The sequence below is a fragment of the Lotus japonicus genome, chromosome 2 (genome assembly GCF_012489685.1).
Source record: "Lotus japonicus ecotype B-129 chromosome 2, LjGifu_v1.2".
NCBI classification, from domain to species: Eukaryota; Viridiplantae; Streptophyta; class Magnoliopsida; order Fabales; family Fabaceae; genus Lotus; species Lotus japonicus.
In genome coordinates, this window is record NC_080042.1 from 47,994,144 (window position 1) to 48,066,232 (window position 72,089).

General features: G+C 37.0%; 3 protein-coding genes, 1 long non-coding RNA gene and 1 other non-coding gene across 7 annotated transcripts in view; 4 read left to right on the forward strand and 1 right to left on the reverse strand.

Moving 5' to 3' along the window:
• The window catches only part of LOC130738175 (general transcription and DNA repair factor IIH helicase subunit XPD), a 6,833-nt gene extending 3,159 nt beyond the window's left edge, over positions 1-3,674 (reverse strand). Inside the window, exons 1-7 of the mRNA XM_057590105.1 lie at positions 3,015-3,674; positions 1,953-2,233; positions 1,539-1,621; positions 1,052-1,455; positions 735-928; positions 437-617; positions 220-344 (exon numbers count right to left, since the gene is read on the reverse strand). Of these exons, the coding sequence (XP_057446088.1) occupies positions 220-344; positions 437-617; positions 735-928; positions 1,052-1,455; positions 1,539-1,621; positions 1,953-2,233; positions 3,015-3,548 (1,802 nt within the window). The 5' untranslated portion in view covers positions 3,549-3,674. The remainder of the gene's footprint in view (positions 1-219; positions 345-436; positions 618-734; positions 929-1,051; positions 1,456-1,538; positions 1,622-1,952; positions 2,234-3,014) is intronic.
• An 11,046-nt stretch (positions 3,675-14,720) lies between these two features.
• LOC130736537 (secreted RxLR effector protein 78-like) lies at positions 14,721-15,164 on the forward strand. The gene has a single exon (XM_057588358.1). The coding sequence runs from the start codon at positions 14,721-14,723 to the stop codon at positions 15,162-15,164; it is 444 nt and encodes a 147-aa protein (XP_057444341.1).
• Positions 15,165-19,916: 4,752 nt separating this feature from the next.
• On the forward strand, positions 19,917-20,023 carry LOC130741612 (small nucleolar RNA R71). The gene has a single exon (XR_009020500.1). It is a non-coding gene; the product is annotated as a small nucleolar RNA R71 (small nucleolar RNA).
• A 15,742-nt stretch (positions 20,024-35,765) lies between these two features.
• Positions 35,766-37,968, forward strand: LOC130738176 (uncharacterized). The gene is made up of 5 exons (XR_009019248.1): positions 35,766-36,780; positions 37,018-37,062; positions 37,138-37,228; positions 37,330-37,442; positions 37,612-37,968. It is a non-coding gene; the product is annotated as an uncharacterized LOC130738176 (long non-coding RNA).
• A 2,707-nt stretch (positions 37,969-40,675) lies between these two features.
• LOC130738177 (trihelix transcription factor GT-3a-like) lies at positions 40,676-42,943 on the forward strand. 3 transcript variants are annotated; one of them, XM_057590106.1, is made up of 2 exons: positions 40,676-41,019; positions 41,410-42,943. In XM_057590106.1, the coding sequence occupies exon 2, from the start codon at positions 41,412-41,414 to the stop codon at positions 42,732-42,734; it is 1,323 nt and encodes a 440-aa protein (XP_057446089.1). In that variant the 5' UTR covers positions 40,676-41,019; positions 41,410-41,411; the 3' UTR covers positions 42,735-42,943. The 3 variants fall into 3 exon arrangements, with proteins under 3 accessions (XP_057446089.1, XP_057446090.1, XP_057446091.1); XM_057590107.1 differs by having other exon boundaries at positions 40,688-41,019; positions 41,357-42,943; XM_057590108.1 differs by having other exon boundaries at positions 40,688-41,019; positions 41,407-42,943.
• Positions 42,944-72,089: the final 29,146 nt, after the last annotated feature.

Sequence of the window (72,089 nt, forward strand, 5' to 3'; positions counted from 1 at the left end):
AGGACGCAAAAATTGAGTTTGCAATATCATACAAATTCATGTCAACAGAACATTCTATGCCCACAATATCCTATTGGTCTGCTGGAGCTACATATGCCAATTGATATATTGCCATACAAAGTATATATTTTCCTTTTAGTTGAATAGAGAGTGTAGTTTGATTAACAAGTATTACAAAAAAGTTTTAAAACCCAGGAGGATATGTTTACATTTTCTTACCTAGCAACAGAAAAAAATATAGCACCTCTTCCACAATCACAAGCCTTGCGGTAGTTGTCAAGAGCCAACGTAGTTTCTACCACATCCTGAGTCTCAATAAAGACAAGCTTATGCTGCATTATTTCCTGCAAAAGAGATGCATTTATCAGCCCCAAACAAGACAATGCACACTACTATAAGTACTATGGAAATCAATGAAGTTGACTAGTTCGCTTACCTTTAAAATTCCATTTTCATTCCAGCTATTGACTATCCCATCCATATATGAGTAACTGACAAAGAAACACACAATACCATCTGGAACAACTGAAGCCATCTCCAATAAGAGCCGTCCATAATTCCTCACTACACCTAGATCACTTCTCATATCAAATTTGGTGCTGACTGGAAGCTGATCACTGAAACAAAAAATCTATTAGGCATTTAAAAAACAACAAAGCAGAAAGTGAAAGAGGCGTTTTTCAAGGAAATAAAAGATCTGCTCAAAAATATGGAAGAGCAAATAATGGGAATACCTGCCACGGGTAAGCACCATAGGGCATATGCAATCTCTGGTCAAGGACATTGTAAAACTTCGACTGACAACAGGGTTGAAATTCAACAGGCGAGGGTACAAATCTATAGGGCTTAGTGTGCCAGATGTAATAACAACTGACTGAAATCGCTCAAAAACTGGTTTTATGGCAAGAGAAGCATCATGGCAACAAAGCTGAAATGTAATTGGTGAAGAAAAATAAGAAAAGAAACATAAATACACGTATGTAATAAATAAATCTAACAACAAAGAACTAATATTACATTAAAAAACTGATAGAGTTGATACAAATCAAACCTGCAATACAGGATCAGGAATATGTGGCATTCTCTCATCAAAAGGTTCAATTATAATAGAAAAACCACGAGCATATGTACCAACAAGTGTGGCAAAATCACATATACTTTGGATATGAAGGAACTCATCAGTATCTGTAATTTCCAATGTCATCATTAATGAATGAAGCCGATCATAACAAAACTTCAGTGTCTTTTGGTCAATTCCAGCATGGTTAAGAATAGAGGTAACAAAGCCAACAGGGCTTTCCTTCTCCACATTCTCTGTTTCCATGCGCCCCTCAAAGTATTGAACTAATCTACGTAAAACATGAATAAAATGCTCAGCCCGACGAATATTTCCAGGTACAGCCTCCTTTAGTATATCATCAGGCAAGGCTGGATTTGCAAGCCATCCATCCGTGGCTATGTAAAGAAAAATAAGTTCCAGTTAGTGATGACTAGAGGTAACAGTAAGACATCATTAACAAAAGAGACATCCTAAATACCAGGCAGGTCTCCTCTTAGTGCCAAACCCTCGACAAGCCGGTTGTATTCAGCACGGAGTCTACCTGCATCAGTGGCCTTGAACCTTCCTACCAGTTCAAAATAGTTACGAGAATCTGAATCAAATTTCAGATATGGGAACTAAATGGAAAATAAAGCAAAATTGAGACTATTGTGAAGGGAGAGGCAAAGTAATTTCAAGTGTCACAACTAGACAAAATTTGATCAATTTTATGAATCCACCAAACAATTGCAGGATTACAAAAGTAACTTGCATATTCTATAAAATGTTGCCACAATCAAAAGAACCCCTATTTTTTAAAATATATTATACCCTCTTCTTCTCTATTGAAGAAATTGATGGTGAAAACTTGGAACCATAAAACATCGGAGGAGAAAGCTAGAAACACACATACTTGTCAATTTCTTGGCGCATCCTTGTTAAATTTCTTCTAGCACCTTCAATAGTCTGCCTCCTCACACTCACACTAAGCGCTTCAATACAGACATTATCGATATTATGAGCTTCATCAAATACAACAACACATTCTTTCTGCATTTCCTTAGATATTATGCCAGCCACCTTCGGATCAAGCAAATACTGATAGCTATACACCACCACATTGGCAAACTGCACCATATGCCGTGCCAGATAGTAAGGACACCAGCCCTTCTCCTTCCCAAACGCTCTCAGATCCTACAATCATATATACACATTCAAGTTCAAGCATTTTAGAAATTATGGTACGAACCAAAAAGCACAATCATACAGATCAATCTGAAAATGAACAAAATCAAAATTAAGTCAACCACAATCAAAGTTTAAACATTTTAAAGTATTAGGGACCATAGTAAACTGCTCAAAATTGAATCCTTCAGTCAACCCCACTCAAAAAAGTCCAAATTTTTCAGAATCAGGAAACAACCAAAAAAGATTGAAATTGAAATCTCTTCAATAAAAATTTCAAACATCTCAGAATTCCAGAGGGAACATCCAAAACCCATCAAAATCAAGCATCCCCAATAGAACATTGGAAAATATACAATATCAAAATTTAATTCAATCGCACTCAAAGTTAAGCATTTTAGAATCAGGGATCATTCAAAATTGATCAAAAATCAAATCTTTCAGCCCACCACACTTACAATTCAAACGTTTTAGTATCAGAAAACATCCTGAACCAACCTAGTTCAAAATTTTCATTCAACCAGTTCAAAAATTCAAATATTTCAAACTCAGGCAGCTTCCACGCCGATCAAAATCAAATCACTGATGTTTTTTTTTCATCAGAGTTCAAACATTTCAGAACTTAGGGACATAACATCCAAAATGGATCAATTCAAAACCGAACAAAACTGATTTTTTTTGTTCTAACAATCTTCATTTCAGAATAGGGGAGGGAGAACCCAAAACGAATCGAAATCCAGCACTCCAACCAATCAAACTCAAATTCCTAACACAATCACAAAACCCAAACCTGCAAAGTGTAAACCCCAGGCGGCAAAACCGCACCAGACCCAGCTCTCTCATACTGCTCAAAGAACTCACAACTCGGCACCGCGGGATTCTCCGCAGCAACCGCCCTAACCCAGCTAGCCGTCAATTTCCGGCACCCAGCATCAACCGAATCCCGATTCTCCGCAGCAAGAACCCGGGAATTAACACAGAGATTCTTCCGAGACGAGAGACCCAACGCAAGAATAGTCGCCGCAGGCCCGAGGAATCGCGTCTGGTAATCATGAAGGAGCCGAAGCTCGGCGAGGGTTTTCTCCATCTCGTGAACCGTGCGGGTGCAGTAGAGAAGCTTCAACGGCGATTGGGGTTTGGAGAGGACGTAGCTGGTGATGAGGGAGAGAAGTGCGATGGTTTTGCCGGTGCCGGTTGGCATCTCGAGGAGGCAGTGGCCTTTGGCGTCGAGGGCTCGCTTGAGTTCGACCATGTAGGAGTATTGTTCTGGGTAGATGTTGTCGTAGGGGAAGTATATTGTTACGTCCTCGATTTGGAACTTCATTGTTAGGGTTTGAGGTGAGTGTGTGTGTGTTTAGGGTTTGGAGATCAGAGATGGTGAAGATGGTGGAACATGAAGCACCACCGTGAAAGTGTTTAGGGTTTAGCAGCAATAATGCTAATTTCCCTGTTAAAACAAACCAGTCCTCAGTACTTCAAGGACTCAATTCTCCCTAGGGGTGTACAAGGGACGGGTTGGGACGGGTTTTGGTTAACCCTAACCCGGCCCTAAATGTTGATCGGGCCAATTCATAGACCCTAAACCGTCTCTAGACCCGAAGCAACCCGACATTATGCGGGTCCAATTTAGGACGGGTCTATGTAGGACGGGACCGGGTGACCCGAGGGACAATAAGTTTAAGGCTATTTGATACTAATTGTAAAATTTAAAGATAATAACATACTAAAAGAGTTATAAGTTGGAACTATTTTTTAGAAGAAATAACTTGAAAGGATCCAATTCTTTCATAATCTATTGCACTTGAGATGTTTACATTTTGTTTGATCATTTCTTCACTTGTCTCACATATGCATAATATGCACACATGATTTTCTCTTGTTAGAGCATGAAAGTGTCCATAGTTTGACCAACATTTATTTAATTCATAAGGTAGATGTTAAACATTTTAATCTCATCTACATGGTAAGATAAATTTGAGCACAATGTATCACATTTTAATCACTATAACAAATTAAAATTTTATAAAATATATGTGGGACGGGCCGGGTGACCCGAGTGTCAACCCGAACCCGACCCTACCCGAAGTCGGGTAACTCAAAGATCAACCCGAACCCGGTCTCTTTTAATTATCGGGCCGGGTCAACCCGGCCCTAAAGGCTTGGGCCGGGACGGGTTGGCGGGTAGGGTCGGGTCTTGTACACCCCTAATTCTCACGTGAAAATTCCTTATAATATTCAATATTCAATAAATAGTGTGCTTTCTTTCATATTAATTTTTTTAATATACATTATGGGTAGGGTAAAAACCCGCTAGATGGGTATGGGGTTGGGTATGGGTAATTACCCGCAAAAAGTAGCGGGTATGGGTGCGGGTATGGGTATTATAGTACCCAACCCGCCTCATACCCGCACACACATATTATTATTATTATTATTATTATTATTATTATTATTATTATTATTATTATTATTATTATTATTATTATTTGGTAATATATAACAAATTAAGTTAAGCAATACCTTTCAAACTTACTCTTTTTTTAAAAAGTAGGTGAGTATTTAAGGTATTCATAATCATCACTAATTTACTCCCACTTATTTTTAAAATTTGTAAGTTATTAACCTCCAACTAAGGGCTATATTATAAATCTAAATTGTAGTTGTATTTTTGTTTTCTATTAACAAAAATAGTGAAAAATATATTTTGGTCAGCTAAATTGCGGGTAATGGGCACGGGTATGGGCAAATAGGTACCCAGAGGGTACAGGGACGGCATTCAAGTTGCTACCCACGCGGGTATGGGGACGGGTACGGGTAATTTTTGAAAACGCGGGTATGGGGATGGGTACTATAGTACCCTACCCAGACCCTGCCCATTGTCATCCCTACTCATTCCTCTTGTAACCAAAAGAAAAAAATTAAAGAGACATATTGAGTTATTTATCGATTCTAAGTTAGCTTTTGGGGATTGTAATAAATGATCATTCTGTGTATCATTGGTATGCTTCGGTTATTAGTCGGATTAAGGGGTTTCTTAAGCGAGACTAGGTTGTGTTTTTTCACATTGGCTTTGTGAAAGTAATGAAGAAGCAGATTTCGTGGTTAAGCTCGATGCTTCTTCTTTGTTTCCATTGACGGTTTGGGATGCTCCTTCCAAGGGCATCTCTTCATTGTTGATGGTCGATTGCTTGGGAACAACTTTTCTAAGAGCATCTCCAATGTAGGTTGCTTTTTTTTTTAATCCAGTTGGAGAACCTAAGCAATGTTGCGTCGTTGCTTATTTTAGACAACTATTGGAGCAACATGACATGACAGTTCTAGTTGCTTAAATTTTAGCAACGTTGATTTTTTAAGCAATAGTTGCTTATTCTCTTTCTGCTTTCATTTTTACTAAAAAATTATATTTTCTCTTTCACTCATGACCTTGATAGTGTAATGACCTTGAAATAATATAAACATATGAGGTATAGTGGAGCTCAACTAAAAGTAAAATAAGCAATTATGGCTGAAGCGAATTCTGCATGGGTTGCTTAAATCTTATGTGACAATTTGGGTCACCGAAATAGTGTTTAAGCAACCCTGCATTGAAGATGCTCTAAGGTTATATTTTTGTTCCTGTCTTGTTTTGTTTTTTGCTCTCTATACAAAAAAAAATTAAATTAAACAAGAGACTACGAACAATGAGTTGGTCTAGTGGTAAGCAAGTTATATCATATAAGGATGAGGGCACAACTTTGAATTACGGGAAAGACACGTCAAAGACAAAATGGAAATATTAAACAACAAATTACTAAGTTAGCTCACCACGTCCTTTAACCTGAGGTTCGGGGTTCAATCATCGCTTATTGGAATGGAGCGCATTTCGTGACCGGTCGTTTCCTCCTTTGAACGATATGAGATATTTAGAAATAGCACAAGAAAGGGGGTTTTGAATTGTGTCATTCAAAACTTTGATTTTTTCAAACGATTGAGAGTTTTGTGACTTTGTTGACATTGTTTGGTGTAGGGGATGAGTGAGCATAGGGAAGGAAACAGGAGGCACAAGCATTTTATTCTGGTTCACCCCTAAAACGATAGGACTACATCCAATCTTTGGCTATACAATGATTTCACTAAACAATTATAAAGGACTTCTCCTATAAGTATTCTCCAAGACTTCTCCCTACAAGTATTCTCCAAAACTTCTCCCTACAAGTATTCTCCAGAACTTCTCCTAACAAGTATTCTCTAGGACTTCTCTCAACAAGTATTCTCCAAGTCTTCTCCTAACATGTATTCTAAGGACTTCTCCTACAAGTATTCTAAGGACTTTTCCAGACAAGTATTATTAGGACTTCTCCTCAAACAATCTTTCTCAATATCGTTTACCTCTACAAGAATCTCTTCTGACAAGAGTGATAGTAGAGAAGTTTAAGCTCATGAACAATAAAGTATTGATAATAAGATTTGACTCTAAGAGATGCTTTATGTTCTAATACATGAGAGAGTAATTGAGGGATTTGACTCTTAGGAAAATCTTCTCTCCATGTTGAAGTAGACGATGTTGATAGCCCTTGTTAAATAATGAGCTCCAAAAGCTTCTTTTTCTGCGTCTTCAAATCTAGCTCTTTATACTTCTGAATCTTCTGTGAGAAGAAAGATAGTCGTTGGAGTGTGTACTTCACAGAGCTTTTATCTGTTGGATCAAATGGTTCTTTGTGTACTTGTGTTAGGAGCATTAAATGTGTAGTCTATCAGCTAGTATGTAGCATTGGTCTTTGCTTCTATCCATTGGTGTGAAAATATGGTAATTTGTTAGTGACACCATTGTACTTTCACTTTGTGCATTGTACCTTGTCAGATCATGTGATCTTGCTTTATGACTTCTTCACAAAGTTATTCTCAATTCTTTCCCAAATTGAGCGTGATGTGCATTCTTCAGACACCGCAGCCTTCTTCTTATGATAGGCTTCTTTTCTTCTGACGATCTTTCTGCTTCAGTTGTACTTTTTCCCATCTTTCTATTGGTAACGTTTAGTTAGACGATAAACTTTGACCAATCACTTGTAAATTTTTCTTAGGAATGGGATATTCTTGAAGGTGTGTTGCTTGACTAAGATAGAACTTAGTAGGTTTAGACGATAAACATTATTCCATTCCTTTTGAGAGAAGGAGGAAAGTTGATCTTGACAATGTTGTACTTGCTTCCTTGATCAATGTGCTTTGTAGAGTATCACGTGATTCTTGGCACTTGACTTTCTCTTCAAGAATGTCAGAAAGGTTTATTCAATTTGAAGATGATGCTCTTTTTCTAGACATTGCTTTCATTGGTCAACTTTGAGATAGACGATGAGAATCTTCATTGAGTGTAGTCTTCTCTTGGTCAGATGATCTAGGAGATTTGAATTTATTTGCTTGTGCAGACTGTCTTGTAGCTTTGACCATTCTTCTATTGTGTGGACTGTCTTTTAGCATTGTCTTGCACTTTAAACATCAGACAGTGAGGGATGTGAGTCATAAGTGTTATTTCCTGAAATATAATACACATGAAATTTTTAGCCATTACAGTTATACTCTTGAAAATTGTTATTATTCAAAATATGATAAGCGACGTATCTAGCGTTTAAACTTAACACGATCACCCGCCACGCCCTTGTTTTGAAATAATATTTTTTAAGAGCTTAAACAAATACCTATAAAGTTTTAAAATATAATATGTGCTTATAATAATGAGTAGAACTCACGGGTGATGACACAAGTTTGAAATTCTGGAAAAAGTCATATGTTAGTATGAACCACCACAAATCTTATAGTGATAATTATTGTTTTCAATGAAAAATAAAGGCAACATATGCGAATTAGTTGTTGCAGAGATACGTTTGATGTGTACAAGATTTAGATTCTCATTGAAATAACATGTATATTTTTGTTAGCTAGAGGGGCAGAAGAACTATGACTACTTGAGGACAAAGCCTCAGACAAGTCCTCGTCTAGAAGGCTCTCACACTACCTTGGGGGCTAAGCCAACACATGAACACCAAAACTAAAATAATGGGCACTATGAGCCAAAAAGTCTGCCACTCGGTTAAATCCACAAGGGATAAACTAGAACTTGATCTCCCCAACAGACAAACTAAGGTGCTTGATACTATCCATCATCTCTTGAAAAGGATCCACTAAATTTCCGTCTGAACATATCATATCAATCACAGTTGCGGAGTAACTCTCAATACCAGCCTTTGGATGATGAGAACCCAAGTCTAAAGCAGTACGAATAGCCCACATCTCTGAGAACAAAAGGTTAGTAGTGCCTATTCACTGACAGAAACCCAAAATCCACTACACATCACTCATATGAAGCACGCCGCCACAACTAGCCTCTCCAAAAGGCTAAATCAAGCAATCAACATTGAATTTGAACTAGTCATCCAAAGGGCAAGCCCACCAACGCGGTTAACCTCAGTAGACACAGCCTCCACATGCTCAAACAACGACAGATCTTCTTGGAGACATAAGAGAGTCATGGCCCTTCCAAAAATTTTCTAACTTTTGTATATATGTATACATAATTTTTTGTAACTTGTCATAAAAATGGCTTTGATTTGCGTCTGAGCTTTTCTGGAGGCATGTACACAAGAATGAGATGGGTATGCGATCAAATAAAGAGAGTGAGAGACATGAGGGAGTGAATAAATATTTGAACTTTTTCATTGTTGGATCTGGACTACAAGTTGGAACGAACATGGGATAATGGAAATGGTAAAAGGTAAGGGGCATCTAACATGCACAAAGATTTTTGTGTGCAAAGTTACACAAATCCATTTTGATCTACTATTAGAGGTCTAGTCCGGTAACAAAAAAAGATATATGTTTCTTCAGTTTTGGCCCCATTTGTTCTAAATCATAAAGAAGAAGCCTAATTCCCCCTCCCCCCTTTATTTATGATCCTGAAATCAGATTTATGCAAGATTATGAGAGGCGAAGTCCTGGCCCTGGTCAACGACGAAGGTGGTAGCCGAACCTCCAAGACACGCGACAGTTTACAGTTGAGGTGGGTTCGGGGTTGACAGAGGCTTGGTATGGCGGTGTCTATTGGGGGTTCATCTGGCCTGAAGGCAGTTGTGGTGGTTCCATCGTGGTGGCTGCAATGATCGTTCAGAGTTGGCTAGAACAAAAACTTGGAAATTGATGGCGGAGTGGAAATAAGTGAAACTATGAATGAACTAGCTCCATGAACATGATTTAGAACATTATGTGTGCTCCAATAAATGGTGTTAGATTCAATCTTAGATCTTGTATCAGATCAGGTCATGGAGTTTTCGAATTTTTTACATCAGAGGCAACTGAAATGATTATTATGGACAAATTTTATAGAAGACAAAATTTGATCCATCGTTTGTTTGTTAGAGTTCTGATTCACAGAACACAATTTTGGAACTTGTGTTAGGTGACGAACGCGCTGTCGTGGGTGCGTGTCAAAGTAATCCTGCAACAAAATAAATTAATGCAGTACAAGGTAAAATCACCAGGATCGTTCTCACAAGTACTCAAATGAGTATTAACAGAATTTAGAGGTAAAAGCAATTAAAAAGGGTTGATTAATTGATTATCAAGCAGGAAAATTAAAAGATTGAATTATCAAATAAAAGAAAACGTTATCCCTCGGATTATAACATTCAAGTGCAACAAACATTCATTGGTCATAAAAGACAATTCAGCTTTTCATCAAGCCTTTGAGTTGAATCCCAACTTACAATTGTGAGATGAAATCCTGATTCTCCACTGAATAATCGTTCAGAACATGATTCGTTAAAGTCAAGGAGATTGGCGATCGCCGCTTCAAAGTACAAAAACGATCTATGCCCACGGAATCCTCAAAGCTAACAACCGATCGACGTTAGAGATCTACGTTTTTAGAGAACGAATTCACGATCGCTTCATCGTCTCATCATTAGTTAAAAAAGTCCTCTAACTGACTCAACTCGCTTGGATAATAACAATTAAAACAAAATAATACTTGAATCCAAAATAATATTGAAAGCAAGAATTAAAGAACATAAATCAACTTGAATAAAAAGATGAAATTTATTAAGAACTGAACCTTAGGTTTGCAAACACAAGAATATTAAAAATCCTAAGACTAACTAAGAAGTTTAGCAATTCATACTAGAAAAGAGGGAGAGATGAGGTTAGGTCCTAACAAGAGCCTCAACTAGCCTATTTATACTAATAGATAAACCTGTCCATCAAGTAACAATCTTTGTTATCTAAATCTTTCCTAAATCTTTTCTAAATCTTCAAAAAAATCGGACCCAAGAGAGGAGTAAGCTCCTGAAGACTCAGGTGTTCGCGGGACCCAAGAGAAGGTCGATTCTTCAATTCAGGTAAACATGAGAGTTTTATCTCTTTAATTCATTTTCGCGGGCCTTCAAACAGATCATAATTTTGAGTTATGTAGCTCAAGATATGATCATTTAAGTGAAGACTGTTCCAGACTCGCAAGATTAGCGACAACATCTTTGCAAACAAATTCTGACCAAGTTAGAAACTGATTCTAGACTTTTGCTTAACATTTACAATGTAGGGCTTCAAGTTAGCTTTCCAAAGGCATATTATGCGCCCCATTTGGATCACTCTAGCTCCAGATTCAACCTGTTCTAGTACAAAGAGTCATAAAAGCTAAAAGTGTAGAATTAAACATTTTTCCATGAATAATCCAAATAAGCATTAATGGTCAGAACATGGCTAATTGATGACCTGGGATTTAAGGTTATTTTCCTAGTTTATTTGCATGCATTTTAATATATTATTTAGAGCATTTTCGTTATTTTAGGCAACTTTAGGATTATTTCATGCATTTTATTATTTTTATGTGTTTTTATTATTTTTCTATAATTTTTATGATTTTTATTTATATTTTATTAGGATTTTCGAAATAATAAAAGGAAGTTGATTCAGTGCTGATGGTCCACGAGAGTTACTATGCACATGCAAGAAATCAATGGCTGGAGCTTCATTCCCTGACGCGTGGCTCAACCTCATCTGGGGTCTACTGTAAAATAGTGGTTCGCAAAGCACTAAATTATATTCTTTAACCTTAGCCCAATCGCAAGCTGACACATGGCAGGGGCACTAAATCAACTTTTCCATAAGCCAGAAACGGATTGGACGGAAGGGATTGAAAAGTAATACTACCTCCACTCCTATTTATAAGCAACAACAAAAAAATTCACGTAGTTTAAGAAATGTAGTTAAACTAGATAAAATGCATTAAATATGTCTTGAATCAAAATAAACTTCCAAAATTACCCTTTGTTATTAGTGTTGGAAAGTGGGAAAGAGAGAGAATAATTAATGAGACACATTTAACAAGTTAGAATTAATAAGGGCATCATGGGAAAAAATAATTAATATAGCTTAAACTTTCATATGGTTCTTATAAAAATGTCCAAAAATTTTCTTCTCTTTCATGCTTATATATAAGACCGGAGGTAGTATTATTCTATTAGGTTTCTTTGTTTATTGGGGGATATATAACGTGATTGGGAGAGGAGGCCGTGATATAAAACACAAGGAAACAGTGGCAGTAGATTGAGGAAAAGGTCGGGGTGGGGTTAAGCAACCCTCATAGGTCATTTTAGGGGTGCACATGGGTTGGGTTGGATGGATTTTGGTCAAAATAAAATCCGAACCGATCAAAATTGGCTGGGTTGGGTTGGGTTGGATTTCACGAATTTCATCTTCGGACCCGATCCGAACCAACCCGACGAAGTTTGGATTGGGTTGGATGGATTTATTGGGTCACTATATTAAAATAATAATATATCTGAAATATTAAAAAATCTTGCAAAAATTATTATAAATTCAGAAAAAGTTATAAAAAGTATTAAATATGTTATAATACTAAATAGCATGAAAAAGACACAAAAAGTTATAGAAATAATACCACATAAATGACATATAGCCAAATATCATAAAAACATAAAACTTCATTACCAAATGACATGAAACAATCTAATATAAATAGTATCTAAAAAGTGAAAAACAACACTAAATGTCATGCCATGACACTTAGAACTTAGATGTCTCCAACATGCTAAATAACTCTATATAAACATGTAACAAATAACTACGAACAAATACTCTAAGTTCAAATATGACAAATAACTACAAATACTTAAGTCTCAAAGTTTCAAAAAGTCATCACTCCGACACTAGCACTTCAAGTATCAGTAAAATTATAAAAATTATTATTATATGTATGAATTCTGGGTTGGGTTGGATGGATTTGAACTGAATCCGAAATCCGATCCGAACTTGGTTGGGTTGTAGTAAAATTCATCCGGCTAACCCGATTGCCCGATCCAACCCGCATTTTTTCTATTGGATCGGATTGGGTTGGACGGGTTCATTGGATTTACCCGACCCATGTTCACGACTCATTTAGCCAGCCCCAAAACTAAATAAACAACTAAAATGAAAATGAGTTAAACAATGGAACCAATGGTTAACATGCATAAAACCTAGGGGTGTTCGCGATTCGGTTTGGACCGGTTTTAGGTGAAACCAAAAACCAATCCAATCAAAATTCATTGGTTCGTTTTCTATCCATTGTTAGAAAAAAAAATTCTCAAACCGAACCGAACCGAACCGAACCAATGATGAACGGTTTGGATCGGTTCGATTCATCGATTTCACAACTTCCCTTTTTGTGGTCAATATCAATACTACAACTTTTAATATATAGTAATCACATATGATTCACAACTTAACAATGTATAAAAACGGAAAATAACTAACTCAATCATAGTTTAATTACAAATCTATAATCCATAATCAACAACTTAAGTACTTAACAATGTAGAAATGCTTAAAATAGTGTTTAGTATGAGTACAATTACAAATTAATCAAAGTTTTCAATCAATAAGAGGGTGCTTTTGTTGTAAACAAAAACATTACCAAATTAATAATAGAAAGCAAAACATAATAAGTCTAACATAAACAATATTTCTTCAAAACATTTTTTAATATATACATATTTTATAAATAATATATATCATCGGTTCGGTTCATCGGTTCATTGGTTTTTAATTTTTCAAACCGTGAACCGAACCAATCTTCATTGGTTTTTATCGGTTTGAATCGGTTTTGAATCGAATAACCAAAAAAACCGATCTGATTGCTTTGGTTCAGTTCGGTTCATCGGATCGATCCAATCCGATGAACACCCCTAATAAAACCCATGGTAAACATGCATAAAAATACTCACCTGAATTGGATAAACCGACTACAAGCCTTGACAAAGCATAATTTAATGAAGTACATTAAAGAATTTTAAGATTTTTCCAATTTCTAAAATAGAACCTTCCAATTTCTCCCCGTCATAATAGATTGATCCATGGCACCGTCACAACAAAATGACACTTGTATTTCTGCGAGTATGAGAAACTGCATATGGAATTAATATATAGGTGAAAGCCACCCCAACCCCAATTCACCTCACTTGTAGGTTAGTGCAAGTAGGCTCTCAATACAAAATATCATTCATGCTTCCCTCAACCATCATCTTCTCCAAGTCTTCCTGGGACAACAAGGTTTTCCTGCCAGTGCCACCAGTCTTATCATATGGTTCATGAGCCATTTTCCTGAGGAACTGCATCCAACAGAAGAAGACTGTCATTATGCAATCATATTATTAGATAAACATGCAACTCTAACAAGGCCATAACCACTGTTGTAACTTTGTTCCAGCATCAAATAGTGCCACATTATATCTACTATTGAATCTGAAACTTTGGTTTTTAGATTTACAAGATCATTCGATCAAGTGTACTGGAATGCTGGAAGGTCTAACGCTGATACTTTGGAACTCCAATTCTTACTAGGCAATTAAAGACAATAACTTCACACAAAATAGCACAGCATAATCAATCTGATGGGAAATAATCGACAGAGAAATGGATACTAGGAATTGAACATAAACCAAAAAAATGTTGACCAATGTAGCGTCGAGAATAATGACATGTATAAAAGTAACTAAACAAACATCAAAACAGTTGTGGACCAACCTCACGCGCTATATGCAAAGCCATGTCAGTGCTCAAGTTTAGGTGCGCATCACGTAAATGAGAGAGTATCCAACCCGGCAATTTGGACCGTTTGTCATGACGACTATACCTGCGTGCAGTAATAACCAACCATGCAGTTTGAGTCACAACTCTGTTGAAGAGAAAAATTAAGTAGAAACCAAAACCATAATTGATGCAGTCATCCCAGATAGATAAGCTCAGTACATCTTCTAGTATTACATCACACATTCTGGAAGTAACTAGGTGTGTTCACAATAAAGAAAAGAAAAAGAGATCTATTTGGTGCTTTACCCAAGTAACAGCAAAATAGGTAAGGATTACTATAGGGGGACAGCAAGAGGAGATGTCAGATTACAGACCAATTAGCTTGATTGGCAGTGTCTACAAATTATTATCAAAAGTGTTGTCTACTCGGCTTAGTATGGTGATGCCGAGGCTGTTGAATCAGAATCAGTTTGCTTTTACAGCAGGTCGACAGATAGCAGATTGTTCTTTGATTGCAAATGAGGTTGTCCGCACAATGAGCTCAAGACCACAAGGTGGTTTGCTGTTCAAAATAGATTTTGCAAAAGCTTATGATAATGTGGAGTGGGATTTTTTGTTGGAACTACTTCAAGAGATGGGCTTTGGGGGAAGATGGATTGGTTGGATGCAGAGTTGTATCTCCACGGCTTCTTTGGCGGTTTTGGTTAATGGCTCGCCATCAGAATTCTTTGCTATTCAGAAAGGTCTTCGTCAAGGAGATCCTCTATCGCCGTTATTGTTTAATATTGTGGCTAATGGGATGTCGTGTATGCTCAATCAGTTGCTTGGAGGGGAGGCACCATGTGGGGTGGAGGTGGCACCGGGACTCCGTTTGAATCACTTATAGTTTGCAGATGACGCATTGCTTTTTACAGATTGTGATCAGAACCAATTCCAGCTCATGGCGTTGGGGGTGGAAGCGTACCTATTTTGTTCCGGGCTGAAAGTTAATTTCAATAAGTCAGCAGTATATGGCGTAAATGCATCATCAACTATAGTACAACAAGCGGCAATTTGGTGGAATTTTAAAGTGGGCTCTCTACCTTTTATGTACCTCGGATCGCCTCTTGGGGGAAACCCACGACGAGTGTCTTTTTGGAATCCTGTTTTAGAAAAAATGGCAGAAAAACTGGGCGTATGGAGTTCACGATTTCTAACTCTAAGTGGGCATTTGGTCCTTGTAAAGTCAGTTCTAAATGCGATCCCTTTGTATTACATGGCGCTGTACAGAGCACCTAAAGGAGTAATCTTGGCAATGGAGAGGATTATGCGACGCTTTCTGTGGGGAGGGAGTGGAGGTGAGAGTAAAATAATGTGGGTGGCTTGGGAAGATTTGTGCAAAGGGTCGCGGTATGGTGGCTTAGGGGTCGGTTTCTTGGAATGGAAAAACAAAGCGATGTTATTGAAGTGGGTTTGGCGGTTTGGGCGTGAAAAGGAGGCTTTATGGCGGGAGGTGGTGTGCAAAAAATATGAGCTACCCATGGAGTTTATTACGTTTAACTTAGATATCCTAGCCTCAAGAAAATTATCAATGCTAATGGCGGATGTGTGTGCTATCCTGCGTGAGCCGGGGCTGGTTGGGAATGTGTTTAGGGAAGGGTTAGCATGTGAGGTTGGTCGGGGGGCTGGGGTACTGTTTTGGCTAGATCATTGGACAGGTCCAGCTCCACTCAGAATTGTATTTCCACGGTTATTTGCTTTGGCAGCACATAAACGAGCAACTATTATGAATTGTGGAACGGTAGAAGGGCATTTCTGGGTGTGGAATGTTGCTTTTGTTCGTGAGTTTCTAGGATGGGAAAGACAGCAGTATGATGAGTTCCAAATGCATCTACATACTTTAGTTCCAAAACAGGGCAACAGTGTGACTAATGATTTTCTAATTTGGACGCACGATAACATGGGAATGTATAGCGTAAAGTCACTTTGTGGAGTCGTGGAGGCTCGCTGGTTTACTGAGGAAGGATGGGTTGTACCTAAAGTCTTGAGGCCAATTTTACCAGCAAAGATTGCTCTGTTTGTTTGGCAGGTTCAGAAAAATAGGATTGCAACGAAAGATAACTTGATATATCGTGGTGTGGAATTGGAAGAAGGACCGGTTTGTGCATTGTGTTTGACTCAGGAGGAGACAGTGACGAATCTTTTTCTGCATTGCTCAAAGGTTTGGCCTTTATGGGCGGCGGTAATAGCAAGGGAGGGAAGGTTATGGGCAGTTCCACAATCTATTCAGACGTGTTTGGCAGAATGGAGCTCCATGCGTCGGGATACTTCTCGCATTTTATGGGATCTGGTTCTGTATGCTATGTGTTGGGCAGTTTGGACAGCTCGAAATGATTTGATTTTCAACAACAAACCGTTTAATGCCGAGGTAGTGTGGGAATCCCATTTGTTTCTAATATTCACATGGGTAAAAGCTTGGTGGAAAAGTTGTCCGTATAGTGCGGATCAGTTTGCGAGGGGTTTTCCAAAAATCACTATTGATGATAAGGAGGCTCCGAGGTTAGTGGTGCCTTGGGTTCCTCCACAAGGCATAACTTTGAAATTCAATGTTGACGGATCTTTTCAGGCAGGACATGCTGGTATTGGTGGCATATTGAGGAATAGTGCAGGGTATGTGTTGGGCTATTTCTCAAGAAAGGTGGTGGCTCAGCGTGCGGATGAGGCGGAGGTCTTGGCAATTCTTTATGCCTTGTTATATTGTCAACAATTTGTGGTGTTTAATGTTGAGGTGGAAAGTGATTCCATGCTTGCTGTTGGGTGGGTAAAGGGGCTAAAAATAAGACCCTGGAAGATGACAAATGAGCTTAGGATGTGTGATATTTGCTTTATATGCTAAGTGCTACGTGGTTATTCTAGGATGTGTTGATATATGTGACATGTTTGTTGACCGTGCTGAATTATCTATGTCATTTCACATATATCTGTGGTACTGAGGAGTGAGAATAACGGGCAGGTCATGCCGATTTTATTTTGAGATTTTGGAGAAAGTTTGATAGGACGAACGAAGATTCGGGCCTTGTTATGGTCTTAGTGGATCGAGACACTCTCGGGGAGTTAATTGGGATTATGGGATCTTGGAAACTCATAAGATTTGCGATAAGACTAAATGGAAACTATTTTATAAGGAAAATTCATAAGACATTAAACAACCTCTAAATCTTCAAATAATGACAACAAACTCGAAAGAAAGCTTAGGATTCAAATCTTAGTTTTGGAAAAGGGGAAGTGTCGTCGGATCCAAGTGTTGAGAAAATCAATAAGTTCTGAGTACGTTGATACTCTTGTGCTCGAGTAGCAGTTGTGTTGTTGGGCTATCTGAGAGATAAGCCGGGGAAACAGGTAGTTTCCGAGTATGTTGATACTCTTTGCTCGTTGAGCAGTTTTTGACCATCGGATAGAGATGAGTCGGATAATTTGGAGATCATCATGAGAGAATGTGTTGTTGTAAAGGATTGTCTTTTGTCACAGAATCGACTTTACCTTAGGGTATGTTTTTAGAGACAATAAGTTAGCCAGAACACGTGGCGACGTGTCGAGTGAGGTCGGAGACGTTGTTTGGCTAATCATTTTGCATTCATGCACCATTAATGAGGTATTAACACGAGACGGACTTCGGACCTCGGTGGATTCCAAAATGGTCATAAGACCCGGATTTCCGCGTAAGAGCGCTATTAGGCGACTCTTAGTAGCAGACTGAAATGGCAGGCCTTCGGGTTTTATGTTGATCTAACTACCGTTGTTGTTGGAGTAAGAGGCACGCGGGCCGAAATGGTCCCACCGTGGCTGGTGCTAGGGCTGATCCGTTGATGTCCATCCCTTCCGGAATGCATTTGGTTAACTGGGTTAACCGGCATTTGCATTTCATGCAACATGCATACTGACTTAGTTGCTGAGTGTGTTTGATACTTGTTAATCCTATCTGATGCATGCTATTTGTTATTACTGTCGTTTATATTCATTGTGGAATATGCAACCCTAGGATGCTATCTTTAACTTATAAGCCTAAGCGGCTGTCTCTTATCTGTACCTATTGGGATTATTATTTACATAATTCTTTGGAGTTGACCCTCGCGTCTTCTGTGTGTGCTTTGGCGGACTACGCCCTTTGTCAGATGTCTTTAGCGGATTGGTTCACGATGGTCCACCCTTCGGGGGGGACTAGATATGAGATGATAGATCAGGATGACCCCGGCGCGTGGGTGGTCGACCCCGCTAGCCATCGAGCGACGTACTCGGGGAGGATCGTGGAGGATCGTGTCGACTGCTTAGGACACTTGACGGAAGGAGTGCTGAGGAGATGCACTGTTAGCTTCAACTTGCCACCTGGCGTGCACTGCGGACCAGGAGTAGGACCACCACCACCACCGTTATCTTCGGATGATGAGGACCCCTCCGAGGAGGAGCCGGTGGGAGTGACTTCTTCAGAGTCTAGCTCACCTGCCGTTGCTATCATTGATGATCTTGGCTCGGGCCCTAAGCCCGTGAGGCCAGCACCGGAGCGCATCGCGGTTGCGAGAGGAGGACGGATAGTGTTTATAGACTTGGTCGTTCTGGATTCATATTCGGACGACGATCATGCTAGCACATAGTTTTGAGTGCTGGTGTGAGCTCCTCGAGATAGGATTAGTGTAGGAGTAGAGTCTTAGCTCTGACCGTCATTGTTTTCTTTGGGGACAGGGTAGTTTCCCGCCTATAGCTTTTTGTGTGGTTTCTCTACGGGGATCACAGAGAGTTGGTTGGGCTAGGAGGTCTTGTTTTAGGCCGATTGGGCTAACTTATTCTCATTTTTGAAGGCTTGTGTTGCGGACACTTAACCTTTCCTTTTGGTTTGTACATATTGCCTACGGGCGTTACTTTTCTTACTTCCCATCACTGGAGGTTTACTCGTGACGTGGTTTGCTACTTACAGCGGGGGCTGTGATTATTATTGTATATTAGTTCTGTTATCTTTCATTGTCGAGTTTATTCCTTTCAGTCTTTGTTTGTATTATTGAAAAAAAAATATATTCACGTTTTTCCGCTTAAAGTTTCTTTTTGGTTACTAAAGTGACGCTACCGAAATCGGGGTGTTACAATGTCTTCCAAGCTCTTCTTTCCAGCTCCTTCATCTTGTTGAGGTGGTTGCCTTTGCTCCTGATATTGACCCCGCTGGTTGGAATATTGTCTTGAATCTCCTGATTGAGTCGACTTATTTTGCCCTCCCCAAGAGAAGTTGGGGTGATTCCTCCAACCTGCATTATAAGTATTGGAATATGGATATTTTTGGGGGTTAGTCAGTATTTTTACCTCCTCATCGAATTTTGCATCATCATTGCCCACATGGCAGTCATCCAAACGCTTCACTATGACATCCATTTTCTGAGACAACTTCTTATTTGAGGCTAGAACGGCATCATATGTCTCTACTTCTTGAACACTTTTTCAGTTCTGCCTGTCGTTGTTGGAATGCATAGCTCTGGTTGCTAGATTATTAATTATCTCTAAGGCTTCACTGGTGGGCAAAACATCAAAAGCTCCACCTGGAGCTGCAGTATCTAATTTGTCTCTGGTATAATCATTCAATGAGGTATAAAAAATTACTACCTGATCAGTGAGAGAAATATTATGGCTTGGACATTTCCTTAGAAGCTCATTGAACCGTTCCCATGCCTCATATAAGTTCTCTTGATCCATCTGGAGAAAGGAGTTGATCTCTTGCTTTAACTTCCTCGTGCGGGTTGTTGGAAAAAACTTTGACGTAAATTTCTTGGCTAGGTCGTCCCATGATACAATACTGTGTGGAGGTTGAGACCTCAACCAAGATGCAGCAGAATCCCTTAAGGAAAAGGGAAACAACATCAACCTTACTGTGTCTAGAGTGATTCCCTGTTTCTTCAATGGGGTGCACTGCTCTGTGAATGTAGCCATATGAGCATAGGGATCTTCGAGTATACTCCCTCCAAATTGGTGCTGGCTCACTAGGTGCATGATGTGAGTTGGCACCTGGAAATTTTCTGGAACATCAGTAGGTGGAACAATACTTCCCTGAAATTCAAAGCTTATGTCAGGGGTAGTTATCTCCCGGATGGATCTCCTGGCATTTTGTTCTTCTAACTCTCTGTCTCGCTGAATTCTCCGGGCTTCATAATCTGCATCATATCGCCCTTCAAATTCAGCTCGAATCCTAGCCTCAATCTGTTCCGGTGTCTCAGCCATTGTTTTTGCTTGTTTTTGCTTTCTCTGTTGAGCTCGATTCTTCCGAGCAGTCTTCTCAATCTCAGGATCAAAAGGAAGGGAATTACGATCAACAGTACCTCGCATACACTAGCAAACCAATGTTAGTAGCACCAGCATAATAAAAGTAACAAAAAAATAAAAAATTAAAATTAAAATAAATAAAGTAAAGTCTTACAAGTAAGAAATGGGTTCTATTATTCTAGACTAAAGCGCAATCCCCGGCAACGGCGTCAAAAACTTGATAACTCCTTTGCAAGTGTACCTATTCGTTAAGTAGTAATAAATTATCGAACTCAAGGATTGCGGTCGTCTAAAGCAATTTAACCTATTAAATAACTAAAAAGACTAAGGAAAAAGGTTTGGGAATGGATAATTGTTGTTGAAACGAACTTAATTAATTGCAAAGTAAAGTGAAAAGCAAGTATGTAGTATTGAAAACAATCAAAAGGGGAAGTACCTAGGGTAGGATTTCATCAATTTTACTTATGTTCTTAATAGACTAATTAACTCATGAATTTTCTAACTTTTTTATGGTGCTTGCCTAAGTTTCTACGTGATAATCTCTTAACTACGTAGATCTTCCAATTAAACTGCTAACACTAATCTCTTAGTTCCTAGACGAATTTAATTGGAGAATTAAAGTACTTAGTTACTAGCCAACACAATTAGAAGTTACCCTTATCTCTAAGGCGTAGGCGTTCCTAATCAATTTCTCACCGGTGTAAGATCAAGATTTGGTCATGTGGTACAACTCTATGTTTTGATGATAACAAGTATTTATTTGTGGATGAACAACTATGATAATCTAATGTTTGTCTTGAGTGTTTTGACAAACAGGTTCTGATTCTAACACCAGAAGATATATTCGTCAGAAGTTCTGAAGATCAGAAGATCTGAAGATCAGAGGATCTGAGGATCAGAGGATCTGAAGATCAGAAGATCTGAAGATAAGAGGATCTGAGGATCAGAAGATCTGTGGATCAGAGGATCTGAAGATCAGAGGATCAGAGGATCAGAGGATCAGAAGATCTGAGGATCAGAAGATCTGAAGACCAGAAGCTCTGAGGGACCAGAGGCTCTGAAGGTCCAGAAGCTCTGAAGGTCCAGAAGCAGAAGTTACGAAGGTCAGAGGATCCAAGCATCCCTCTGACTCTGATCACCAAGCTTCACAAGTTCCAACACGAAGCATTCCTTTGATCAGAAGTCAATGGTTAAAGGCAAATGTCTCTATCAAGAAGTACAAGAGCAGTGTACTATTCTGAAAAACCTACCTACCAAGGTTCAGCCACAGCAGGTTCTGGAAGTTCCAGAAATGCCCTCCAACGGTCATATTCTCTCAACAGAAATATCCTTTGCACCTTGGACTATAAAAGGCTGAAGAAAAAGAAGAAAGCAGAGAGAGAGATCAAGAGCAGCAATACAAGAAAAGATTCAAGCTTCTACTTTCTTCATCTGTTCTTATTTAGTTTACACTCAGCTTATTTAGAAGCAAACCTTTGTAAACACCAACCTCAAACAGTTGTTTGATTTTCCTTAAGGGACCGGGTAGGTCAGTATCCTTAAGAAGACTAAGAGAGTGAATCTTAGTGGTGATTCCTTTAGGAGATCAAGGTTGATCGGATCCTAGAGAAGACTAAGAGAGTGAATCTTAGTGATAGCTAAGTCAGTGTATTGTTAGTCACTTGTAGGTTTCAAGTGCAGTTGTAACAATTATCTGATTAGTGGATTGCCTTCATTCTAAGAAGGAAGAAATCACCTTAACGGGTGGACTGGATTAGCTTGAGGGATTTATCAAGTGAACCAGGATAAAATACTTGTGTGCTTCTCTCTTCTCTCTATCTTTATCCGCTGCACCATCTATCGTAGAGAAACCGAAAAGATTTACTTTAAATCTTAAGGGGAAAGTTTTTATATTGAAAACGCTATTCAACCCCCCCTTCTAGTCGTTTTTCACACCTTCAACCGGATCCCTATTTTCTACCGATTTCTCAATCGCATACAAAATAGCAAAGTTAATCTTCATGCATAAAGATTCATAGATAAAAGATGAGAAATTCATAAATAAAACTAGGATTCATGAGTCAAAAAGTAAATCAAAACATAAGGTCAAGAGAATCAAACCGAACACCCCAAGTACCTACGGAGGTTTAGCCAAGCATGGCTTCCATGATCAAATAGTTTATTGAAATAAAAAGGGTTCTTCAAAAAGCTCAAAGTGGTACTAGGGTTAACTCCAGAAAAAAGGCTCAAAAGCTGCTATCAGAATATCAATTTCACGTTCTGCTTTTTAAATCCTCCCGTCACGTTCCAATCTCCCAATATATATACTTCCTCTTTCTTTAGACCATGTACAATGGTCTCAACAATCTTCAACAATTTAACACCACTTTTTCTCTTCCCAACACTCCACATCATCTTCTCTCTCCAATTCAACAAACTCTCAACAATTACCCACTCCAATGGTTTTCATTCAACACCCTACCCCATCACTTTTTTATTTCATATTTTTATTTAATTTTATATTTTTGTTTTATTATTTACATAAAATTACAATTATTATCTTAAATTAAATTAAAACAATAAACACTTAAAAAATTAATTTTTTTTTTAAATTTAGACAATAATTTATTTTATTTCCTTAACTTAAAAATGGAAGACGACAAACTAAGCACACAATAATTTATTTTATTTTCTTAACTTAAAATGCAAGACAACAAACTAAGCACACAACACACAAATAACGTAATTAGTACGATACAAATCATCTTCCATCACGAAGCATTTGCAAACTTTGTCCATATGTGCTTCACTAGATCTGCTTGCAGTTCGTGATGAACGTTCGAATCACACAACTCGGATCTAGCATGCACATGATTTGCAAAAGCGGGTAACACCTCGGTCGAGTATGGTTGCGGTGTACTAGATCCACCTTCCCCAGATTGCTCAAAATCAGTCCAACGTTGAGCATATGAATCTCGTTCATCCTCAACAATCATATTAAGTAATATGATGCATGACCTTATAATGATACCCAAATCAGCTATGTCCCACAAACGAGCTGGTTCAAGGATGATTTTAAAACGAGCTTGAAGCACTCCAAATGCACGTTCGATGTCCTTCCGACATCCCTCCTGAACTTGTGCAAACAACTTATCGGGTTCACTTTGAGGAAGTCTAATCGATTTGACGAAAGTTGGATAAGAAGGGTAGATACCATCAGCTAGATAGTATGCCATATTATAGGGACGTTGATTCACAAAGAAATTCACATTTGGAGCCTTTCCCTGTTCCACGTCATCAAACACTGGTGACCGATCTAGAACGTTTATGTCGTTCAACGTTCCCGGACATCCAAAAAAGGCATGCCAGATCCATAGATCATGAGATGCAACTGCTTCAAGAATAACCGTTGTGGTTCCCTTATCCCCTCTAGTAAATTGACCTTCCCATGCTTTAGGACAATTTTTCCACTCCCAGTGCATGCAGTCAATACTCCCGATCATGCCTGGGAACCCCCGCATTTCACTAGCATGTAGTATTTTTTGCAGGTCATCTTCAGTTGGTGCTCTAAGGTACTCGTGCTCATACAATCGTATGATTCCTTTACAGAATCTACGTAAACACTCCAGTGCTGTAGTACCTCCGATTTTGATGTACTCATCGACTGCATCTGCTGCCACACCATATGCTAACATTCGCATTGTTGTGGTGCATTTTGCTAAGGGCGATATACCTTCTTTCTTCGCTGCATCAACTCGCTGGGTGAAGTAGTTATCACTACTTGAAAGGTCCGCAACGATTCGAAGGAAAACATGTTTTTGCATCCGATACCGACGACGAAACATTGCATCGTCATATGTAGGCTCATTGGCAAAGTAGTCCTCAATTAGCCTTCGGTTTGCCGCTTCATGATCTCTACTGACATATTTTCTGCTACGAGGTGCCCTATCTTCCAATATTTTTGTTCGACGCTCCCTAACTTGGTTGAGTATAAAAGCTTCTTCAAGTTCAGAATTTTGAAGGTATGTTGCCATATCAAAAGGATTTGGAACTGGATTTTCAAAAGAATCCATTTGTTTGGAAATTGGAAGAGATTTGGGATATTGGTTGTTGAGATTTTCACAAGAATTCGAAGTAGACTGGAAGAGATTTGAGATATTGGTACATCAATGGATCTATGAATCCATATATATAAGCACTACAGACTTGACACCACTGGTGGATTCGAAATAAGTTACCAACTAGAGTTAATAATCGGAAAAGGACAAGATTCGAATTGAGTGGAACATATTCAAACACAAGAACCCATACATTAAAGCCAAGCACTACAGACTTGACACCACTGGTGGATTCGAAATAAGTTATCAACTAGAGTTAATAATCGGAAAAGGACAGGATTCGAATTGAGTGGAACATATTCAAACACAAGAACCCATACATTAAAGCCAAGCACTACAGACTTGACACCACTGGTGGATTCGAAATAAGTTATCAACTAGAGTTAATAATCGGAAAAGGACAGGATTCGAATTGAGTGGAACATATTCAAACACAAGAACCCATACATTAAAGCCAAGCACTACAGACTTGACACCACTGGTGGATTCGAAATAAGTTATCAACTAGAGTTAATAATCGGAAAAGGACAAGATTCGAATTGAGTGGAACATATTCAAACACAAGAACCCATACATTAAAGCCAAGCACTACAGACTTGACACCACTGGTGGATTCGAAATAAGTTGTCAACTAGAGTTAATAATCGGAAAAGGACATGATTCGAATTGAGTGGAACATATTCAAACACAAGAACCCATACATTAAAGCCAAGCACTACAGACTTGACACCACTGGTGGATTCGAAATAAGTTATCAACTAGAGTTAATTAATAATCGGAAAAGGACAAGATTCGAATTGAGTGGAACATATTCAAACACAATAATCCATACATTAAAGCCAAACACTACATACTTGACACCACTGACAAATTATTAAAGCAAACACTACAGACTCGACACCACTAACAAGTTATTAAAGCAAACACTACAAACTTGACACCACTGACAAATTTGACCGAATACAGACAAATACTCGATTGAAATTAATTCCCAAACAGCTCTTGGGACAACTTCTTCAACAGCTCTTTCTTATGGTCATCGAGGTTCTCTTCGGAAGTTAGCCTTAGATACAAATTGGTTTTCATCAATTGGTTAGTCTCTGCTTGCACCGATGATATCTTCTCCAATTGTACAAGCTCTTTCTCCTTCATACCTTCGAATTTATCCCAACCCCATCCTTTGTCCTCCTCCAAGGGAGCTTCTCTACTTTTCTTTTTATTCTTTCTTTTAGCTGCCTCCCTACCGATTGGACGAGGAATTGATCCTATAGAGGTTGAGCCACATGCATCACTGTCGTGAGATCTCTTAGATCCACTACTTGCTGAGCCACTATTTCCTCCTACTTGACTACAAAAACGTGGCAGATCACGGAGTTGCATCCATTCTTCCATCAAAGTAAATTGAACATTCTTCCCACAGGCGAATAATTCCCGCGCTTTTGCCAAAACATCATTTTCCGACCAACCGCTTCTTGCTGACGCTTAGCGGCATCATAAGCGCCAATCAATTTACCCAGTATTTTGTTCATATAATTCCAGCGGTTTCGGCATGCAATTCCATCACGCGGAGGATCGAATGAGCAATGCTCATTACAATACTCAGCAATATCTCTCCAAAATGTTTCTCCTTTATGGTTTTTCCCCAGAACACTGTTTGTTCCACAGTTAATCCACCCACTAATTAGCACCAAATTTTGTGCAGTGCTCCATGCTGGTGAGTGGGTTTTCTTGCTCTTAGGAGTTGTATCCTCTTGATTTGGAGTGAATTGATTAGCAGCTGTCATGCCACCAAGAGTCATTTGTGTTGAAAATTCAGGAAATTCAGGTGCATCAACACTTGGAAAATTTTCATTCACCATTGCCATATAACCACTAGACGGGGGTGTTTGAGATGGATATCTTATAGAGGGATGAAAGGATGACTGGTTGGAATTTGGTGCAAAATTGTTGGGATTTTGAGGACGTGGGTAGGAAAATTGACTTGAATCTTGATAATTGTTGGGATTTTGAGGACGTGGGTAGGAAAATTGATTTGGATCTTCATAATTGTTGTGATTTTGAGTACGTGAGTAGAAATATTGATTTGAATCTTGATAATCGTTGAGATTTTGATGACGTTGGTTGGGAAAATGATTTGGATCTGGATAATTGTTGAGATTTTGGTAGTTATTTGGGTAGTTAGAAAAATTCTGGGTGTTGTAATGGTGATTGTTGGGATCCATTTCAAAACAAAGGCTAATAGAAAGATAATAAGATGGTGAGAGAGATAATAAGATGGTGAAAAACTTGGTTTTTTTCTGTGTCCAAATCAAACGAACCAAGTCTCTATTTATAGAGAAAAAAAAAATCATGAATTTTGGTATAATTTTTTTTTTCAGAAAATATTTTTTTTGATGAAATAATTGAGTTCAAAAGATAAGGGTAAAAGAAATCAGGCGAACTAGTCAGAAATTGACACGTGGCAAAGCAAAAAAAAAAAGCGGGCCTTGTCTGCGCGTGTCGTGCACGCGCCTGACGGTGGCCACTGGCCTCGCGCCACGTGGCACACCGCAGGCAACTCAACATTGTTGAACATTTTTAACATTTTTCCCCTCTCTCCTCACTCTCAACAACCTTCAACAACCATTACAACCATTCAACAATCTTCAACAATTTTCAACACCCATTTTCATCAACCATTGCACTTGGTCTTATATTGGCTGCGTGTTCTGTTACTTTTTCTTTTTGTTCAAGTCACCTGATCCCACAAAATCCAAAACCTATATCTTTCACACCAGCAACGTGTCATATAGCAATTGGTCCCAACTTTAAGGTTGAATTCCAGTGCTCCACGCACCACCATTCTTACGGTGGACCTTCGTCATGATTATAGCACGTGGCAGAGAAGAAAATATCAACCGCTGGATCTCCGCAGGTGCGTGGTAGATTTCATGGAACAGCAGCGCCGGATCCGCTCTTTTATTCCTGATTTTAACATTAAATAAAAATTAGATAAATAAGATAAAAATCTCAAAATAAACCAACTAAATTCTAATCAAATCTATAATTCAAAAAGTCCTAATTAAAGATAGATAAAAACTAACAAAATAAAAATAAGATAACAACTTAAAATAAACTTATCTAATCCTAAATTAAAGTAAATAAATCCTAATAATAATTAAATAAAATATAAAGCTAATTTAAATTCTAATAAAATCTAGAAAAATAATATAAAATGTAGAAAAATACTAAAACTAAATAAAAATATTAAAATGCATGAAATAGGCCTAGAGTGTCCAAAAATGATTAAAATATCTTAAATAATACATTAAAATGCATGCAAATAAACTAGGAAAATAGCCTTAAATCTCGGGTCATCATATACATAATAAAATTCACCTACATTAGACATGGTCCTCAACGACAATCAAGAATTAAAATCCACAATATTTTCTGTCTAAAATAAATTATACTTTGTGGATAAAAGGTACAATCCATGTCCGTCCTACAAAAAATAGAGCATGATGTTCGTTAATCTCCAACTTCAATTATGAACCATTATCTTCTTTAAGTTTCATACCACTCTTAACTTTCATCTTAACCTCGTCTAAATAGAGCAAAACTACAAAAAAAAAGGAAAGCCAGGACATAATCTGTCAGTAACAACCATGAAATACATAAATTTACTGCTAGCGACAAAATTATTAAGTAATCTAACCATTGGGTTGATGTTGAGAAGAAGATGGAATTGTGACGACAGGGACATGTGAGGATCAGGATAAGAATGAAACATTTATGTCATGGGAAATTGGGGAATATTGGAAGCCCATGTAGGAAGTTCATATGAGGATATGTGAAGTAACTTTGGGGAGCATTCACAACACGTGAGGGTAAGTTCACACCAACCCTTTTCAAGACACGATTGTTACCTTTCTTATTTCAAAATTAGAATTACAAATTTAGAATTATAACAAACTTCAAAAAAAAATTCAGTACAATTGAGATTAACGTACATTTTCGTTCATAGATTTTGCGTCGAAGGATTCACATGTGGATTCTTCAACTTTCACTTATCGCGACCACCATTACTTTCTACTTTCTACAAAATTCAGAAACGCACAATTGTAACATAGTTTCATAATCAATCAAAAGTAAGACAAATATCAGACATACCTTTGCTTTACGTTTAATGGCTTTACTATCATTAGCAACTACTTTATTATCTACCCCCAACCCTTGGTCAGTTTCCTGTTACCGACAAATAAAAACACAATTATCGTCAATTACCAAATAATGATGATTGTTAGTTTAATATATTACTGGTAAGAATGAGAGGTTACCACATGATTGTTGTTTTCATCATCCAATTCAACATAAGATTCACCTAGATCATTATTTCTAGACCTTGAACAACAACAAATTGAGGACATCTTCGAACTGTATGACCAACTTTCCTACAATTGGACAGTTTCTCCGCTTCGTACCAAATTTTTTCTTTCATCAACGGCCTCTCGCCTTCACAAATATCGGGTCTTGAACATTAATAAAGGCAGTATTACCATGGGAACTTGGATTACGACGCTTTTGAAACTTAGAGACAAGCTTATATACATCTTCAATGACACTTACAAAGTTAGCAACATTATCAAACGCAACTTCGATTAAAATGTTGCATGCACCAGCCAATGCACCCCTCTGCAACATTTGGTGTTTTTTAGCATCAAGATCAATAGTAGGAAGTGAGTACATGTAATCAACCATTACTAACTTTAACCACCTCTTAAATATGAGAGTAGCAGGAAAATCATTTATATTCTCACTTTTCATCGCACATATTATATGACGACAAGGAATGCTAGAGTACTCAAACAAACCATAATCACATACAAATTTGTCTTGACTATTATCATATAGGATAACATATACAACACTTCGACTACTAAAACGTTTCCTCATTTTAAGCCTAACAATATTACCCACAATTGATGCGTCTTCAATCTCATTTTTCACTTCAGCAAACACATTCCTTGGAAGTATGTTTGCAACACCTTGTTCAATGCGGGCCAAAGTTGTTGTTGTGACAAGCTCTCCATAAGAAGACTTAAAATCAGACACTAACTCATTATGTCTGTATTGTTTTACAGCACTTTCCAAATTTTGCAAACAGTCAAAAAGATAATTTTTACCATGCACAAAACCTCTTAATGAAAGAGTGGATACCTTTACACAATGAAGTAGTTCTGATACCAGCAAAGAATTTATCTCGCATGTAAGCACCTGCCCACAAACTCTTCATGCCATACATCATCCTCGCCCAATTGTTCTCCGATAAATCATATTTCTCAATCACGCTTGCCCCCCAGCTTCAAATTTATCTGGGCTGAAAGTAGCATAAATCAAGGTCTTGAAGTCTTTCGTAAATTCCAGATTTGCACCATGCTCTATAGCCTTCCACAATCACATACAAAACGATTGTCATATTTATGACGGTCGTAACCATAGAAAACTACCAATGGTTTGTTTTATTTGTTCTTCTTGTATGTTCTGTCAAACGCAATGACATCACCAAAAACAATGTAATCCATATGAGTAACTCCATCAAACCAAAACAAGTTTTCAAAACGCTCATCACTTGATTTAGTGAATTTGTAGAAGAACATTGGGTCATTATATGTCTTTCCTTCTAAGTACGAAAGGACAACTACTGAATCACCATTTTGAATTCTTTATCTCTTCTGTTTTGCAATGTGGTTGAACAAGTCTGTTTTCAAAAACCTAATGACTCATGTCCGCCCTTTTGTCCCAACATCAAGCCCATGATATTGCAAGCTCTAACACCGTATAAATCCATACCATCAACTTGAGACTTGGCAACTTCACTGAATCCACGATATGAAGGAATCAAGTGAATGTTCTCTAGAGGGGTCAAGTCATGGTTGTGCTTCTCTTTAAAAAATGTAACTGTCCATTTCAAAGTCTTTCCATCAAAACGAAACCGAATTTTGGCCGGACATGAAACTCTTGTAATAGGCTTTGCTTTCCTCACACGATGAATCTTCTTGAAATGTTTTTGGTCTCTCTAGCCTTGTCTAATGCACACTAACTGCCTTGTGACAACATTTCCATTTCCATCACGATAAACGTCGTCTTTCCTTGAAACAAAACCATAACACTTTGCATATTTCTCATGAAAATCACATGCTTCAGCCTCATAAGAGAATTTAAAATCTATTATTTCTTCTGCAGCCAACATTATTATTGATTTTAGTCCTTCACCCTCGTTACTGGTTTTCCATCTTTATCCTTGTCATCGTCATTGTCATGGGTAGGCACATCTTGACAACTTATATTGTTATCCTCCACATTTTTATATCTTCATCAGCACGTAGGTTAACACAATCCTCCTCAACCAATTTAGCCATTGATCAAAATCTGTTGCCATTTAAAACTATACATGTTAAGAATGGAAACTGTAAACACATAGTCACCCTAATTGAAAATAATATACAAGATGAAAACCATTTATTCAAAAAAAAAAGAACCATAACCAATGCAACCATATACCAACAATGAAATTCGAATAGTCTACGAAACTATAAACAACGACTCAAAGATAACAACGATTAAGAAACAATTCATAGACAACACAATACACACAAAAAAGAAAATAGCAAAGATAAACTTAGACTGGAAAGAATTATAACCAGACATAGCTATCAAAAGAAGCAAAACTAAAAATTGGGCATGAAGCACCAAAAAACATCATCATTCCCTCCCTATTTTGAACCAAGCTAGAGAATGCAGCAAAACCATATTCTAGACCCAATAAGCATACCAGATAAGAAGAAAAATTATGAATTCATCGAATTATAACCATACACAACTATCGAAAGGAAGCAACATTACCAATTGAGCATGAAGCAGCAAAAACATCATTGTCCCCTCCCTACTTCGAACCAAGCTAGAGAATGCAACAAAACCATACACTAGACCCAATAAATATACCAGATGAGAAGAAGAATTATGAATCAACTCAGCAAACGCCCTTCTTTTCGAATGCGAGAAACGAATCCCCAAATTTTCCCTCTTCAAAACCCTAATTTGATTTTCTGTAATTTGGAAACTCAATTTGATGAAGTGAATCAATCCTTAAGCCAGATGCGTCCTCTGCGATTTAGCCTCAACCTATCTCCAATTTCTTGTATGTCTGCACAAGGGTCTCGTTTGCGATTGTGAGCTTGCTGAAGCAGAGTAAGAAACCTCGACATTGAGAAAAGGCTCGTTAGAATTTTGGAGAAGATTTTTATCTCAACATAAATAAAATAAGTTTCTAAATATGCAAGGTAAATCAGTGGGGCCAAATGCTTAAATAATAAAACTGGTAGGGCTATACAAAATTACCTGATACCTCAAACAGATCATCATAAAAATATTTCATATGGCATTTCTCTATTGGTCCACATCACTTCCGCAACGTATCCAAATTTTTACGACGGCACCAGAAAATTCTCCAGGAAAAATTGGGTTAAATCACCAATTGCTTTGGTGTACCAATCATATTATAACATGTGTTCTTATATTATCCACCTCACTTAATTAAATTTTTTTATTTTATATTTTTCGTAGTATTTAATTTATTGAATAATTTTTTTTTAGAGTAAACCTATCTATTTTGATAATAGCATATGACTCATTTTCTAAAGAAAAAAAAAAAAAAACAGAATCCCCACTCCCCATTTTCTTCCACATGTTCTTCTCTTCTACAGCAACAACCTCATAAGCGAAATTAAAAATATTATCTTCATGTTGGTTATATATATATATATTTATTAGCATATTTAAAATTAAAATATAAGCATAAAAATAGCTATGGGACATATGGGTTGAGGTTGGAAGGTTCATAAATCAATTCTTGAAGGATGCAATTTGCATTTCCGATGTAACAAAAAAATATAAGCATAAGAATAGTGGTTATTTAGTATAAAATCATTTAGGAGTTATATATATATATTATATAAAAATTAATACATTTATAACCTTAAAGGTTAAATTGCTCATGTAAAATATATTACATATAGCTAGCTAATTAACTCTAATATTTGAAGATCTATCTCTGAAATTTAAGATATCACTTAAAAAGAATCAATTTCTCGAAAAATAAAATCAATATGATGATAGGAACACTAAACCTTGAAGTCTTTAACTAATATGTGAATTAAAAGTCATATCTTAATAATATATAAAGCTCATCCACCAAAGTGGGCCATAATGCTTTCTAATTTCCACATGTCATGTTTTTATTGGGTGTTTTCATTGAATTTCCACATGTCTATTTCTCATTGGTCCAAATCCTTAATTTTTGATTGGTCGACATTAATTACAACATTAAACAATAAATAAGTAAATACATAAATCAAACAATTTGAAATTTGGTCGACATTAATTGGAACGAATAATATTAATTATTAATACTATTTAATGCACAATTTAAAAAGAAAAAATTAAATTAAAAATTCGAAATTAGTTATACGGTACCAATAAAAAATAATTTCTATTTCTGCAAATTTAGAATTTGAAATGAAAAATTAATATTCAATTTTTTTATCATTAATAAATTAATTCTCAAATTTTTACATTTAAAATTTAAATTTCGTTTAACATTTAAATTTTTTACAAAATAATTAATATTAGATTGGTTTTAAAATGGGTAAGATGAGCAAATAAATATTTAAAAATAAAATAATATTGATTTTTAATTTACAACATCAATATAAAAAAATTATTATTTTTTCAAATATATTTTTTTTTTCTAAGAAAAATCGGTATTTTTTAATTTAAAGCATCAGTATTTTTGGAAATCTGATTATGTCTTTTTTTCAGGTCAATTTAATAGGTTTCCTGTTTGAAAAAATGATTAAGTTTTTTATTCTGAATTAAATTGATTGACGATCTCATCAAATCAACAAAATAATCAATTTAATATTATTTAATGCATAATTAGTCAATGTTTCTTTTCTATTGGTTGTTACAATGATTTTCCAAATATCTCATTCTAATTGGTCCACATTGATGACTTCTCATTGGTCCAAATTTATGACTCATTAAATCAATAAATTCAAAATTTAAATCATTCAATCAATTAATTTTAAAATTCAAAATTCGAATCATGTTTAATTAGGAATTTTTTTTGTTTGAAAAATGTTTAATTAGGAATTAGACAATATGTTAATGACACATGTGGAACCGGTGATAAATTTGGAAATATATCAAGTTGTTAGCAAATTTAAGAATTATTAAGTCCTATTTGAAAAAGTTAAAAAAAAGTCCTATTTGAAACCTCTCTATTATCTTTCTGATTTTTTTTTACGTTCCTTTCTTTTTTATATTTATATCTAATACTAAATGCTTACATCCAACCCATTAACATATTCCTGGCCATTCAGATTTTTTCGTTTTAAACAAATTTGAATACAATCTATCTTCATTTTGAAAATATCATTTAAAACCCACCACTATAAACCCCAAAGACCAATAACAACTAGCCCCCTTTTTTCTGTTATTTGTTTAATTATTTTTCTTTCTCTAATGCCACTATGACTTAACTCATTGAAGTCTCATGTATGATGTATCCCTTAATTTATATTTTGATTTTTTTACCAACATACTAATATCTCATATTAATTACTAACCATATTTTGTCCCCAACTACTAAAATTTGAACCTATCATCTTCTTTCTTAAAAACAATTTAAATCATTATTATTTTCCTTTTATAAACTTGAGTTCAAACATCTTCCTTTTATAAACCACCTCCTTCATTCATCAATTAAAATTAAATATCTTTATGGCCAATTTGAATTCTAACTATTTCCATTTTGAATAATAACTATATGCCTTCCTTGATTTTTTTTTAACGTGCTTTCCTTGATAATGGACAAGTAAAATTATTCATGTGCTTATTATTAGTCTTGAAAATAATTCCAATGTAATTATTTGCCTTTAATTATTTTCTCTACAATTTTCTGCAACTTATGTTTTTTTTTTTTTGACAGCAAAAAGATTAACTTTATTAATATTGAAACCTCCATGAGAACAACACCCTCATGAAACTTGAAAACCAACCAAAAGCAACCCAACTCTTGCTTATAGTTTGAGCCTCATTAAAACCTCTCTAAGGTAAAACCCAATGGGAAAAAACCTAGAGTAGGAAAAAGAGTACAACAAACTATAAAGAGCAAATGAACAATACACCATGCCATACCATTACAATCACCCCAGAAAAAAAAACATGAAAAAGCAAAAGCAGCCTGTATTCAACCCATTTTTATGACACAAAATATCACCTAAAGTAACCAATGCCCAGCATTCAACTCCCCATTCAAAGGCCAGTCCATAAACAAAATCCTTCCGAGCTATTCACGCATAGATTCCCCAGAACTACCAGCACAACAACACTTAGCCACTGCCACTGCCAAACTTAAAGATTGATTTGATTGAACAAATATTAAACATGGTAATACCCCTCCAAAAAAAAAAGACACGACTATACCTCCACAATGAACATTCCACCCAATTCATATACCATAGAATTTCCCTTCAATTATCAAATTAAAAGGACACAATCTGCAATCTGAACAAATTCATCACAGGCACATTCTGCAATCCACATCATTGTTAAAAGTCCCTTCTAAGACAGCACCCAGTAAAAGACAAAGAAACCACCCTTACTGACACCAGCATAATTAATCACCCGCAAGAATTGAAAGACATCAAATTCCCACACCTTTATCCATCCACATCCACTAACAACCTTGCCTCCATGAAACATATGCCTGATCTGTCACACAATCACACCCCACTTTCTACTGAACCGAGTCTACAACAACTAGCACCCATTAAACCATTGAAAACTTTCCACAAAACCACCAAATTATCTCCACTCTTATAACCAAACGCACAAAAATCAGCACCATAGATAAGGCATGCCACATACCAGATAATCAACCACATTTCAGCCAATACAACCCAAAAAAAAAAAATCTGCATAAACCCTGCATTATACCTGCCTGAACCCTGCATTATACTTTCATCATAGTGATAGTCACCCACACAACTCAGACCTCCACCCTCACCAGGTCCTCACCAGATTCAGCTACACCCCAAATTGCCTCATCACTATCCTCTGATCATATAATGACAGAACACACATCCTCCAAAGCACCCTCATTTGACAGCAAAGAAATTCCATGACATAACATATACATTGTACACATCTTCTCTTACTACCTCCCATCAGCACCAGCATTGACTTCAAGGCTGGAAAGTTACTGTAGATTAGGGTGGTTTTCTCTGATCTGAATCTCGAGCCTTCTGATCATCTCCTCATCAGCACCATTATAAACAACCCCTAAACGCTTCGCCAATCTCCAAGTCTGCCTTGCTCTAGAACTTATGCCTTCACCGCCTGAATCTTCATCTGACCAAGCATGAACCTCTTCCTCCACCCGCTGCTTTTTCGGCTTGTTTTTACTACCCTTTGGTCTACCTCTTTTTGCACGACTTTTCCCATCTAATTTTCTGCCCCGAGTACCGCCTGGAATCCCTCCTTTATTGCGCCCCCTTCGTTGCTTCACAGCAGCTAAAATTGCGTCATCAGAATAAACCCTTTCTTCAAACTCTGTTTCAACATGATCCTCTATCCCAGTCTCAAACTTGCAATTCTTCGCAGGAATGGGCTCTTCAAAATTAATTTGGGACGCCCCCATCTTCTGACCCACTGTTATTTTTAATGTTTCTGACCCACCAACATTAAGCCTCGCCAAAGCTTTTAAATTTTAGCACAAATTATTTTGATTGGTTTATTTTGCCAACCCATGTTGACTTATTTCATGAGGCTTCAACTATAAATAACACATAAAGTTTAGCGTTCAAAACATTAATCCTTCTTTCTCCAACCGTCTGCGTTTTTAGTTTTGTATTTCTATATAATTTTTACCTCATCTTTCTCACAATTTTTGTTGTTGTTCTGAATTATTTGCTTCTCCCTGCATTAGATTTCGTACTCAACAAAGGTTATCATGAATGCGGAAATCCCCTAAAGAGGAGCAAAATCTGAAATCTCTACACACCGGGATGTTTGTTGAAGTATATTGTGAGTTTGAATTTTTACTTGCCTTCTCCTTATTTTCATGATATATATTTACTTGCACCCGTTCTAATGCACGAAATCATGATTTATAGTGTTCTTTCCATGTGAAAGTATTGCTTAATATGGATATATGTGCACTTGTGGTGAACTTAGGCATGGATGATCTATCAACAGTGCCAAAAGGCATCTTTGTCGGCAGTATTTGATTTTTTCCTTGACATTCTTTATTTTTCTGGGCAGGAACTGAAGAAGATTGGATTTTTTACAACTCTGCTTCTCTCATGTGTGAGTTCTTAACCTTTGATTATTTTTTGTGCCTTTTGATCGTTTGTGACTGCTTATTGATGATTGTGTTTTTAGTATGGTTGTTGAAAGTGTGAAAGATATTATGTTGACGGGTCTTAGATGAAGTGAGATAACAGTTCCCTCCATTGTTAGTCGTTGCAAACAGGTTTTTTTTCATGATAATTTTGATTAGTAATTCTTTATAATTTTTTTGCCCCATTTTTCACAATTTTTTTGTTCTGAACTTATTGCTTCTCCCTGCATTAGATTTTGCTCTTGGCTTTTAAGAAAATTGGCTATGCCTTCTAGAATTGATTGTTAGGAAAACCGGGATAATTTCCAGGAAATTTCAAAGCCCAAATTCAATTGTCTTTTATTTGGTAAGTCTTCATTATTAATTTATAATTGCTCATTCTCTTTTTTGAACGTTACTTGCTCATTCTTACATTACAATTCATTGTTACACTTTTATGGTTTCATTTAAGTTTTTTTTATATTTCTGAATCTTGATGGTAGCCTAAATAAATAAAATGATCTTTTGAGTTGTAGGTTATCAACACACATTCTGCATGTGCTTCAGTTTCCTCTTTACAAGAAAAGCTCCAGGGACAAAGATAGTGCACTGGCGGAAAATATTGTGACTATTGTTCATGATGGAATAGAAAGGAGGAACTCAAATTTTCCAGAGTTACCAAAATTAGAAACAACATACAAAATTTTCAGTGTATTCTAATAAGTGAAAATAAGGCTCTTATGCCACTACTACATGCTTCTGACCTTATGTTTAGAAATTTCTCTCGAAGAACCACACCATTTTGCCTTGGTTGAGACAAATGGACACCTAGACAGTGAAAATATAATCAGTGTTGGTTTTTTTATTGATTATATATTATTGTTCTTTTCATTATTTTTACTCTTCTAAATCATGTAATGAGACTAATGGACATATAAACGGTAGAAATATAATAAGTGTTGGTATTTTTTACTAATATATATTATTGTTCTTTCATTATTCTTCACACTTCTAGATCTTGAAAAGGGAATGAAGTTGAACACCGTAAATTAATTAGTGTAACTAATTTTTTGGCAAGTCAATCTTTTGAAAACAAAATGGAATTAAAAGTTGTACAAAACTCGGTGCTACGTTAATGGTAAAAGTTGTTATCGTTAACAATTATTTTGATTTGTTTTAAAAAAAATTGTTTGAAAAATTGTTTTGTAGATTTAAGGGCAAGACCCAAAGGGTGAGCGAGTATCGGATGTTTATACAAAAAAAATGTGGACAAGACCCTTTGTAATTGCAAATTTTTTGAACGTAGCATTGAGACTTATATCATCATCTTAAACTCTGTAATAACAAAAAAAAAATTAAATATCAACTCATTGAATATAGTTAACTACTCTCACTTATCTCAAGGAGTTTATTAACTACTACCTAATATAACATATGATCAATTTTGAGAGCATTTTAATATAAATTTATATTTTTTTTCACAAGTTTAAAAGTAAATATGTATATAAAAATACAAAATTTTGATACTAATAATTTATGATATACGAAGATTAGAATAAATAAACATATAACTACAATATTTTTTATGTATAAGTTACATTGTAAAAACTTTTTATGGGGAGAAACATTTTGCATGAAAGTAATTTCAAGTTGAAACTAATAGAAAATATTTTAATATAGTTTTATTACTTTTATAGAAATACTTTAATTTAAATGTCAAAATAGATATTTCACTAGGAAGAACATTTATATCAAAATATTTCCAAGTTGAAAATAACAAACAATAAATTTTAATATAATTTTAGAATTATTTTCATAAGTTTAAAGGTAAATATATATATATATATATATATATATATATATGAAATTTTGTCAAGAATTGGAATAAATGAACATATATAGCTCATACGGGGAGGAACATTTTGCATTAAAACTCTTTCAAGTTGAAACTATTAGAAAATGTATTGTTTTAATTTTAGTACTTTTCTCATAGTTTTTAAATTATTTAAGAGTAGATATACATAAGCATTATAATTTGATTGTGAATATAAGACTCCCACTGGGAATTACAGAAAAATAAACATATTTAGTCTATATTTATTAATTATATAGTAAAAAGCTCCTACATGAGAAACATTTTACATGAAAATGCTTTCAAGTTGAAACTAATAGAAAATGTTTTGTTATAATTTTAGTACTTTTCTCATACTTTTTAAATGATTTAAGAACATAAGCATTTTAATTTGATTGTGAATATAGAGCTCCCACGAGGAATTAAACTGTGCCAGCTGAGCAAATTTTATTATAATTTTATGGGTTGAGTGAGAGAGGTCCAGATATCAATTCCTGGATGGTGCAATTTATCAGTCCGATGTACCAAAAAATATCACATCTTTTATATGTTATAAATTGTGTAGAATTATTTAGATATGGGAAAAACGAAATAAAAAAAATAAAAAACATGCAATTTATTATATATTCAATTTTTATATCATAGTCATATTAATTTTTTTTTCCATGGCTATATCATAGTCATATTAATTAAACATAGAATTATATTTGTATTTATTTATCATTTATATAAAAAATAATCCATATATTAATTTTTTTTTAATATATTCAGAATTATACTTTGTGCATTGCACGAGTTCCTGGCCTTACGAACAAAATGAAAGACCCGCAATTCTTTCAAGATAGAGAAATATTGGCCCCTACACTAGAGGCTGTTGAAATGATAAACACGTACATGTTTGGCATGATAGCTACACTAGAACATGAATATTTGAACTTCGACTCTACCTTGCGATCTGACGAGAATTCTAAAATACGAGGTGATGGGTTAACACAAAATTTTTGAACGACACTAAATGTTCAGGAATTCCAAACCGCAAACTATTATTGAAAGTTGGTACTTAAATCACGCTTTTGAGAAATATAGATCAAGCAGCAAGTTTATGCAATGAAACCAGATTAATTGTGGATGAACTTGGTGAACGTGTTATTGGTGCAATTGTTATCACAGGAACAAATGCTAATGAAAAAGTGCACATTTCAAGAATGAACTTGGATCCTTCTGATTCCAAATTTGCAATTAAATTCAGAAGAAGACAGTTTCGAATTGCAGTATGCTTTGCGATGACCATAAACAAAAGTCAAGGACAAACATTATCTCAGATTAGGCTCTTCCTTTCGAGGTCCGTCTTCACTCATGGTCAGTTATTTGTAGCTCTTTCGAGAGTACGCTCAAAAAATTGTCTTAAACTTTGTATACCGGATGAGTCGAGCAAACAACAGACCACTACTTTAAATATATTGTTTAAGAGAATTTTTGGAAATGTTTGACGTATACAACACAATTTCATTTATTTATTCCATTTTTTTCTTCATATATTATTAAACGATTGAGTTAGACACGATTGACTTATTTATAATTTAAAAATTACATATATAAAAAAATTAATTTATTTATTAAAAAAATTCACATAAAATTCCGTGCCACGCACGGGTTATCGCACTAGTAAGGATAATTTTATTAAGGTTCCTTCTTTTGCTGAGTGTTTTTAATAAATAGCTTTGGTCCACACAAGTTTTTCATACATTGAATCAGCTATAAGGTTCACTCTCTCTCTCTCTCTCTCTCTCTCTCTCTCTGTGTCCAAGAATCCAGTGTTTATAAATACTTTAGTTGAAAAGTAGCATGCTCAGGAACCCATTTTTGTCTTTAGTGCTTCACTCCTTTTCTTCTCTTCTCCTTTGTTTTGTTGTGCACTTTTTCATTCTTCCTCCTGAGTTACACAGAAGATGTGCTTCTCGTGATTTTCATCTCTGAATTCTGGGCTTGATTCGAGAAAAAAGGTCCAATCTTGACATCTGGGTATATGAGATTCTGTGCAGATTTCCATCAGATGAGTAGCTGAGCTTCCTCACTGCTGAGCCTTTGAAAGGTGTTTTTTTCAACTAAGCTTTTATTGTGAATCTTTGTTGAACATTTTCCTTTTATTTTTCTGCTGGGTGGATGTTTGAGAAATTGGGTGGGTCCCTCTGTTGGAATCTTATCTTTTTAATGTTTTGGGGTTTGGAATGTTGGGGTCTGAAATGGGGTTTTATAGAAGGGTTCCAGTTTGATTTGATAGTTTTTTTAACTTGAAGATTTTGAAGGATAATAGTTGAGAGCTTGGGATTGGAAAATGTATTGAAAGATTGAAAAGACATGGGTTTGTATGTTTGCAATCTGTATTTTTGGTGAATTATGAAATGCTTTTCAAAATGTGTGTGAACTAGGATTGGAGGTGGAATGGTTCATTGGTCTGATCTGTTTTGTTGTTTGTAAGAAGGAATGGAAGGGAAGATGTCACAGGGAGGTGTAGCTCAAGGTGGGGCTTCTTTTGGTGGTTTTGATTTGCCTGGAGCAATGCCGATTCATCGTCACACACAGCACTCGCATACCATGAACCAACATCAAACTCATGCTTGCCAAGGGTCTTCAGTGCGTCCCTCAAATCATGATGGTTTTCCTCTTACCATGGGAACCCTGCAGAACTGTGATCAGCCTATGTCAATGCCAGAGTTTAATCAGGGAGATAGAAACAAAAACTCAGCAAGTGAGGAAGATGAGCCGAGCTATGCTGAGGAAGGTGTCGATGGTCATCATCATGAAGCGAGTAGAGGGAAAAAGGGGTCGCCTTGGCAGCGGGTGAAGTGGACTGATAAGATGGTGAGGCTTCTGATAACAGCTGTGTCTTATATAGGCGACGATTCAACTTCTGATGTTGGCAGCGGAGGACGAAGAAAATTTCCAGTCCTGCAGAAAAAGGGTAAGTGGAAATCTGTTTCCAAGGTCATGGCTGAAAGAGGTTATCATGTTTCCCCTCAGCAGTGTGAGGATAAATTTAATGATCTTAATAAAAGGTATAAAAGGCTTAATGATATGCTTGGGAGAGGCACGTCGTGTCAGGTTGTTGAAAATCCTGCTCTGTTGGATTTAATAGATTATCTTTCTGAGAAAGAAAAGGATGATGTTCGGAAAATATTAAGCTCAAAGCAGCTCTTTTATGAAGAGATGTGTTCTTACCACAATGGTAATAGATTGCATTTACCCCATGATCTTGCATTGCAACGATCGCTACAGTTAGCTCTCCGAAATAGAGATGACTTCGAAAATGATGATATCAGAAGGTCCTATGATGATGATCATGATGAAGATGACCAAGATATCGGAACCGATGATCATGACGACCTTGAAGAGAATTATGCTTCTCATGGAGAGAGTAGAGGAATCTTTGGGGGATTGGGGACATCTACAAAAAGACTTAAACAAGGAGAAAGCCAAGAAGGTGCTGCTACTTTTGGGAATTCTTTAAAGAGTCATGGACCGATGGTCCAATCTGATGCCAATCAAGCTTTACCTGAAAGCATGAGAGCGGCTTGGTTACAGAAGCAATGGATTGAATCTCGGTCACTTCAGTTAGAAGAACAGAAGCTACAGATTCAGGCTGAGATGCTAGAACTAGAGAAACAAAGATTGAAGTGGCAGAGGTTTAGTAAGAAAAAAGACCGGGAGTTGGAGAAGATGAAGCTGGAGAATGAAAGAATGAAGCTAGAAAATGAACGTATCGCTTTAGAACTAAAGCGTAAGGAAATTGGCACTGGCTTTAACTAGGTTGGCTGTCTTGCAAGCTTTTGGCAATGGCATTACATGTATGCTACTTTTTATTTCTTTAAAATTTTACTGATGTCTTTGGTAAGATGTGGACTATCTAGTTTAAAGTAAACATTTTTGACGGGGAAACTTGAGGAAAGAATTAACCCTCCCCCTTAATGCTTTTAAGATATGTGAGTTTAAAATGAGATTGACTAGGCTTTGTTGAAGCTTTGTTTCCTGAATTTAATTAGTCTGTAGCTGAAATCCCTTTATTTTATTTTGGAATATCAAATTTCTAAGTGTAGCTAATAAATATTGTGCTCCATCCAAATGAAACGATGTGTAGCTAATATTGCACATCGCAAAAATAGTTTGACTTCTTCATTTCTGTCATAACTAGCTAAACCATAGTAGGTAGATTGCACATTGCCACATGCATTTTTCCTCTCTACTTATCAAATCCATGAAAGCCAAATATGGAATTCCCAGAGAAACAACAGCAGAATTGTTTAAAACACAATGTGGAACTTATTTTGAGCAGGCACAACGTGTAACACATAAGAGATAAGAGCCTTATGCTGCTTGCAAAACTGCACCCTGTAATTAGAATTAATTTGGTTAAGCTCTGCACTGCTGGAGTCCATATAAAAGACTTGGCCTTAAAGACAGAGTGAGCTTTTGGACTTTCAGAGAGGTTAATCAAACTGGAAAACAAACTCTATCCAAAGAAGGAGTTCAGCAAAGATTTTCATGAAAGCACCCTAGAAGGGTTGATCCACCGATTGATTCCTTTTATCTGGAATCGAAGACCAATCTAAGAAGTCGAGGGGACCCTCACGGTAACCCAATTTGGTAAAGGCCATAACTTAGATAAAGTTCTTTGGGTGCTTGTGTTGTTCTATAATAAGATATGAGGTGTGTATTATGTCTGATACCTTAGGTCCTTGTGTTGTGTATTAGAAAAAGTTCTTTTATTGGGAAATATCACAATAAGAACCTATTTTACCTAACTAAAAAATACGCTAATGAAATCCCATTAGAACAACATAACCTTGAAATCTGGGCATCATAATTGTTTAAGGAAGAAAAAATATAAAGACATGGGAAAGCAAAGCATATCTTAAAAGTAAATCTCCTACCTGATAGTCCTCCCAGAAGTTTAAGTTAGAGTGAAAATATGAATGAAGTATCTCTTTTTTAAAGTTGTTTTACTTTATCAGCATTTATTAGGCAGCACATTGAAAGAGGGGAGTTTTATTTTCATGTAGTTTATATGATAACACATTGGAGTCTTGTGAATTTTTAATCTGACTACTTCTGGCGAGTTTTATTCTAATTCAACTGCCATTTCTCATTCTTTCCTTTGAAACAGAGAGATTCTTTCTGGAAAAGCAAATTTGGAAGTTCAATATTTCATCCATGCTCATGTCTTATATTTGAACAGAGAGTCAGTGATTTATCATAATGTATACTGCATATTTACAGACCTGAAAATGGTTTATTTCCTTGTAGTTGTATGAATTGTTTCTGATGCAGAAAAGTGTTTAGTTACCTTTAGATTCTGTGAAGGCAGTTAGATCTAGAGTACATGTCTTCAGCCTTCACTAGGTCTTCTGGGATCATAACAAAAGTCTTTTTGGTTTAAAGGTTTCGGTAAGAGTAAAAGGACTGAGTTTCATTGCATTGTGCACTACATTTTGTTCTCTGGGGTCTTCGTCTGAAAAGAAACGCTCATATTTTGTGGGGTGATGTGATTTCCATCCTTAGAACCTATTCTGGTGAAAAGCTGTTTTCATGTCTTCTCTAGTAGCATGGTGAAAAGCTGTTTTCATACTAAACTGAATTGTTGTCTGTATGACTATATTCTATGAAGCCCAAACTGCATGTCCGCTTCAGTATGGTCCTTTTGTTTAGTTGGCTCATGATTTAACTGAGTAAATGTAATTAATATTGTGTTCTTATGCAATCTCAGCATGTGGACACAGGACTTTGGTAAAGGTATAAACAACCTAATTGGAGCTAAGTGTTGTGTAACATAATTTCCTTCTTTCCAATTACTAGGAAAGATACATGATTTGGTTCTTCATGAAGGAGAACTTATCTGCAAAGAAATCACAATATGCCATGGTCCTATCAGTGGTTACTAATGTACTCCCTCTTATTTTGTCGGAGTATGGAAGTACATTAATAAATTTCAAGTTGTAACTTCATAATCTCTTTCTTTTGAATAAGTGAGAGCACGATATATGTGTCTGTATGTGTGTTCATGACTTGTCCTTGGTGTCAATGAATCTTGGCCGCAAATATGTCAATTTAGTAAGATGCGGCTAACTTCTGTACAGTTGGGTCTTACTAAGTAAGATTTAGAAAAATGGGTGTCAACTTGGGACTTAAAAGCCAACAAGTGGTGTAATTTATGATTCTATTTGCTAACTTTGTTTAGCAAATAATTATAGCTGTACTTTTTGCAAGTTGATTATAGCCTGCTCCTATGTCTTTTACTAAATCTCTTTACAAGTGGAGAAATGCTTGTCTTTTATTACTAGTGTGGCTGCTGATGCTATTTGCCTTCTATAATCTAAGCTATTTGCCTTCTCAGCATTTACCTGAAATTTGTACTTAGTGAATTTGGTTTCTACCTTGCATGCAGGCTAAAATGCTTCATTGTCCCTAATTGGAAATTTATCTATTCTGTTGATCATAGAGGCTGTATACTATAGAAAAGGATAAAAGATATAAAATGCTCTCATTAAAATATATGCAGATTACATGAGTATAAATAGAGTACACAACAGAAAAATACCTTGTTACAAAAGATTAAAAAAGAAAAGATTAAATTTGAATTCAAAAATTAGCAAGATCGGTTCATTAATCTGAAGTTTCATATAGCATCTCTTTAGTACATTCGGTTAGGGGAACCACTACTTGGTAATAGTTCCTTGATGCATGTTCACTACCCCTATGCTTTCTGGTACCACAAGCTGTTAAGAAAGATAGGATCTTTTCTGCTTAGCGATTTAGAGCATGTTGGGATCCATCCAGAATTGCGTTTAAATGGACAAACGAGGATCCAATCTAAAACGTGGGTGGATCCTCTGCAGCAGTTAATTTCCTCAATCCCTCTGCAGTGAAATTTATGGTCGTTGGATGCATCCTACGGTTCATATATTTTAAACATAAAAAAATCATTTAATTAGTAAAGTAGACAAGCACGTGATGCAGCGGCGACGGAGAAGCGTTACGGCAAAGACGAACAACCGCCTATCAACCCGGTTGTAACCCCTCCACCACCGCGGTGTTCAACGGCAAACCACCAGACTGTTGTCATCCATTTCTGTCGTCTCCTTCCAGTCTTTAGGCACTAAACCAGAAGCAATTGAATCTGCACAAATATTACTAGTCGACTTCAACCCGGTTGCAATTGCAGATTTCAACATTTAGGGCACTTAAACCAGAAGCAAAACCAAATTGGGTCAAATGAATCTGCACAAATTGGGGGTGAAACATGGTGTTTTGGATCTCTCTTAAGTCTACAAATAGGAAAAAATTGCAAAACGTGAGAAGAACGGAAACGATTGAACATGGCACTTTTGTTTCCAATCACCATTGAGGAACACAGTTACTGGACAACGGTGGTGCGAATTGGTGGCCGGAGTAAAGAAGAAAGTGGTTGCTGCTGCCGTGGACCGTGGTTCATCTTCAGACTTCACTATAATGCTTCCCTACTGTGTCACGTGCCTGTTCTTCGTCTTCATTACTTATTTTTAATGTTTAACACATATGAACCGTAAGATGAATCGAACGGCCAGATATTTCGCTGCAGAGGGATTGAGGAAATTAGCTGCTGAAGAGGATCCAGATCCAATCCCACTTCATCTCTAAAAGTGGGATTGGATCTGGATCCTCTTCAGCAGCTAATTTCCTCAATCCCTCTGCAGCGAAATATCTGGCCGTTCGATTCATCTTACGGTTCAGATGTGTTAAACATTAAAAATAAGTAATGAAGACGAAGAACAGGCACGTGACACAGTAGGGAAGCATTATAGTGAAGTCTGAAGATGAACCACGGTCCACGGCAGCAGCAACCACTTTCTTCTTTACTCCGGCCACCAATTCGCACCACCGTTGTCCAGTAACTGTGTTCCTCAATGGTGATTGGAAACAAAAGTGCCATGTTCAATCGTTTCCGTTCTTCTCACGTTTTGCAATTTTTTCCTATTTGTAGACTTAAGAGAGATCCAAAACACCATGTTTCACCCCCAATTTGTGCAGATTCATTTGACCCAATTTGGTTTTGCTTCTGGTTTAAGTGCCCTAAATGTTGAAATCTGCAATTGCAACCGGGTTGAAGTCGACTAGTAATATTTGTGCAGATTCAATTGCTTCTGGTTTAGTGCCTAAAGACTGGAAGGAGACGACAGAAATGGATGACAACATTCTGGTGGTTTGCCGTTGAACACCGCGGTGGTGGAGGGGTTACAACCGGGTTGATAGGCGGTTGTTCGTCTTTGCCGTAACGCTTCTCCGTCGCCGCTGCATCACGTGCTTGTGTACTTTACTAATTAAATGATTTTTTTATGTTTAAAATATATGAACCGTAGGATGCATCCAACGACCATAAATTTCACTGCAGAGGGATTGAGGAAATTAACTGCTGCAGAGGATCCACCCACCTAAAAGTGAGTTTCAGTCTCCTTACTCGAGTTTGGCGCACGCTACCTTGGGTAGCTTCTGCATCCAACAAAAATCAATTCTCCACTTGCTTCATAGAGCTCAACCAATTTTGGTCACCTATACTCTTAAAGGAGAATAACCTTCCAGTTTGCAATAGCACCATGGGTGGAGCAGCAGGATGTGTGCTGCCATGTTAGAGGTGAAGAAAAGCTAATGTCTTATTTTTTAATGATTTGGTACATATTAATTGGAGGGGCGGTGTGAAGGACCTGTTGGCTGTTGGGATATAAGATTTCCATCCCCTTACTTGATGTTTGATATCAATATTTCTAATTTCTCCCTAATAATGGACTTACAGGAAGATTAGCTTCTTGTGAAGTTGTTCTCTTTAGGGTGACTTTGGTTCAAAGGAGGGAATGCAAAGAGAGATATTTTAAAGTAGGGGGGAGGGAGAATAGAGAGATTTTAATTCTTATCTTGTTTCGTTAAGAGAAGAGGAGGGGAGTGATTCTAAAAACAATTTTACTTATTCCGTACTCATTAGAAACCTCTGATGTCTATTGTGGTGCTTCTAAGAATGGGTTAATGATGTATTTTAAACTAAAAATATCGCGGCCTACATGCGGTCAAGTTTGAAGTGTTTAGTGATCACAAAAGTCTTAAACAACTCTTCAGCTAGAAGGAACTCAATTTTAGGCAAAGGTGGATGAAGTTCCTTAAGGACTATATTTATGAGTTAAATACCATCCAAGAAAGAATAATGTGGTGGTTGATGCCTTAAGAAGGGATGATGGTTCATGAGCTAGAACTGATAGAGAAATTTGGAAGGCTTAATCTTGACATCACACATAGCTTCCTCAATCTCAAGTTATGGGGATTTAAATATTTTTGTCACTTGAGAAATCAATATAGGTTAGCTCAAATGTATGATCGGAGATGCAAGCGTTTAGGGAAGTCATCATGGTTTCTCTAAACTCAGAAGCAGTGGCGGATCCAGGACCCTGGGGTCAGGGGTTCAATTTTTTGATTCAAGCATATCATAATCAGAATTCTTTATATACCTCATGACCAATAATCAAGGTCAAGATTGTGTTGTCCTAACAGCACTTACATAACACATAAACAGTTTGCTTCAATTCAAGCTTATACCAAGGGAGATAAAAAAATCACATCAACACACATTTCACTCAAATGTAGCACATAATTGGTATTTCAAGTCAGTGCATAAACTGCAAAGTTTTCATAGTACTATAATGTGGTATTTCATTAACCAAATGCAATATTTCAACAACAAATTATGAAAAGGGATACTTTTAATAGGAAGTAGAAAGATAGAACCGAAAAGAGAGAAAAATGTAACTAAATCGAATGACTAATTTTCATTACTTCAACTAACTAGCACTAGCTCTAGCTCTAACAGGATACAAATTAGAGGAAGAGAAAAAAATAGACAAAGAAAGAAAGCAAATAACAACAACAATGAGAATTGCAGGGGAGAAGAAATGCAGAATAACACAAATCAGACAGGGAAACAATGACTTGAGCCAAAGGAGTAACTTGGCTATCCGTGACCAGCCAATCAAAAAAGAAAAAACCTTCATATCCATAGCAATTTAGAATAGAACTTTCCTGTGAACAAAGCAAGATCTAAATCATCTAATGTCATTGCCCTATGTAAAAAAGATGACAGATATCCAGATTACCCAAGCTCCCATCGCTTGCTTCTAACTCAATTAGTTTTTCACCCCCCTCGAGTTGAAAATGGGTGAAATATATATATCAAATTATCAATCAATCATGGGTTTTCAGAATTTCAGTTTTCACCAAAATCAATTTAGCAATCAAGCTTCAGTGCTTCACACATGAATTAGGGAAAAACAATAAACACCTTTTCATGGGAATAAAATTCTCGATTATTGTTACTTGAGAGAAATTGGCGGGAAAATGGAGGAAAAAATTCAACAACAAACAGGTAACAACAACAACGAAGTGATTGAAATTCAAGTTCGATGATGAATCCAGCTTCCCGCACCAGTTCATGTAGCTTGCTCAATTTTCCAAATAGTTTGACTCACCACACCTAACGCTTTTCTCACTCTTAATCGAAATAGCAGAATCAATATAGAGAATCTGAGTGAGAAATTGAAAATCGGTGGGATCACGATCGGAACGAAACGATTCTTGTAACCCCCGATTTTCAAGGGTTACGGTAACAAGCTAATAAAATAAATATGCAATATTTTTCAAAAGAATGTATAAACACGAGTATATTTTTTCTTTTCAAATGTATTTCCAAAACATGTCATGCATACTGCCAACTACAAGACCTAACCAATAGAAACAACTCAACAAAAAAACCTATTATGCAATGACACCATGAATCCGACATACTCCCTACGATCTCCACATCGGGGAACCGCATGAAAGCAATGCATCAGAACCTACCCGAAACCTCAAATATAAATTCCTAAAATCTTTATGCAAGCTTAAACCAATAACGGTAAGCTCTCTAACCCAACGCTTTAGCCCTACACCCGACTCTATTCTTCGAGTCATCCACAGATCTTCAAGTTCTTCTCTCCGACTCGTACGAAGATCAAGCTCCATCGAAGATTCTCCATCGCCTAATAGCGTTAAGCACCCAAACAACAAGTAGCAAATAGAAAGGGTTAACTCCATACAACTACCACGTATAAAACAGAAAAACATGCTATTCAAATTTAAGTGCATATCATGGCACATAAACTAGCAACTTATTTCAAGATAAATGACAACATATATCCAACAACATGAAATCAAATCATATATCAGCAAAATCAACGATATGAATTTAACTCAGATATCAACAACTTAGCAACATAGATTAATCTAGATATCAACAACTTAACAACATAGATACCACAAACAGATAAGCTAACAATATAATCAAAGATAGATATCAATAGAAGCAGCAACATAGAATTAAACCAGATATAAACAACCTCAACAAACATAGAATCAACTCATATGACAATAACCTCAAATCAGATATCAACAACCTTAAAAATATACATCAAATCAAATCCAATATATAAGTGCCCTGTAGTACAACTATGTGTCACTACCAAGACATGTCAAATCAAAGGCGTCTCGCAAGACGGGACAGTCACCTGGAACGAAAACCATTGATCTGCCACTTAATATGCCACGAAGGCCCCACAATATGCCACACATGCTTCACACAACGGCACAAGGCCCACACAGTATGCCACACAGGCTCCACAATATGATCCAATAACGCATATAGCAAAATCAGCAACATAGAATTTAATTATATATATATAAACATAATCAATCAACCTAGAATTAAATCACGTATTAACAAAATCAAATGTTAGTGCCCTATAATGCAACTATATTCTTCTAACAAATTGGATCGATCAATATCGTCTCTCAAGACGGGACAATCACGCGGGACCACACCCACCTCATTGCCACTTAGCGCCACTACGGACGGGACAATCGCGTGGGACCACACCCACCTCATCGCCACTTTAGAACATCTCGAAAGATGGGACAATCCCGCGTGACCACACCCACCTCATTGCCACTTTATAACGCCTCGAAAGACGGGACAATCACGCGGGACCACACCCACCTCATTGCCACTTAAGGACCAAAGCCTATATGTCAAGTCAGTCAACAACAATGCCCAGCAAATGATCAATTCAGAGTAACCACATGTTATTCCTATTATCAACGAACATAAATCAACTCAATTGCATACTAACTCAGTTCAATGACAGAAACAAGTAAACGGCCGAAGCCTCTCAGAAAACGGAGTCACACGTCTCAATAAGTTCACTCAGCCGAAGCCTCCAGAAAACATTTGGCACAAGCCTCAGAAACAGTCAACATAAGCAAGCATACAATATTTCAATCAACGCCAATCAAATTAAACATCTTCATCTCAAGCGCATGCAGTGCGAATAAATCATGCAAGACTCAAATGACGCTCTAAAACTGAGTTACCCTTACCTTAGCCAATTTATCCATCCAAGCTCAACATCCCAGTCCAATCCAAAATAAAGCTCCCGAACTCAGCAAGTTCCCCGGGCGTCCTCCCCAGTTGTGAAACCTCACCAATTACTCCAAAGTCTCTTTCCTAAGCTCAACTCGTTCCAAACCTTAAGCAAAGTATCATTGCTTAGTCGCTAAGAAACAATACAACTAATAACACTATCAAAACCCGAAAAGAAGCTTTCGAAGCTCTAGAGTTCGACATTTAGGCACGAACGGACAACAGAGACTTCGTTCGCTAAAACGCGCATAACTCGAGCTACAGAACTCAGAATGACACGAAACCACAGCTAAAATTTCGCAACGGAAAGAGCTACGCTATGGCTCAGGCCGTACTAACCCAAAAATTATTTTTGGACACAGTACAGCTCCAAAAATTTTCGGCCACTTTAGAAAATAGGATTTCCGAACTTTTTCTTCGATCTAATATAATTCCTAGGAATTCGTAGGTGATATCTAGGCCAGGGAAACTCTCAGAAATATTTAACGACTGAAAATACGACTTAGGGGTATTTTGGTCCAGAATTAATGACCAAAAACTCAAAGTTGAAATTCTGAAAAACAAAATTGATGGGGTTGTTCACAACGACGTTTATAGCACTTAATCTCAAGGGTACTAAGCTTGGTTGCGACTTTTTGATAATAAAGTAAGCACATGTGAAGAAAATGGGTTTTTAGTCAGTTTTTCAGATCTACGGCGACTCGGTGAAAATCCGAACGATCCGACAATGATTATAGCATGTTGGGTTGCAGTAGAAGATAGTTGGAAACAAAAATCGAGGTAATCAGACATTTTTAGAAAAAGCTCAAAACTTTGAGCACAGAAATAGATAGAATAAGCCGATAGAAAGCAGAAATATAAGTAAGATTAAGCATCCTTACCTCTGTGCCTACGCGTAGCTTCCGAAATCAGGACGATCGGGCAAGAATTGAAAAAGCTCTACTCCACTCTCTTTCTCTCTCTAAGCTTCGGCCACTTTGGGAGAAAATGAGATATTTTCTCATTTTTTCCCTTTATATAGGAGAGGGGAAAATCCGAAAAATCGATATTTCGCGGTTCCGGTCGTTTTGGTACTTTCATCTGCCGATAAAAATTGAGTATTCGGCGACAGAATGTCGAAACTCAAATCAAGGTTCATTTAATTGAGAAAAACGTCTCAAAGATGGTGTGAGTCGATTTATGCCGAAAAACTACATTTTGCAGTCGACGTCGGATGAAGAAACTTCATTCTGAAGAAATGTCGCAATTGCTGAAAGAATTGTGACTTCGCGGATGGAAACTTCGTTAGAAGTTCCGAATAGAAAAACTCTTCATTCAGGGTCTTAATTAAAGTATCCGAGAAGTTAAAGTCTAGCTTCGACAGACTTCCGGGAAGCAAAACCTAACAAGCGTACAGTCCAGGGTTTCGTATCGAAACACTGGTCATGGGAAAAATACCTAGAGGTTCTTATTCTCCCTTCAATTCTAAAATTCTATTAAACAGTGCTCTAGGAGCGGATATAACCTTTTTCGGACACTCTCGACCATAGTCGGGTGCGAATATGGCTCGTGCTATTACTTAAGCTGACTACAACGTCAACCTTAACATAATCTGAACTTAATTATTATATAAATAGTTTTCGTGACTCGTAATAGGATTCGAGTCATGAAAATAACATAAAACAATAGAATATAATTACTTAATTAATCAACACGACTAAAGTAAATAAATAATCTAACTATTTAATTCGGGATCTTACAATTCTGCAGGATTATGTCGGTGTTTGGCAACTCGGAAAATCTCCGAGAAAATAGAGGAAAAGGAAAATTCTAGAACAGAGCGAGAAAGAGGAAAGAGATTTTGGTGGAAAAAAAAATACGGAGATAGCAAAGCTGCAGAGATACAGAGATAGAGAGGCAGAGCCGCAGATGCGCGGCTGGACTGGTGGTGGCCGGTGGCGCGCCGACGCTATGCGTGTGTGCTTGACCAGACGTCCAGACCTAGGGTAGCAGAGCGAGAGTAAGAGGGTGAGGCTGAGTGAGTCTGTACGTGTGTGAGAGAGAAGAGTAAGGTGCAAATTAAAATTCTCAGGGGGTTCAAAAAAAAACTATATAAGAGGGTAAGTGAAAATTTTCTTTTTTTCAGGGGGTTCAACTGAACCCCCTCACTATGCTGTGGGTCCGCCCCTGCTCAGAAGCAAGAGATGGGACAATCCTTTCTCAAGGAAGGATCAAGTATCCTTAAGAAGGGGAATTTTAAAAAGCAAGTTTTGAAGGAAACTCGCAATTAAGTTCATTGTTCGTCCTGAAGCCACTAAGATGTTCCAAGGTATGAAGAAAGCAGGTGGTGTAATATGCTTGTAGTACATCGGAAAACTAGAAAACTTGATGAATTATTCACACATTTTCCTAGGGATGAAAACCTCCAAAGAGCTAGGCATACGAAGGTGTGGGATATTCGTCCATTACAGGCACAAAATCACGCACAGTTGGAGGTTATTCCCACCTTGAAAGCCTCAAGCTCTAGAAAGCTCATCCTATGGATCAAATTTGATGATCCTCATATGATCAGCTTGAATGAGAATGAACATCCAATATGCAGATTTTGACGGTTTTTGACCATCACAATTTGTGCACTTGAGAAAAATATTTGTTCCGTGCTAGAACATAGAGAGGGAAGGTAGTACCCAAAGTATGAGGAAGGTGATGAGAATTCTTAGAGAGAGAAGCTCTAACCACGTAGAGAGAGAAAATGCAGCTGAATTTTAATGCTATTATTATTCAAATGAGATAAGAGTCCTTTACAATTGGTATTTCCCTCCTATTTATAGAGGTGGAGTTGGGCTTCGGCGCCTCCTTCCTATTCAGATGGGCCAGTGGGGCCTCGGGGAGGGAGGCCCAAGGTCATGGTGCGTCCCCCGCCCAAGGTCAAGTCTCCTGGGCGAGGGACCCAGGGGCCTCACCCAGTCCACAAGTCCACAAGACACCGAGTTCGAAGCATGAGAGCTAAGTGTGTCTTTAAGCAAGAAACAATGCGAAATCCCTAAGAATACTGACTAAGACCTAAAAAACCTTAAAAATCTTGAAGTGAAAAACAATGGCCAACATGGCCTGATAAATAAAGCCTTTACAATCAACACTTTGGATCTCCAGCTGTGCCCTCCTCTTCCGGGCGATCCAAGTCCACAAGCAGGCTTGTGGCGAAGGCTTCTAGTCCGCCCGCCTCAACATAGTTATACACGTGCCTTGAATCGTGATACTCCATCGCGTGTTGTGTCCATCCCACGCGTCGAGCCTTGAAGTGACACCAGGGTCAGTGAATCCACAAAATCTCAATCGCTACCTTTGACATGTCCCTTCCAGTCACGTCAAAACTTTGACAATTTGAATTTTAACCAATCGGCAGCAACCGTTGCAGCTTTTCATTTAATGCGTCTTTCTCACTCCCCAGAATTTCGCAAGCGTAATCATGTCATTTCCTGACGTCATGGGGCACAACCTCTCTTTTTCCTCCACATCCCTCGGTAACCGTCCACAACTTCTTCCTACACGTTTTCCTCCACACGTCGCTCCCCGCTTATAACAGCATTGTCTTACTCATTCCTTTCGTTCCTTTGCGATTACGAATCTTCGTTCCTTTACTCTGGTGCGAACTTGTCTAGTGTCTGAATTACCTTTGTTCCTTGCAATCCCTCTGCAATGACTCCAAAGCGTCAGACCAAAAATCCCAAACGTAATGTCGTCGCGGCCACCCCTCTACGGTGTGTTCCTCCCCTTCCTTTCATCGTCTTTGCTCTGGCTTTGTGCTCCCAAAAGCTCTTGTTCGCATTCACCGCCTTCAGACGTCCCAATCTCGTGGCACCTGTGCGCGTCGCCAGCTCCTTTTCTGCCATACAGGTTGAGGCAATGGCTATGGCACTTCCTCGCCCCCTTTTGGTCTACTGCCAGTTTTTCTATCCTCCCGCAAAGTAGGGGTAATTTTACCGCAAGGTGGGCCGTAGATATCACTGCATGGAGGCGATTTAAGGTACCTCGCCCTATGATGATGTTAAAGCTGTCGCGACTTGTAGGACCAGATATTTTATCCTCAAGAGCTCGGCGTCCTCGCCCACTCCGAAAACTGTATCCAACTCTACGTAGCCACGTACCTGAACTTGTCTCCCGGAGAAACCTACCAAACTTCCCTCGTATGGCTTTAAATCCTTGTCCGTCAGCCCCATCTGTCTGAATGCGTTCTCATAGATTATATTCGCCGAGCTGCCCTGGTCTAAAAGCACCCTCTGTACATTGAAACCTTTTATTCTTACCATTACCACTACCGGATCGTCCGTATGGGCCTTGATTCCCTCGAAATCTGCGGTCGATATCACTATGTCTGGATGTGGGCACCCAAATGGTTCTGGATACACCTGTACCGATGTTGTCGCCCCCACTATCTCCCGGCCCGCCGCTGATACGTCGTTGCAAACTTCGAAACCTCCAGCGATTGTGTTCGTTGCTTCAACCGTTCCTCCGCCCTCGCCGCTGTCAACTTCTTCAAATTTCTTTCCCTTCGCCGCTTGCGGACGTCTCGCCCCGATCAACCGCCTGATTTGACCCTTCAGCATGAAACAGTCGGTGGTGTTATGGCCCTCAAAGTTGTGGTACTCACACCACCTCAAAGGACTGCCCGCCTCGCTTCTGGGGTCCTTTCTACGCTCGCCGACTCTGTTCATGTCCTCAATTTCTGCCTCGAGAAGTAACTTTGCTAGCTCCTTGTTTGAGCATCCCTGCGACCTCATTCGCTGGCTTACCTTTGCTTCTCGGCGCGAGCACCAGTGTGTCCTATCCCCCATTCTTGGGCGGAGTAATTTCCCTTTATTCTTCTTTATGAATCGGCCAGCTTGTCCGAAGCCGTGCTCTCGACTCATTTCCTTGTCCTGTACCTTTTCCCTTGCCAGAGTTACCTTTGCTACTCGCTCGCCCTTCCTCTTGTGTGCTTCAATTTCCTCTTTTAAGATGTAGTACTGCGCTCAGGCGCAAACTTCTTTCATTGAGCATGCCAGCTACCTACTCAGCTCGCAATAAAATTCTCCCCAGGCCAAACCGCCTTTGAAAGCGCACACGAATAAGCGTGGCTGCAATTCCTCGAACCTCGCGGATATGGCACTGTATCGTTTCACATATTGTTTCAAGGTTTCACGTTCCTCCTGCCGAGTATCAAACAGATCCTCGATCGTCCTTGCAGAGAAATGGTCAAGGAATTTTGATGAGAAATCACGGAACTTAGCTATGGATCCTGGAGGCAGATTTGTGAACCATTCCTTTGCCGCGCCTCGAAACGTTGATGGAAGCATCCTGCATTTCACAGCGTCGGAAACCGCGTACTTCGTCATCTTCGCCTCAAAACGAGACAGATGATTCTTTGGACTGGTTTTTCCGTCGTACGCCTCCAACACGAGGCTCGTCATGTCGTCCGGTACAGTCACCTCTCGTACTGCCGCCGAGAAAGGCTTGGTTCCGGTCGTAGCCGCAGCTTCCTCCTCCTCTTGATTCCACTGCCGGAGGAGAGAGTAACTCAACTGCTCCTGTAAACACTCATTTTGCATCTTGAAGTTGCGACTTAACGCTCGACGTGCTTCTGCACGGCGATATCTATCCAAACTCGCGGTGTGCGGGGAAGAAATGTAACTTCGCTCTGGTTCCTTGCCTCGTCGTCGGCGAGATGGCTCCATCAGGCTCTGGCGACGAACCGAGAATTCAACCACTTGCCTTTGAATCGCACCAGTTTTCATAGAAACTTGAACTTCTCGAAATCAAATTGCGAATTGCGCGGGAATCAAATCAAGATCCATAAAAAAAAAAACTGGAGAGAAATCAGACAGAGAAACGAGCTTCACTCCACCGAATCACGATCCACGTACTCCGGGAATCGAAATCTACCGATCCCCACAGACGGCGCCAAATGTTCCATGCTAGAACATAGAGAGGGAAGGTAGTACCCAAAGTATGAGGAAGGTGATGAGAATTCTTAGAGAGAGAAGCTCTAACCACTTAGAGAGAGAAAATGTAGCTGAATTTTAATGCTATTATTATTCAAATGAGCTAAGAGTCCTTTACAATTGGTATTTCCCTCCTATTTATAGAGGTGGAGTTGGGCTTCGGCGCCTCCTTCCTATTCAGATAGGCCAGTGGGGCCTCGGGGAGGGAGGCCCAAGGTCATGGTGCGTCCCCCGCCCAGGGTCAAGTCTCCTGGGCGAGGGACCCAGGGACATCGCCCAGTCCAATATTTATGTGACAGTTTCAAACCTCAGTAAGCCGTCGCAGAAATCTTGCAAGAAAAAAGACACACGATTCTTGCGGTTCTAGATTAGGTTTTTTTTCTTCTTTTCTTTCTTTTTTTAAGAAAAACCTCCCCAAACCTACATGTCCTAAAGTATGTCGGAGAGAGTCGTATGTCCATCTCACATTATCGTTATTTATTATCTCAATCATTTATACATTCCCCTTCTAGAATTAATGGTCAATCAATTATTATTTTTTTTTGTTTTATATGGGCTTTGTCTATCATGAAAAAAAAATCTCGTTCACAAGATAATATCACTTCTTTGTAAATAAGTTTTAACATATAAGAATCATATTGTAAATAAATTGTACATAATTTTAGTTGTAAAAGCATGGTTTATAAGTGCACCATTTTTTTTCATGTTGCTCTTTTTTATAAATCCATCTTTAAGAACTCAGTACTCATTCTCGATCACATCAAAAAAAAATCAGTCTAAGCTAATCGAAAAATAGGGTGTTAATTACGAGTTGAGTGCGTTCGAGATTGTGAGAAAATAGAATTCGAATGGATTAAATTCACTTGGTGAAGTTTGGTAAAAACAATTCTGCAAATTCGAACTAAACCAGGTTGGTTTGGTTCAGGTCATCGAATTAGATTTCAAAAAAAAAGGTCATCGAATTGGTATTTTTTTTTTAAATGAAGCAATTATTTTTTAAAAATTTTCCACGTTATTTTTATTTATTCTGAAATCTTGAATTTTAGAGTTTCTTATCCTTCAATTACAAATGCAGATATTATTTTATTTATTATAATTTTTTAATTACAACTTTACATTACTTACTAATTAAGGAGAGGGGTTTCATACCTTTTTAGCGTAACTTGTTATGGTTTATTATGTATAAAACTTATATGGAGGAACCCCAAATTTTTAACTGACTACATTAGTTTGATTTGAATTATCAAATTCATCATGTCGATAAGTAGCATGAACACTCCCATCCAAATTTTTTGAAGCAAAAGTTATAAAAACACATTAAAAGAATTAAAAGATACGTGTCTATACTGTTTTGTTAGTTAGATCAAATTTTCAAGTGTGTCCTTTAGTTTTATCCCTCTATTTGTTAACATGAATTTTTCTTATATACTCTAAAAACGAATTCATAGGGTTTAGGTTAATGAATATACAGGTACCATCCTTTCAGAAGCGCAAATAGCCACTTTTATTAGTGTCCATCGCTTTTATTCAAAATTGGAATTTTGAACTTTTCCCCTAGTGGCTGAAATATTTAATGTCACTGACGCCAGATAATTGGAATCAATGAAGCCCCAGATGTGGACATTTCCCACCCTTGTTGAACTCAAACCTCATCCCTACTTATCAAAATGTGTAAATAGTGAAGCAATGAAACTCAAGACACATTGATATAAATATATAAATAAATCAAGAATTTCAATTTACTAGCTTTTACTACAGACACCATGTTAAAAAAAAAAAAAAAACTACAGAAACCCAACAGATGTATCGATCAGAAATTCCCACAAAATCTATAATTTATAACAGTTTTTAACCAGCATTGTAGGGGTAGAAGGTATTTAATAAAAAAAGATGGTAGACTAATCAATTTTAAATGACCCAGCAATGACGGCACTATAGTGAGACGTGGCTGAAGAACAGTGACACACTATTCCTGATTTTATTTATCTTTTGTTTCAACTTTCAGCTCTTATTTATGCTTTTAGGATATTTTATTATTTGTTTTATACCCTATGATCTCAAGATTTTGAGAACTGTTCATCTTTATCCTGTTTGACTTTGAGGTTGATGGTTTCTTTTGCTTTGTGGTCCGTTTGGATGATAAAGAAGAGATAGGAAGAAATTAACTTACATAGTGTCCATATATTGACAGTACTGGGCACTTCAAGCTTATCCAGTTATCCATTTGAGTCTTACATCACAGTAATGGATATGAGTGAAAATAATAATAATAAAAAATGTAGGAAATTCAAAAAGTTTGATTAATAAAATAGAAAATGAAAAATAAACAAGAAAGCAATGAATTCTGTTGCTAGTTCTCTCCCTTTCTTCACCCTAATGTGAGTTGTTGTTTATGGGCACAAGGACCCTCCACCCTTTCCTTTCACAATATGGGCCTTTTAAATAAATGCTTCTTTCTTAGGGCCCACAGTGTGGCCCGTTTAATTATCACCCTCTTATAAAAATGTTGTTGGCAGACCAAAATGGAGATCTTAATTAGGGTTGGCAAAATGGCAATGGCGTAATAGCTTTGGTAATTGTGTCTCTTATGGTTAAAATACATTAATCATTATAACCTTGGGATTGCTAAGAATTTTGTTTATTGCCTTAATTATGCTATGAGCACGTGCTTCCACGTTCCAATGAATCTATACAAGACTTGGAATTTTTTTTTTTCTTTTTTACGGTTACTTATAAGTGAGAGGTGATAAGCTGATTTGTTACTAAAGAAAATCTTTTACACATGGTTATGATTGCTTACAATTTACTCTCCAGTACTTCCATATTCTATGTAGTTGTTTACTTGGTAGTACTAGATTTGAACAAGATATTATATGCCAAATGAAGCTTTCTTAAAGCCATAATATAATGAAGAAAAAATAATGAGAGAAAGTAGGTTTAACACTCCACTAACGAAGCTTCTATACCAATTCATATTATTATTAACTTTTGATTTTTCTTCCTAAATTACCATGTGAAAGTTTTAGGCTTTGTATATTAAATGATCTTAAAACTGTGAAAGTTCATTGGTCCAGATCAGTTTTTGACATTGTCGTCTACCATAAAACTGCTAAAAAAATACTGAATTTTATAAAAAAGTAAAATGAAAATTCATATATATAAACCTGTTTTAACATGATATGTTGTTAAATTGTCCAAAGTTATAACTTCAGTCTAGGTGGACCAATAGTAATATTTATAGAAATTAAAGTAAAATATGTGAGTTTTCAACCCTCTCATTGTAAACACTACTTAGAATGAAGTTATTTAACCCTCATGAGGTATGCTACACAACTTCTTAAACACATTAAGTAGGAGGAAAATGTCAATTTATTAAAATGATAACAATTTGTAACCTTTTAAATAAAAATAGTTTAAGAAAATTAATAAAAACTTTAACAAGGATTATTGTTAGTGGCTACCCTTTTTCCCGAAAGCAATAGTAACTATTTTTCTTAATTTTATAGAATTAGGATAAAATGTCTTTTAAATACGATATTAATGGAGGGAGTATTATATGGAAAATGGAATAAGCCATTTATGAGAAAAAACAAAAAAGGAAAAAGAAAAAGGCAAGTCTCAAACTTTTTAAGAAAAGGTTAAGAATAATTGTAGCATGTTATTTTGAATCCATCATGGCTTGCTGCTCCCACTCGCAATAAAGATTTGATCGATCATCAAGAAAATGAAAAAAAAAAAGTTGGATAGATCCATCCTTTTAGTGTTGAAAACCTGAATTCCCCTATTACCAGTCATTGGGATTGTTGTGAGTATCATTTGTGAGATTTTTAATTAATTAACTTGGACAAGAATATTAGGAAGGGAAGGGTAAGAGGAAAAACTAAATTGGGGAGGGGACAAAAATAAGAATCAACTTGGTGGATTGCTTAGCTGGTGACAGAAAAATCTAAGGGTTAATCCACATGGTAGACAGAAAATGTAAGTGTACATTCACATCACATGCACGCCCCATGTGAAGTAAACCTTTTGTCTACATGTAAAAAACTTTCTTTTTCAAATATGGGTCCTGTAATTATAAAGTCAGCCAGATCCACAAATTGTTACGTATTTAAGGAGTGCATATGCATATGTATGTGCCTTTTATTTTTATCTACATCTCAGCAACTGCAGAAATATGACAACCACTTCTCTTTAGGCAATTCTATATAGTATATCATGTTAAAAATGGCTCTATTCACCACCCATGATTTTACTACTAAAATTTAATATATATTATTTATAATATGTTGTTTATAAACTAAAATTAATTAGCGCAGAAATCTTTAAATTTTTTTTTCGGAAAAGAAAAATATTATACATATAACCATGAGAAAAAACTTCTTATGGAAATAGTAGAGTTTACTGTCCAAGAAGGACAAGAACTTACAGCGAAAGACAACAAAAGAACAATGAAAAGTAGCAATACAGTAATGAACCAAATTTTTCTTCTACCTCTTCTATTTTTTGCTTATTACATTTTTAGTCCCTAAAGTTTTGAAAATGCATGTTTAGGTCTATACCTGCTAAAATTAAGTTTATCTACTTTCAAAATTGAACAATTCTTATCTAAATATAGATTTTCATCCAATAACTAAGGAGAAAAGTTAATGTTAATCATAATTTTTTTATGTGAATGACAAGAAAATACAATTTATTCCAGTTCATGCGTAAAAATTGTGATCTGCGGCCAACTTTTTTGTTAGTTATTGAATAACAAATCAAAATTTGGACCAAATTTGTTCGATTTTGAAAATATATGAACTTATTTGAATAATTAGAACTACAGGGACCAAAACACGTACTCTTGAAACAATAGGGCCTAAAATTGTATTTAATTAAAACTTTATTTTTCTATTTTCCGGAACTTCCTTCTCTGCAGGGTTGGTCTACAGTGCCATCTTGTTTTTGTACTTATAAGGAAGTTTTAGTCCTACAAATGAAAAATGTGGTGGGGCATGTTCCTACTTCATGCTTCTCATAGTCATACATTCACGCCTCAAATTTCATTTACCTTGCAGTAGAAAGAATAGAACGTGTTCTTCGCTGTAAAAGACAAACTGAAATGGACAACTAATAATCAATGAAACGTCGTTACAGCTGATTCAAACCATGTTCACGTTCTTCTGTTTCAAAGTTTCCCGTGTAAGATTGCAATTAATTTGCAAGTTGCAGCCCCCATTTTTACTAGTGTTATCATACAGAGGACATATTTTATAGGGTTAATTATTAAATTGATTTATGTCTTTGTGGCTCGGTTCAATTTTTGTCTCTAATCAGGAAAAAGAACATTGTTTTTTGTCTTTGCATTTTGGAAAATGTTGGTATTAGTTCTCGTATGAGGACGGAGTTCGACATAGCTGACACGACATTGATGATATCTGAAAAAAATAATTTTCACTTGTGTAAATAATAATTTAATTAATTTTTTTAATTTAAAAAAAAAAATTAGGGACAACTCTTAATCTTTAATTTTGTAATCCCATTACAAAAACAAAATAAAAAAAAAACTATTTATGATGGTGTTCTTCATCTTCATCTTACAATTTTAAAATATTAATGAATGATGATGCATCTTTCCCTCAAATTAGAATTATAAATAGATACGTTTAACAAATTTGTTCATATTATGATCAAATTGCCTTCCCCTTATAATAAAAAAATATTATGATCAAATTAAAAATATAAAAATTAGATTAGAAGATATGATTAGATGTTTATATAAATTCGTTTGTTTATCTATTTATATCTTAATTAACTTCAATAATAATTCACAAGGGAATATTTGACAGTTTTGGTCTCTCATTAAATTTATTAGTCTATAGCTTCCCTCACATTTACTAACTGTTGTAGTTTTGGTTTTTCGTCAACTTACATCTAATATTTAACGATTTTTGATTAAAAAATCAATTAAAAAGAAAAAGAAAAATTAAACTCCACTAAATCCCTCGCCTCCTAATCAACTCTATTGAAATCCTCACCTCTAATCCCTCATCAATTAGCTAATAAAAAACCGTTAAATATTTGATGAAAGTTGACGGAAAACCAAAATTGCAACTATTAGTAAATGTAAGGGACACAGTAGGCTAATAAATTCTATGAGAGACCAAAACTGCCTAGCTAATCGTGATAAGTGAGGGACCAAAAGTCCTATATTAAGCCTAAATATTTAAATAAGTCTTTAGGAAAGTAATTTAACAAACAAACCCCTGGAGTCCTCGTACTAGCCTTGAGATTGAGTATTTCCAGTCTTCAACTACAAAAATATTGTATAGATATTTTGACAAAGAGTTTTTTTTTGTCTACAAATTATAAACATGGAATTTTGACAAAGTTATTTTTTGGTTGACAAAGAGTTTTTCTTTTTTGGTACATTGAAAAGATAAATTATATCCTTCAAGGTTTGATTCTTGGACCTCTCACACCCCAACCTATATGTCACATAACTCTTACCACTTGAGTTATCATTCAGGGACAAAGAGTTTAGATTACACTTAAGAAATATCTGCTCATAATTTAAAAAAAAAAAATCCCTACCAAATATATTTTTTTTTTTAATTTCTCTATTTTTAACTTCTTATCATCTCATCATATATTACTTTCATAATCAGTTAATCACTTCACTTATATTCTATTCTTGTCTCTCTCTGGCTGCTACCGAACATTTTCCTTAAGACTATCATTAATATTTTTTTTTGTTACAGATTATCATTAATATTTGAAACGTCATATACTAATTAGTTTTATTTCGGTATACAGGCTACACAACACACTATTTAGACCCTGGACGATGCAGGTTGGTTATATTCTGATTTTGCTGGTCAATATAATAATAAAATTGATATGAAATGAATATGCTTTACATCTTCCATGGTATATATATTACTCAATCAGTTGCCATTTGTATAAATTTATATTTCTTGAATAATAAGCTGCCAAGTCCATTAAAGTATGTGATTGCATCCAATTTTTTTTATTGATTTGCATGCTGCTGCAGATTATGCATACTCTCCTCAACCATATCCCATATATAATATAATACTATTAGTTACATTAACAAATATAATAACTGGAGTGTGAACGGGGGGAGGAAGAGAGAGTTACAGCTGTGGTATCTGATAGGCTGTAAAATACAACAGTGAACATGGTGGGTAGTGCATCTTCTCTCTCCTTTCCAGCTAACTAGGTTGAGTTGAGATGTTGTGCAAGGCATATATATGTTCTCTCCAGCCCACAAAGCAAAGAAAACATCTATAGAGCTAATTTGGTAAAATCCAAATTCAGTTGCCGTTTCTCATTTATTTTAATAATACAAATTAAAATGAACTAATTACTAAAGAAAAAAAAATTAAATGAAAAACATTTTTAAGACTAGTGTAGTTTTGGCCATAGCTGGTGTTGGTGTGGTACTGTGGTATAGAACTCGCCTCAGCTGAAACATTTTCAAATCTGAATGAAAAAAATTCGTTGTGAGATACCTTACCTAACTCGCATCATTTGAGGCATTTCCTCATTGTCATCAATTGGACACTAGCCATAGCTGGTGTTGGTGTGGTGTGCATATAGAACTGGCACCTCACATGAAACATTTTCCAATCTGAATGAAAAAAAAACTTGTCATGAGACACCTTACCTAACTCGCATCATTTGAGGCATTTCCTCATTGTCATCAATTGGACTTTGGCCAAAGCTGGTGTTGGTGTGGTGTGCATATAGAACTCGCCTCACATGAAACATTTTCTAATCTGAATGAAAAAAAAAATCGTCGTGAGACACCTTACCTAACTCGCATCATTTGAGGTATTTCCTCATTGTCATCAATTGGACACTTAAATCGCCTCATGTGAGACATTTTATTCACATCTCACTCACTACATGTGAGATGCCTTCCATTCAACCTAACTCATCTCACATGAGGCATATTCTAACCCTATACTAGTATCACTAACCACAATTAATCACACGTCTTCCACTCTCTCCTTTACTTCCCCCAATCCCTGTCCAACCATTTCTTTACATACCTACAGTGAGCCGGTCAGTTGCTTTTGTGTATTACAATGGTAGGGCATTTGAAGGTAATGGAGGTCTAATGTTTGAAAGCTAGAAGAAGTACATGAAACTAAACCGCGACATATGGACATGAATAATATAAAGAAGAGAGTTCACAACAAGTTGGCCTGGGCGTAATCAGGTTATTTCTATTATGACTTGTATATTTTTGGTTTCACATAATTCAAATAAATTTATTAGTCTTCAATAATTTAATGAAGAAAATGTGGAATGCATGATCAACTTGTGAAGCAATCATTGATGATATAATTATGGAGTTGTACATTGATATTGATTAGGTTGTGTAAGACCCTAGTTTTAGTTATAGATTAAATAAATTAATTTCCTATTCACGCTTAGGTTTCGGTGTAACGTGAAAGGAAACTGAATAAGTGTTTGCAAATTCGGATGACTTAATGAAGGAGAAAGTTCAGAAAATGACTAAGGATGGTACTATAGTTAGTTTAGGTTATTGCTCGAGCCATTTCTACACCCGGCTAAGGTCGAGAGTGTCCGAAAAAGGCTATTTATGCTCCTAGAGTACTGTTTAAGCGAAATCCAAAATCGTTAGAAAAATAAGAACCTTCGCGTATTTTTCCCATGACCAGTGTTTCGCTACGGAACTCTGGACTGTACACACAATAGGTTTGGCTTACCGGATGTCTGTCGAAGCTAGGCTTTATCTTCTCATGGACTTTAATTAAGACCCTGAATAAAGATTTTTTCTATTCGGAGCTTTTAACAAAGTTTCCATCCGCGACCCCTCATTTCTTTCGATGATTGCGATCTTTCTTCAGAAGGAAGTTTCTTCATCCGACGTCAGCTGCAAGAAGTTGTTTTTCGGTTTAAATTGATCCATACTGCGTTTGGATCGTTTTCTTCAATTAAAAGAATCTCATTTTGAATTTTGGCTTTCTGTCTTCAAATACTCGCCTAAAATCATCAGAAAAAAGTACCAAGACGACCGGACCCACGAAATCTTTCATTTTCCTCATTTTCCCTCCGCTATAAAAGGAAGAAAAATGAGAAAATCCCACCATTTCCCCCATTGAAGCATGCGGGTAGAGAGAGAAATGAGGAGAGAAAATTCTTCGTTCTTGCCCGATCTTCCCGATTTTTGTTGCGTTGGATTGCCGCTGAGGTAACCTTTCTACTCCTTGCCTTTGTTTCTACTTTCTGATGTTTTTCTCTATGTCTTTCTGTGCTCAAAGTTTTGAGCATTTTACAAAAACATCTTTTTAATTGGATTTATTCTTTCAAACATCTTCTACACCTTTTATGCGTTCCCTATTCACCGTTGATCGCTCGGATTCTCTCTGAGTCGCCGTAGATCTGAAAAACTATTCAAATACCCATTTTCTCTATGAGTTTGCTTTTTGATCCAAAAATTCACGACTTAACCTAGTGCCTTTAGAATTATTTGCTATAAACTGCATTCTCTACAACCCTATCAAATTGCTTTTACAAAATTTCAACTTTGAGTTTTTGAGCCTAAATCTTGACCCAAATACCCCTATTTACATTCCAATTTTGATAATTTTTCCGAGCATTGTTTTACCCCTAGTCATGACCTAAGATTATTGAGGAATTAAATTAGATCGAAAAAAAAGCGCTGAAACGCTAAAATTGGGGGGGAGTGGCCGAGACCTCGTTGAGGGGGGAAGAGAAAATTCTTTTTCGCAAAAACTCGTCCTTTCGTCATAGATTATCATACTCTGGAGATTTCAAAGTTTCGTCTGACGTTAGGTAATACTGTTAGATTGTTTCGAATGTATTTGACTGTATAATGTTATGTTTGCTCAAAGGTTTGGTTTTGGAAACCTTGGGAGCTGTTGGGGAAGCGAGTGAAGAACCCCTGCACTGCGAAGCTGAACGATTTAGAGGTGAGGGCAACTTACTTGCTAGTTAATGATTTAGGCGTTGATAACTTCGACTTGCTTATTTGATTGTGATGAAGTTGATTGAGGTGAATTGAAATTTTTTTTCTGAGGCTTCGGCCGTTGTTAAACTTGAGAATTGTGTCTCCGTTTTTTGGGGCTTCGGCCGACATATGTGTTTATGATTTGATTGTTGCTATGATTGCTGTTGACTGAATCACAAGCTTTATATGTGCTAAGTGGCTAATCATAGGATGTGTTGATATCTGTGAATATGCTTTGATGGATTGTACTAACTGAATTGTGCAATTACTGTAAGATCAAGTTTTGATCTAGTAGTATAACTCTATGTTTTGATGATTACATGTTAACTATTGTGTATGAACAATTATGGTACCGTAACGTTATTTTCTGAGTGTTTTTATGACAGGCTCTGACTCTGATCTAAATACACATAATTCAGAAGCACTTTGCTCAAAGAGTAACCTCCGCAACGCTTTCAGACTCACTATGTTCAATCTGAATAGTAGATTAAGCTTCAGAAGATCTGAAGAAAGTAAAGCTCTGATATAGATTCAGTTCACTTGAAGCTCTGAAGGATCAGAAGCTCTGAAGGATCAGAAGCTCTGAAGGTCCAGAAGCTCTGAAGGTCCAGAAGCTGAGTAGTGAAGATTATGAAGTCCAAGAGTAAGCTGGCTCTGAAGACCAAGTACTTCTCCTCTGAGTCCAGAAGCAGAAGGTACAAAGGTAAGAGGATCCAAGCTTCCCTCTGACTCTGATCACCAAGCTTCACAAGTTCCAACATGAAGCGTCGCTCTGATCAGAAGTCAACTAGGATAAAGGTCATGTCACTATCCAAAGTACAAAAGCAATTGTACCATTCCTGACGACCTTACCTAACTTATTCAGCCACAGCAAAACCTGGAAAACCCATATCTGCCCTCCAGTGGTAGCATTCCATGCAAACTTCCAAACCTTATTCCTTGGAGTATATAAAGAGGCTGAAGATGAAAGATGCCGCCTAAGAAACTTTGTTCAAGCTCACGCGACATTCAAATATTCTCTTAAGCAATATTTCTTCATATTGTACTTATTGTGTTTACCATTAGCTTTCTGAGAAGCATTTCTTTGTAAACCCAAACTTTCAAACAGTTGTTTGTGAATCTTAGTGATAGCTAAGTCATTGTGTTGTTAGTCACTTTGCAGGTTACAAGTGCAGTTGTAACAAACTCTGATTAGTGGATTGCCTTCATTCTAAGAAGGAAGAAATCACCTTAACGGGTGGACTAGATTAGCTTGAGGGATTTATCAAGTGAACCAGGATAAAATCATTGTGTGCTTTCCTCAACTCTTATCTTAGCGCTTTTATCTCCGGTGTTTGAAGAGATTTGTTAAAATCTTAAGTGGGAAAAGTTTTAGACTGAAAACGCTATTCAAACCCCCCCTTTCTATCGTTTTTCATACCTTCAATTGGTATCAGAGCGCAAGTTCTGATTACCACACCTAACAGTGTTCAGTTATCCGGGCCGGTGTGAAAAACTGAGATGGCTGCCACCATTGAAGCGCAAAAAGATGTCTACAGTGCAAAGCCTCCTATGTTTGATGGTCAAAGGTTTGAGTACTGGAAAGACAGGATTGAAAGCTTTTTTCTGGGCTTTGATGCAGATCTCTGGGATATTATAGTGGATGGCTACGAGCGTCCAGTTGATGGTGATGGCAAGAAGATCTCCAGAACAGAGATGACTGCAGAGCAGAAGAAGCTTTACTCACTGCATCATAAAGCTAGAACTATTCTTCTCAGTGCTATTTCTTACGAAGAATACCAAAAGATTACAGATCGTGAGTATGCTAAGGGTATCTTTGATTCCTTGAAGATGACCCATGAAGGAAACAAGAAAGTGAAAGAATCAAAGGAGTTGTCCTTGATCAGGAAGTATGAATCCTTCCAAATGGAATCAGTGAGTCCATTGAGGATATGTTCTCCAAATTTCAGTTACTCATTGCTGGAATAAGACCCCTCAACAAAAGTTACACAACTGCTGATCATGTCATGAGGATTCTTAGAGGTCTTCCTGATAGCTGGATGCCTCTAATAACCTCCTTGGAGCTCACAAGAGATGTTGAGCAGATGAGTTTGGAAGAACTCATAAGGATACTGAAGTGTCTGAAAAGGCTAAAGCTCTCCAAGCTGAAGAAGAAGAATCTGAAGAAAACTCTGAAGATTCTGATGAAGATGAGCTAACCTTGATCTCCAGAAAGCTCAACCGCATCTGGAAGCACAGGCAGAGCAAGTACAGAGGCTCTGGAAAGACCAAAGGAAAGAATGAATCCTCTTCTGGTCAGAATAAGTCTTCATCAAAGGAAGTCACATGCTTTGAATGCAAAGAATCAGGGCACTACAAGAGTGATTGTCCTAAGCTGAAAAAGGACAAGAAGCCAAAGAAGCATTTCAAAGCTAAGAAAGGTCTCATGGTGACTTTTGATGAATCAGAGTCAGAGGATGTTGACTCTGATGGAGAAGTTGCTGAAGGACTCTTGGCTATTGTCAAGAACAAGGAAGCAGAGTCAAAAGAAGCAACTAACTCTGAATCTGCATTAGAGGAAGATCCAGACTCTGACGATGAAAATGAGGTATTCACTTCTTTCTCAACCTTTGAACTTAAATGTGCTTTGTCTGATATCATGGATAAATATAACTCTCTCCTAACTAAGCATAAAAAGTTGAAAAAGGATTTCTCTGCTGTTTCTAAGACTTCTGCTGAACATGATAAAATTATTTCTGAGTTAAAAGAGAATAATCATGCTTTAGTAAACTCTAACTCTGTGCTTAAAAACCAGATTATTAAGTTAGAAGAAGTTGTTACTTGTGATGCCTCTGATATTAAAAATGAATCCAAATATGAAAAATATTTTCAAAGATTCCTAGCTAAAAGCGTAGACAGAAGCTTGATGGCTTCAATGATCTATGGCGTAAGCAGAAATGGAATGTGTGGCATTGGCTATTCTGGACCCAGTAGAAATGAGTCTCCTATGCCTAAGGCTAAAACTCTGTATGAACATTTTGTACCCTCTGGTACTATATTACCTGAACCATTGCCTGTTAAAGTTGCTAACCCCCTTCCTAAGAAGGGAACTCTCTCTATGCTTAAATGTCATGCTCAAATTCCTTTACATTATCACGTTGAGAAACCCAAGGTTGTCAGAACCTCTGGGGTAACTAACAAGAAATGACCCAGAAAATGGGTACCTAAGGATAAGATTATCTATGTTGCAAATATCCTTGATCGCTCCACTAAAACACCAATCATGGTATCTGGACAGTGGATGCTCGCGTCACATGACGGGAGAAAAACGTATGTTCCAAGAGCTAAAACTTAAGCCTGGAGGCAAAGTTGGCTTTGGTGGCAATGAGAAGGGTAAAATTGTTGGTTCTGGTACTATTGGTGTTGATAATAGTCCATGCATTGATAATTTTCTGTTGGTAGATGGCTAATCATAACTTATTGTCTATAAGTCAATTAGCTGACAAGGGTTACGATATTATCTTCAATCAAAAGTCTTGCAGGGCTGTAAGTCAGATCGATGACTCTGTTCTGTTTAACAGCAAGAGGAGGAACAACACTTATAAGATCAGATTATCTGAGTTGGAAACTCAGAAAGTAAAGTGTCTTCCTTCTGTTAATGAGGAGCAATGGGTATGGCATAGACGGTTAGGGCATGCCAGTATGAGAAAGATTTCTCAGCTAAGTAAGCTTGACCTTGTCAGGGGCTTACCACTCTGAAGTTCTCTTCAGATGCTCTTTGTGAAGCATGTCAGAAAGGAAAATTTACAAAAGTCCCTTTCAAGGCAAAGAATGTTGTTTCCACCTCAAGACCGTTGGAACTTCTGCATATCGACCTTTTTGGACCAGTGAAAACTGAGTCTATAGGTGGCAAGAGATATGGGATGGTCATTGTTGACGACTATAGCCGTTGGACATGGGTAAAATTTCTATCCCGCAAGGATGAGTCTCATTCTGTGTTCTCTACCTTTATTGCCCAAGTGCAAAACGAGAAGGCTTGCAGGATTGTGCGTGTCAGAAGTGATCATGGTGGAGAGTTTGAGAATGACAAGTTTGAGAGTCTGTTTGATTCCTATGGAATTGCACATGATTTCTCTTGTCCTAGAACTCCTCAACAGAATGGTGTTGTTGAGAGGAAGAATAGAACTCTTCAAGAGATGGCTAGAACCATGCTTCAAGAAACTGACATGGCAAAGTACTTCTGGGCTGAGGCATTAAACACAACTTATTACATTCAGAACAGGATCTCTATCAGACCAATTCTGAATAAGACTCCTTATGAATTGTGGAAGAAAGTAAAACCCAACATTTCTTACTTTCATCCTTTTGGTTGTGTTTGCTATGCTCTGAATACTAAGGATAGATTGCATAAGTTTGATTCTAAATCTTCCAAATGTCTACTACTTGGTTACTCTGATCGTTCTAAAGGCTTTAGAATTTATAACACTGATGCTAAAACTATTGAGGAATCTATTCATGTTAGATTTGATGATAAGCTTGACTCTGATCAGTCAAAGCTAGTTGAAAAGTTAGCAGATATCAGCATAAATGTTTCTGATAAAGGCAAAGCTCCAGAGGAAGCTGAGCCAGAGGAAGGCTCTCCAGAGGAAGTTGGTCCCTCTGATTCACAGCCTCAGAAGAAGAGCAGAATTGTT

Coding starts and splice junctions, on each gene's coding strand:
- LOC130736537 (XM_057588358.1), top strand. CDS start 14,721: ATGCCGAGGCTGTTGAATCAGAATCAGTTTGCTTTTACAGCAGGTCGA.
- LOC130738177 (XM_057590106.1), top strand. CDS start 41,412: ATGGAAGGGAAGATGTCACAGGGAGGTGTAGCTCAAGGTGGGGCTTCT.